Source organism: Amblyomma americanum, chromosome 2 (assembly GCF_052857255.1).
Source record: "Amblyomma americanum isolate KBUSLIRL-KWMA chromosome 2, ASM5285725v1, whole genome shotgun sequence".
Taxonomy (NCBI): Eukaryota; Metazoa; Arthropoda; class Arachnida; order Ixodida; family Ixodidae; genus Amblyomma; species Amblyomma americanum.
In genome coordinates this window covers 79,409,611-79,481,699 of record NC_135498.1, presented here as the reverse complement: position 1 = coordinate 79,481,699, position 72,089 = coordinate 79,409,611, and the positions used below count along the sequence as shown (strand labels likewise).

Sequence of the window (72,089 nt, the reverse complement as noted above, 5' to 3'; positions counted from 1 at the left end):
GATTTCCCCCGGCCTGGTGCTCGGCTCTTCTAGGGTGAGATGCTTGGAAAGGGTCTTTGACCAAACACCGGTGAGATGCTTGGGAAAAGGGGTTTAAACCAAACCATTGCCTTGAAGCATAAGAGATAATTCCGCCATCAAGCCGCCCTAGTGACGGGATTTGAAGGCGCAGGCGCCTTTGCGAAGCCATGAAACCCTAGGAAGCCGAGCACCAGGCTGGGGCAAAGCTTTTACCCATATTGAAGAAACTGGTGGGTAATGAGCTCTGAAGCTCGGTCTGTTCAAGGTTTTTCACAAATAAAATAGATTTATTTATCAAAATGCATAAATAATAAGTGTGCAGTGAAGAAGCACACTTTGTAAGCAGAAGTGCAGCGTGAATTATCACTGAAATTCAGGCAAATGATAACTGCTGATAATTGCATATGAAAAAACTATAAAGCCATGAAAATAATTTGCGCCATGTCAGTAAGTCATTAATAAACCAAGACTTTCAATCTGTCAATTCGGCTGGAACCAAATCAGTTTCACAGGCAACTACAGTTGTGCAGTCTTCTTACCACTCGACACTGGGAGCGGCCGAATTTATCACAAGCCAACGTCTCCAAGTTGCCGCTGAACAAAAGGATGGGGGAGACCATGAAGTGATGGTGACAGCCATGGAAACGGCTCATGGAAAAACAGTTTCTTCGCAGTGCTATATATATTTTTTGGCCATCGTTGTTCTCACTGTTCTCATTGGTGCACTTGTGGTGTTGTTCTATGGCATAGCTGATGTGAACATTTTCAAAGATGTTTGAAAATGGCTGTCTGATATTTTCATGTCGTAAGAGGACGGCACAACTGTGATGTGACCATGTGACCATGACCGACAGCTTCACCTGGAGTGATGATGTTTGGGAAGAGAGCACTCATTTGATGGTGATGGAACCACACAGCTGATGCCTACACTACTACGAACGCCTCACAGCCAATTTGGCCGTGCACACATTGAGTGGAAATATGCTGCCTCTGTTCTTTTTACCGGTCAGGATCTCCGCAAAGCGAGTTTCGGTCTCCCTGTTGCCTACTTCGTTCTTGACGACGGCGACTTTGCTTTTGACGTACGTCACGACCTGGGTTTTACTTCCATTCCGTCCATTGTAGCTTTTGTGCCCCGAAAGCTTCCGTACGCCTCGCGTTTCCTGCAGAGCCATTGCCAAAGGCTGTGTGTTCTGGCTACCTATGTACTGTTGCAACAGCCATCGCTTCATCGATAACGACCGGCAGTTCCATTGCGAAATCTTACACGTTTTGGGATCCTTCATGAGTCTTGTATTGCATGCCCGATGCGTTGCAAAGGGCTTTAAGTATATTTTTTAGCACTCAAAATTTTCCGTCTAGGTTCTTGTTCAGATTCAATTCGAAGCCTATGATTTCATCCTTGACCAATTTTACAAATGTCACGTGCTTTCTGGCTTGTCCAATTAAACTAGTGTCGTGTGATTTCTGCGGCCTGAGCATCGGAGGTGCGGGTGCAGATATATAGCTTTTTCCTCGTTTAACTCTTTAACTGCCTCGACTGGGGATTTGAGGGTATTTTTTAATCACTTTGAGGTCTCCATTATTTATTTTGATTTCTTTCCTATGCTCGCCTTGAGTCCAGCAGTTCGGCAAGTTCCGAGTTTTTTTTCTTTGGAAACCACGCTAGCGAAGCTAACCGACTTACCGCCCGCTTTAGCTTCTTCCTTCGTCTTGGCTTGTCCGGCCGGCGTCTCCCCGGGCTTCTGCCAATGTTTCTAGTCTTCCGTGGGTGGTATTGGTGGTGGCGGCCCCCCTGCTCGTGCTCCTGGATCTGGGCCCATCTCTGGTGCCGGATGCTCAGGAGTCTCTCATAATGCCCGCTGTGCCCGCGGCGTTGCCTCTTCCTCTCAATCTGCCTGGGTTTGCATTGGCCCTTGCTGCTTGTTTTGAGCCAGGATGGCTTCTTTCTCTGCTTGTCGGACCTCTAGAATGTGCGGGGTCCGGTACATACTTCTGCAGCGGTTGAGTTCCAGGGGGTGGAAACCGCCGCACAGTAGGCATTACGGTTCAAAATCTTGATCGTGCTCCTCGCGTGGATTAAGCATTCAGTATCCTCGGCATCGAGTGCGGGTGGGGTCCGGGTAGATGTCCGACCAATGTCCTAGGTTACCGCGTGCGTACCACACATCGAATTTTTTTTTATAGAGGTTGCGCCGGTATAGCAATCTGTTGAACTACACGTCTCTCGGGAGTTCTTTGTCTTCGAATATGATGAGCAGGGTTTTGGAGTTTTTCCCGAGCCTCCTCGCTCCAACGTAGTCAGCCAGGGTTATCTTTGAGTCCCTTCCGAATTTCCTGCTCCGTGACGTCCAGCGGAACGTCGTATGTGACGCCCTTGCCGCCCTCCGGCATGGCCGCGTCAGCAGTTGCGCCTATCTCCACTTGCCCGATGGTATTAGAGTTCGACTGGCAGCTGGGATTTGCCTCGCTCTGCCAGTCCATGCCTTTCACGCTCCGACGGTCTCCCCTTTCGAGGGCGGCTAGGCTCGGACGCTAGGCTTAACTTGGCGGCGTGGTTGCTCCAAAATTCAGTCTCGTAAAAACCAAACTGGTGGTGCCACCTTTTAGGGAGTTGGTTGCACTTAATCCTCGGGACGTCGGAAAATCGGTCTGATATGATGTGTTGCGGAGTACACCCAAGAGCCGCCGAAAAAGACCGTTTACAGCGGCGCTTGACATGGCAGCGTCTGCACTCCTCGGCGCCACTTAACTGGAGGACTGACACACCTACTTCTTCCGCACGCAGTTCTCTAATGCTGGCGGGAAAGTGCCACCGATGTTCCTCGTTTCCCTCACGGTGCGGTTGAGTGCTTAAGGAATGGAAATGACGCCTGTCTCCCATATCGCGGTGCACACCGGAACCGCGCTTTAAGGAAAGGAATATTTCCGCCGCGCTGTGCCAACTACTACTACTGCGATGGCGACGGCTTTTCGACCGATCGAGTTGTATACGCTGCCGCGTAAAATGTATTTTGCATACCTGGTCATCTGCGCATCTATGTATGTTAGTGCGAGGCTCACGCTTGCAGTATCGCCTTTCACGTCCATGTATTAATACGAGGGCGTCTCAAAGCGGTCGGTCGGCCAACTGGCTGACAGCCGAGGAACAGCCATCGATAGTCGCACCCCATGCATATGCCGCGGAACGCCGGTTGCAAAGCCTCGCAGAACGCTGTTCCCGAAGTCTCGCTCGACAGAAGCATGGATGCTTTGTATTTCGCTAGAGGAGCTCGTGGACGACCCTTCATTAGACGATCAACTTACTCTGAAAAACATTTAGCGCGAATTGCGTGACATTCTCTATGCATCTGCTGAGCAGACGATAAAAGTTGGTGTGTTTTGCTCCGTTTGACAGCGAACAAAAATGTCCTCTCCATGCCTTTAACGCAATATCACACGAAAGCGTTTTACATTATGCATTTCTTCATCCCATCTTACAATGTATTTCGACGACTCAAAAGCTCAGAGGTTGTCTGCTCCCCAGGAGGATGGCGTTCGGTATCACGCTATTGGCTGACGCTTGTGCAGACGAGAGCAGCGCCTTAATGCCATAGCTTTTTCCCCGCCCTCCACTCGCCTGCACGTGCTTGCGCGAAGTGTAGCTCAGTGCAGGTTGATCGCGAGAGGTTGGTCACCCAATGAACGCTGCGGATTACTGCTGCAGTGACGCCTGTCTGCACCAACGTTGTCAGCGCTATGCATGCAGCCCACATATCTCTCTACCCGCTGCGGTATCTCAGGGGTAAAGGCGCTCGTCTACTGAGCCGGAGTAGCCGGGTTGAAACCGACTGCGCGGCCGCGTTTCGATGTAGGCGTAACGTAAAAGGCGCCCGTGTGCTGTGCGCCGTCAGTGCACTTGAAAGATCTCCAGGTAGTCGAAAATATTTGGGAGCCCTCCCCTATGCCACCTCCTGGGGCGCGATTACGGATCAGTCTCAAAAAACTGTCTCAATTTTGAGACAGTGACGTCAAAATGACGACACCGAGTAACGCCGACCGCCGAATCGGCCAATGCGGAGCAAGGAGGCGGTGGGCTCCGCCCCGAAACCACTATTCGCACGACAAGGGACCGTAGACTAATGTTTTGCAGTAAAGACGCAGTGAATAAAAACGAGTAATGTTTTATTTTGCTAAGTAACTGTATTTCAAAGCCAACAGCAGCAAGCAAAAGAAGCAGTGTTTTCATTTTTGCAATAAAGTTTGCTGTTCAGTCACTTTTCTTGCCGCCAAGGTGTGCTGTCAGCGGTACAGCGTGAACATGTTAGTCTGAAAGTAAACAAAAACGCAATGAAGAAAACAAGTAATGTTTTATTTTTGTAGAAAACTGTGTCGCAACCTCAACAACACGAGGGAAAATTAGAGGCATTCTTAGTTTTGCAATTAAATTTGCTGCAGGTTAACTTCTTTTGCCATGAGGGCGCGCTGGCAGTGGTATCGCGTGAACATGGCGGCCTACAAGAAAACAGCTGATTCCACGGCTAGTTCCCGATTTTTTGCGTATCGTCTAATTCAAGGCACTTTGCGGATGTCTGAAGTGTGCAGAAAAATCTGATTGAAGGCAGTGAATGCTACGGGCCTGCGCAGATCAACTTACAAGGAGCGCTGGTCTTGAAAATCGACGAAGACAACATATTGTGGTAAGTGTGTATTTGCTTATTATCGATGACACCAATAGCCCAAAGATGCTCTTCGGTTGACGTGTGGGATGTGTAGTTCCGTATTTTGTTTGCTAAATACAAGACGACGGGGAAGTGTGACATATGGGGCGAAATAAAGTTGTATGGCTGCGTGATCGTCAGTTCATCGTGTGTAGGCGTGTAAGTAAGGAACGATCAAGGACGAGAAAAACGATTAAGGCCGTTTCACATGGTGCGATTGTTGCCGCAGCGCAGTGCGATTTTTGCCGCTGTGCGACAGAAATGCGCGTCGTTCTCGTCGCAGGGCCACTGCGACAGACTTTCAACAAGTTGGTCGCATTGTCGCAGCGTCGGTGCGGTCGCAGCGATGGCCACAGTAGTCAGCCAATAGGAGCTCAGCGACATGACAGGAAAATCTCGAAAACGTTTTATTGAGCTTAAGAATACATCACAGCTCAATATTATTACCCATGATTTCGAAATCAACGCCTGCCACGATGTTTGACATTTATTGCAGCCGAAGAATTTTCGGCCACTGAAAGGCCGCACCGACGCTAGGGCGCTGGTGCCGACGGCACCGACTGAATTCATCGTTGTCATGTGAAACGGCGGCTGCGATTACCGTTATCATTTGAAACGGCTATCCACCATCATGACGACAGCACGTGTGTCCAAAGAGCAACTCCTCATGATGGTGGAATTTATGGAACAGCACCCGGCGCTCGCCCACGCTGCCTCACCCCTTTCCGGGGGCTACACGGCGGCTCGCAGGTGCGAGCTGTGGCAGCAGCTTGCGGCCCTGCTGAACGCCGCGGGCCCCGCTGAGAAAACTGTGCTTCAATGGCGCCACACTTGGCAAGTGTGGTGCACCCGCTGCAAGAAGCAGGAGGCGCAGTTTTTGGCGGCGGGAAGGTGAGCGTGTCAACAACGGTCTGTCGAATGGCCCTTGAATATGTCTCTCCACATCCTGTCGCAGGGGCACTGAGGCGGCAGGCTGCCGGGGCTGGCAGGCCAGGTGTGCAAGCTGCGGTCGCCGGGCCTCGTTCTAGGCGTCGCAGCTCCAATGTTCTCTTCGTCCAGCCAGGTATGTTGTAAGCCGCGGTGACGTTAGTAATAATGAGGGGGGAATGATAGGGGAGGCTAATGAAGAATAATGAATGTCAACCTCGGGGCCATGTACTGTGAGCAATCTACACACAGAATGAACTTCGAGACACTCGTGCATGAACGTGGGGCGCTGTGCCTCTTGCAGAACCAGCCCCGTGTGTCCGTGGGGGAGATGCCAGGGACGAGCGGCCTGCAGCAGGCAGAGGCGCGCTCTCCATCCGGTAAGTGAAAATTTCGTCATTTGATATGTACACCTAACAACTTGTGCACATTTTTGACTTCGTTGTGGTTTTTCTTTTAGTTAGAGAGGGATGCGAATGCTGAGCTAAGAAATGCAACCTCGGGTTATGTACCTTGTTCTACATTACCCTCTTGGTACTGCTATGTTTCTTCTTGTGTCTCAGTACCTAGTAACCGTGTGTTTTGCACCAATACACGCTCTGCTGAAACTGTCCACTAAGCAGTGCTGTCTTGTGGAATGAATTCACATAGATGGCACCCCCCCCCCCCCCCCCGGAAGAAGAGCTGGAGGAGCTGGAGGAGGAGGAGGGTGCACCTTGTGACACAGCCTGTGAGTTGGTGTTCCAATATCATGCTGCACATTATCCATTTCGCAAGCTACCCACCATTAATACCATTCGCAGGAGCAGGCTATCAGTATCAGTTTAGAATACGCACACAAGTTTTGTTTGGTTTATGGGGCTTTTACGTCCCAAAGCGACTCCAGCTATGACAGACGCCGTAGTTAAGGGCTCCAGGAATTTGGACCGCCTGGGGTTCTTTAATGTGCACTGACATCGCACAGTACACGGGCCGCTAGAATTTCGCCTCCATCGAAATTCAACCGCCGCGTGTTTCGGGGCAGCAGCCGAGCGCCATAACCACTCAGCCACCGTTGCGGCCACCCACAGAAGTGTCTTTCATATGCACCACTGGTACCTTGTGCAAGCTTTTTTCCTCTTACAACGGAAACTGTGGTGTCTGCGATGGTTACACAAATGTGCACATTGAAGCAATGCTGTTTTTGTCATACTGCTGATTATGAATGCTTTTATGTACGGCTCCCCAGTACGCATGTCAACAGCCCTCTGAGATATTGCACCAGTCAGGTTATTGTACATCGTGCGCCACTATATGACAAGTGTACATTCAGTCACTTTCTCCTTTTGACGGCTACACAGGAGCAGCAAGATGTGGTGGCGGGGCGTCCGCGGCAGCAGCAGCGGAGCACGCGGGCGGAGGAGGTCCACCAGCTGCTGACAGAGACGCGCCGTACCAACGACCTCCACGAAGCCCGTAGTGCTGAGGCCGCCACTTTTCATGTGCGCCTCCTAGCGGTATGTGCACACAATACCCACCACATTTTGTGAATGAGAAGCATCTGCATGCAACATGTTGCATCTACATTCACAGTTCGAAACCAATGCCTGACCTCTAGAGACATTTCAGTAGTTCATATTTATGTGAAACGAGCCCTACATGTCTGTGAAGTGTGCAAATGAAGCTCCTTGTATGTGCAGGAACAGAGGCGAACAACAAGAGCTGTGCGCAGCCTGACGGCGGCAGTGACACAATTGACTGCCGCCGTCACAGAAACAGGGGCGAACATGGTGCGCACTGCAGATGCTGCAAGGGCCGACACGGTGCGCCTCACCAAGCAAGTGGTACTTGCGGTGGCCCTGATTGTACGTGTTTTGAATAATCAGGTACAGCCACCACAGTAACTTGTTCGGTGGGGCTTTTTTTCCCTTTTTTACCTGTTTTTTCTGTTTTTTTTTGCGTTCTGCAAGGTGCAGAGCATTTTTTTATTTCCCTGCCGGGTGCAGGTGTTATGTATGCAATCTTCTTTTTTGCAAGGTGCACAATTTTTGTTTTTATTTCCCTGCCGGGTGCAGGCATTATGTATACAATCATTTTATTTTTGCAAGGTGCACAACATTTTTTATTTCACTGCCGGGTGCAGGTGTTATGTATATATGTATTTTCCTTCTGCAAGGTGCAGAACATTTTTTTATTTCCCTGCCATGCGCATGGGGCTTGTGTATGAATGTTTTTTTTTCCTTTTGTACTTTTTAACTTGTGTGCAGTGTACAGGCTGTGCAGTATTCGTTGCCTACTTTGGTTTCGTGTTTCAATGTGGAAGCATTGCTAGTCCCATTACGAGAAAACCTGACGGCATGTATGAGCACTCGCAGATGGTACAGAAAATCCCAGTCATGTGAGGATAAATTTGCCGTCATCACGTGATCGCATGGCGCAGACGGCAAGCCGAGGGCCGCCTTTCCCGACGGTCATATACATGACATTCGCGTTATGCACCCCCCACTGACTGAGTTCAATATGGCGCAACTTTTCCATGCTACATTTGTGTCAAAATTGCAACTAACCATTTCTCGTGCAGTGTTCCAGGTGGTGTCATATGCACGTGCTTTCACATTCCTGCACATAACCAGTCTGAAGTGTGTGTGCAAATTTTTTGCGATGGTACCTTGCAACATTGTGCAAGACACACATAGGGTGTGTGATATGTACTGTTTACTTTGATTTCGTTTTTAGATGTTACCTTTTTACGTTCTGCAAGACACACAAGGTATGCTATATCTAGTCAGTGTTTGGTTTTTCATAGGTTCATTAATCTTCCTCCTTTGCACATTCACGATTGTGTACTTTAACGACACGTTGTGACACACGTGCTTATAGGAACAATGTTGTAGAGGGCTCCGGGTTAATTTACACCACGGGGTTCTTGAACGTGTGTACACATTGCGTAGCGCACGCACAGTGTTTGTCCGTCGCAATGTGACCGCCACGGCTGACAGTTAACCTGCTCCACATCGGTAGCAGAATACTTCAAACAAACAGTGGGGTGCCACGACGGGGCTTACCGTGACTTGTTCCAAAATATTGGAAGGTATATATAGGAACTGTAGATCTACCATAGTCCTCTATAAAGTCAGCAATAAAATTCCAATAAGGGAGGACGTCAGGCAAGGAGACACGATCTCGCCAATGCTATTCACCACCTGTTTACCGGAGGTATTCCGAGGCATGAAATGTGAGCAGTTGGGAATAAGAGTAAATGGAGAGTACCTAAATAATCTGCGATTCGCTGATGACATTGCCTTGCCGAGTCACTCAGGTGATGAACGAGTTAGGCAGAGCAGAACGGTGGGTCTAAAAATTAACATCCAGCAAGCCAAAGTAATTTTCTACAGTCTAGCAAGGGAACAGCAGTTCACAATTGGCAATGACAGCTGATCGTGAGATGGAAAAAAACTAGACGGATAAGAATGGGGTGGAGCAGATATGGCCGCTCCTCTCAGATCATGAACGACAGTTTACCTATATCCCTAGGGCAGGGCATGTAATTGGAAGGCAAGATAACCGCTGCTCCTTCAGGGTAACGGAGTGTATTCCAAGAGAAGGGAAGCACAGCAAGGGGGCGGAACTAAGTTAGGTGGGCGGTTGGGAGAAGTTTGCGGGCACAGTGGACGCAGCTGCCAAAGGACAGGGTTAATTAGGGAGTCATGGAAGACGCCTTTGCCCTGTAATGGGCGTAGTGAGGCTGATGATGAATGAGAATTTTGTCATGTTACAGTCATTATGACAGCAAAACGTGCCATATTCATGATGCATTCCGTTGTGCGTCAATGTTCTCGGAACTGCTATGGTTTGCCATTGAGCAGAAATTCATGACACGTTGTCATATTTATATTCATGCATTTTGTGGGTGATACACATTTTCTAGTCAGGCGAAATGTATTACACAGGTACAGCGCATTGCTTTAGATGTGTACCATGGTTTAATATGGGCTGAAGTGCGTTTTATGTTTACATAGCTCACGTAGAAGCTGTGGTAACACGTAGGCCGCTAGTCTTGTCATGTTTATCATGTTTGTATGTTGCAATTTGTGCACCACACGTGAAGATGTTACTTGTTCATGGTATTGCAAGCAGTGCATTTTGCACCTATCTGTTCAAATAAAAACACTTGTGATAAATGCTGGTAAAAAAAAATAAAAAGTGCATGCTGAAAGGAACACTGAAATGATTTCGATGGACATATTGTAGTGCAAGAGAGGTCAAGTGCTCTTTGTTGGTATTTCAGTTAAATTTTAAAGGTGTGCTTGCACCCTGTAATTTAGGAATAAATAAAAAAGTCCTCCTCGCAGTAGGCCATAACCAAAGGGGACAACACACCTCACTGCACGTCCCCTAACTTGATGACGCTAGTAGCCAGACTGGGTAAGCTTGAAGGATGGCCCTTCTGCCCACTGATGTCATCATGGTAGGGGATGCGCTATGAGGTGTGTTGTCCTCTTCGGTTGTGTCTTTTTTATTTATTCCTAAATTACAGGGTGCAAGCACACCTTTTAAATTTAACTGAAATACCAACAATGAGCACTTCATGTCTCTTGTACTACAATATGTCCATCGCAATCATTTCAGCCCTTGAATGCATATCGAGCAAAAAAATTGCTTCAATGGGACTTCCTCATTTCAATAAGCATCACAAACATTCGGTGCTTTGTTTCACAGTACACTTTTTATTCACCCACTTAAACGCACACACACACACACACACACGGCGTAGGAGGATGCACGAAGACGGTTTTGGCTTGCCAGACGAGCTGTTTCGTCGCCAATTTCGACTCAGGAAGGAGACTGCACAGTGGCTGTGCGACCAACTCGCCAATGAACGGGGAGGTGCGCAGGCGAGTGCGCTGTCAGTGCAGCAACAGGTGTTGTGCACGCTGCGCTTCTTCGGCACCGGCAGCTTGTAGGCACACACACGAAACAAAGAAATAAAAGTCGGCACTTTGCGGGCTGCGGCTAGGGGCACAATGCAGAGTTGCTCACACACAAGCGTACACTGACACGAGGGGATGACGCTGCCAACAGTAACCGTGGCTGCTGTGTTGCACAAATGAACACCTTGGCCAGCTACCCTGCGAGGTGGTGTCGATGGGCTCAGTGCTGGCGACGCTGGAGTTGCCGCCGCAACTGACGACGCACCGTGCGCAGGTATGCCAGCCTCTGGAGACGGGTTCTCCGAAAAAGCTCGACAATACCGTCGCGCATGGCTCTCCCCCGCAGGTAGGTAAGGCGGCTTGCAGCGCCTTGCGTGTGGACTGCAGCCGGAGGTGGCTCGTCGTCGTCCGGGTCAGCGGCATCTACGTCCCATTCTTCTGGCAAGGGGTCATTCAAACACAGGTTGTGGAGCGCAGCACATGCTCCGATTATGAGGGCCGCTCGCTCCGGCTCGTATTGGAGCGTCCGGTACCTTTGCAGGCACCGGAAGCGGCTCTTCAACACGCCTATGGCGCGCTCCACAACGCATCGCATGGAGCCATGCGCTGAGTTGAACAACCCCTCTGGAGACGCCACACTGGGATGCCCTGGCACAAGTGTCAAAAGCCAGGGCTCCAAAGGGTAGCCACTGTCCCCTGCATAACAGAAATAGTGTGCAGTTAAGCGTAGCCTCTGTCGTCCTCAATCTCATCACTCTTGATACAATGGCAGCAGATTCATAGCAATGTCAAAAAAAAACGCGAAGACGACCGGTCCACAAGAGGCACAAATACGCACACACAAAGCGTACAACTTGCGACTATTTTGTGGAAACAGGGACACTTATAAAGGATGAGGAAACAAGGTACACACGCAAAGACACCGTGTGCAGTGCGAATACATTATCGACAGGGCCATGTGTGATCAGTAGGAATGGAAAGCCCAATGTACCCATGTAAGATTTTCGATGTTTCTTTGCTAGACATAATTCAGACGAACCGACACAGTTGTCACCCCTTTTGGAGGTGAAGTAAGCCTCGATAACCTCTTTCGGTTTTCATTTTGGCTCACCACGGAATTTGTAACCGCGGTGGGGGTTTCTTATTGCTTACCCAGAAGAAACTCGCCACCTTGCAACAGCAGTCCTTGCCCTATCTCCTGCCGCAGCCACGAATAGCGCCACGAAAACGCGTCGTGGTCCGATCCTGGGCAGCGGGGGTCAACAGCTATAATTCGCATGTCGGAGTCGCACACCTGTGAGAGAAAGCACACCACAAGCTTAGTTGTGAACTTCCGCCGTCAAGGCCCGAGCTTAAGGCCGAACATGCAGTCAAAAACGGAGAGCGAAGCCTACTCACTATCATTGTGTTGAGTGCGTAGAAGCCCTTACGACACCAAAAGGCGGCCTTGTATGCAGCATCGCCCCGTGGCGCCTTGATGGCGATAAATTTGCCATCCACACACCCAATGATGCCGGGGATGCTGCCGTGGCGAAGGAAGCCCTCCGCCGCCGCCTTCTCTTCCGGGGTCGCCGGGAACCGCACCCAACCGTCACGCGACCCCACTCTGACAATAGCTGCTGACACCCGCCGCACACACTTGCTGACATTGGGCTGGGCTATGGCAACGTTGCCCTCGTTGCCCACGGCGCCTTGAAATCCGCCGGTGCCGAAGAAGCGCAGCGCGCACAACACCTGTCGCTGCACTGACAGCGCACTCGCCCGCGTACCTCCCAGTTCATCGGCGAGTTCGTCGCACAGCCACTGTGCAGTCTCCTCCCTGAGTCGAAATTGGCGACGAAACAGCTCGTCTGGCAAGTCAAAACCGTCTTCGTGCACTCTCCTACGCTGTTGCTCGCGCGGCAAGCCGCGTATGGAAAAATAAACAGCCGCCATTTTCTGTCTCAAACGTGTTGATACTACTTTTTCCAGTCTCAAAAAATCGTCTCAATCTGCCCGCATAATTAGATGGCCAACGTCACCACTTCTGCGCCATTTACGACGTCAGTCAGTGACGAAAAAAATAAAATGGCCGCCGACCAATAGGAGAGAGGCAATATGAGACACTTTTTGAGACAGTTTCGATTGAGACTGATCCGTAATCGCGCCCCTGCTTCCTTTCTTCTTTCATTGCCTTCTTTATTCCTTACTTTACGGCGCGGTTCGGGTGTGCACCGAGATACTGCGCCATTTCCTTCCCATAAAAAACCAATTTCCACACCTCTTTCTCTCACCACCGTCACGAATCTCAAAGCGCGATTGAGGCGTTTACAGACTCAGGGAGCCAGATATGCGTGCTTCCTTTCCTGGAAATAGAACGTTGTCGGTGCTAACGCCAATTAACACAACATTCCCAACAATTCTGACAAAAGCATTTCTTGTTAGAGTTTATAGTTTATGAAGGTTTAATTTCCCAAAACCGACTCATGCTATGAAGTAAAGGGCTCCGGAAATATCGACCACCTGGGGTTCTTTAACGTACTCTGACATCGCATACTACACGGGCGTCTATCTGGGCATTCCAGCGCTACTTGTGTAACAAGCGCAGCCATAAAATCTCTGGAAAGTGAAATCCTTGTTCCTTTATCAGGGGCTCTGCTGTGCAATGCGTTTCACTATACATAAGTTGTTTTGCCCAGAAGAGAAATCAGAAGCCTTAAAACCTTTGAAAGTTACCACAGATAAGGTGCATCAGGCATTACGTCAGGCAGAACGTTCATGCTTTCTTCGATGTTCCTGCAAGCGGGCAATTTAAATCCCTGTATTTGTTCTATAGCTAGAGCCGGCAGGAGATTTATTGCAATTAGACAACTTTATGGCCACCTAGCGCAGAGTCAGGCGCAATTCGGCAAGGATCACTTGATAATCTAAGCCGCGGTATGTAGCAGTTATTAGAATTTCGCCTGCATCGAAATTAGACCCCGCGGCCTGGACCGAATCCGCTTGTTTCGGGTCAGCAGCCCAGCACCATAACCATTCAGCCACCGCGGAGACCCAGAAACAAGAAAAAAATTATGAGCGCAATTTTTTCAAATATTGCAAGATTTTACTGTAACCATCAACCAATATAACCGCATATCTGCCGTCGGCAGGCTTGCGTTTTTTGCTATTAACGTTTTTGCTATCGTCCAAAGCGTTCCCCTTTGGTGTTCTATGGCAGTCTTATATGCTCGATCCAACTGATGGAAATAATGTAGAAGAAAAATTCTGCTACATATCGGCCAATAGTTTCAGGGTCGCGTTTCTCCCGCAACGTTGTGCATGCATCGCACATCTGTCGCAATCCCTACGCAGCTTAAACAGCGACTGAGGTGTCCACTGTATCAGGGGGCCAGTTATGCGCATTTCCTTTGCTTTCGAAGCTCCCGCTCTTCATCGGCGCAGCTCCGGAAGGGCTGAAGGCCACTGAAGGTCAAAACGATTGCGTCGCTGAAACTCGCGGAACCTGGCGCAGTAAAGCTTTCGCTTTACAAATTGACGTCTGCGATGTAAACGTTTTGCGCGGAGACCCACACTGAGGTACAAAAATTAAAGCGGCTATTACAGACGCATTCTGTACGTCAGCAATCACGAATAGAACACATAGAGTAATGACGTCAAATAGAAAAGATATCGTGCGCAACGACGCACAGTGTCAGTGAATTAAGCAGGATTTTCAACTTCCTGATATCGCAGTCAGTTTAAACTGGATACACTACTTTGGGTAGCAAGAAATGCAGAGTACCTCGCAAAGGACGGTAAGCTTTGTCGGAACAAACTCGTTAAGGCCGACTTTGTGGATTCACTTTCTGCTGAGGAATCGCGAACAGCATGTAGCCATTTTCTCGCCGGCTTGTGCACTGCTGTGCGCCTCAACCGGGCAGAATGCGGCACTAAAGGTAGAGTTCGAATTGCCAGTGCGTAACTCGCCAGTGCGGGTGCGTGGACACGTTATAGAGCACCCGCCTCGGCCTCAGGAAGTGGATTCGACTCCCGCTGCCGGCTGGTTGTCCACCGGTTTCCTCAAAATGGGTACAAGCTTTGCCCTGGCCTGGTGCTCGTTTTTCTAGGGTGCATGGCTTGACAAAGGACCCTGTGCCTTCAAATCTCGTCCCTCTGGGCTTGGACCACCGGTGGTGGGGTCTACTCCCACTGCCGCCGGTTACCCACCGCTCATGCTGTAATGGGTAAAAGCCATTCTATGGCCTGGTGCTCGGCTTTCTAGGGTGCATGACATGGGATAGGAGCCCGCGCCTTGAAATCCCAACACCGTGTGAGCTTTCGGGATGGCCTGGGTTCGATCCCCCGTGCCGCCGGCTACCCACCGGTTTTTTAATGCGTACAAGATTTCCCCCGGCCTGGTGCTCGGCTCTTCTAGGGTGAGATGCTTGGGAAAGGTTCTTAGACCGAACACCGGTGAGATGCTTGGGAAAAGGGCTTGAAACCAAACCGTTGCCTTGAGGCATAAGAGATAATTCCGCCATCAAGCCGTCCTAGTGACGGGATTTGAAGGCGCAGGTGCCTTTGCGAAGCCATGAAACCATAGCAAGGCGAGCACCAGGCCGGGGCAAACCTTTTAGCAATTTTAAAGAAACCGGTGGGTAATGAGCTCTGGAGATCGGTCTGTTCAGAGTTTTTCACAAATAAAATAGATTTATTTATCAAAATGCATAAATAATAAGTGTACAATGAAGAAGCACACTTTGTTAGCAGTAGTGCTGCATGAATTATAACTGAAATTCAGGCAAATGATAACTGCTGACAATTGCACATGATAAAACTTAAAGCCATGAAAATAATATGCGCCATGTCAGTAAGGCATATTAATCAACCAAAACACTCAATCCCTGTCAGTTCGGCTGGAACTAAATCAGTTGCACAGGCTACTACAGTTGTGCAGTCCCCTTACCACAAGAAATTATCAGACAGCCATTTTCAAACGTCTTTTAAAATGTTCATATCAGCTACGCCATGGAACAACACCACAAGTGCACGTAGAAGCACCGTGAGAACAAGGATGGCCAGAATATATATCCATATAGAGGACTGTGAAGAAACTGATTTTCCATGAGCCGTTTACATGGCTGCGGCCATCTCTTCATGGTCTGCTCCATCCTTTTGTTCAGCCGCAACTTGGAGACGTTGGCGTGTGATAATTTCGGCCGCTCCCAGTGTCTGTTGAGCAGATGCCGCCCAAACACTTACAAACTGGCTGTGAGGCGGTCGTAGTGGTGTAAGCATCAGCTCTGTAGTTTCATCACCATCAAATGAGTGCTCTCTCTCTTCCCAAACATCATCACTTCTGGTGAAGCAGTCGGTCATGGTTACATCGTCCATGTGATCTGCTGCCTCTCTATCTCTCTTCCCAAATACCATCACTTCAGATGAGGCTGTCATTCGTACTGGTTACATCCTCCGTATGGTCTGCTGCCTCTCTATCTTCCCAAATATCATCACTTCAGGTGAAGCTGTCAGTCGTACTGGTTACATCGTCTGTTTGATCTGATGCCTCTCTATCTTCCCAAATATAATCACTTCAGGTGAAGCTGCAAGTCGTACTGGTTACATCGTCCATATGATCTGCTGCCTCTGTATCTTTCCAAATATCATCACTTCAGGTGAAGCTGTCAATCGTACTGGTTACATCGTCCGTATGCTCTGCTACCTATGTTCGCAAATATCATCACTTCAGGTGAAAATGTCAGTCGTACTGGTTACATCGTCCGTATGATCTGCTGCCTCTCTCTCTTCCCAAATATCATCACTTCAGGTGAATCTGTCAGTCGTACTGGTTATATCGTCCGTATGATCTGCTACCCTGGTCAAATTATTTTGAAACTCTTGTAAGAGCTCAGGGTAGCCACGCACGTCTTCTTTTGGCTCCCACGTGGCGTCCCTCGGAATTAAATTTTTCCACCTTATGCGAAATTCCACTGTCTCCTTCCGTTCCTTGAGGTGTGTCCGGTGATCCAAAACCTTTTCAGCTTCTAATACGTCCCCCATTCTTTTCAGACGACGTTGAGAACAATAATATGAGTATGGATTTTCCTACACCACGACACGTCACTGTTTTGAGATTTTTGCAACGGTCTTCCCAAGCGTTACTTCTGAAAATTCCCGACTACTTCGGACTACGTTTCCCATTTAACGCTGCCTGTGGTGGCGCTGTAGTGGACCGCGTGTTCTTTTATCATTCTAAACAGTTACAAAGTTCCTAATCACCGTCATGCCACAACCTGTGGCCAGTTTTAGGAATTAGCAGATAGAGGCACCTCTTTTGACCATGCCGTTTTACATTTTTCTTTCCCTCCACAACCACAATTTTCCAGCTTAGGCAGTTTTCCTGGTTCCGCAGATGGCGCGATACTGGCGATCACAGAGTTTCTTACTATTAACTCCGCATCGCAGCCTATTCGTAGCTTAGAACAGAAACGTGGCCTTGTATTAAAGCATCCGCCTCGCATTCGGGAGGTGCTGGGTTCGATCCCCAGTGCCGCCGGGTACCCATCCGTTTTTTAATGGGTGCAAGATTTCCACCGGCTTTTGCTCGGCTCTTCAAGGGTGAGATGCATGAGAAAAGGGTTTTGTACCAAACAGTTGCCTTGACGGATCAGAGATAAGTTCCGCCGTCAAGCAACCCTAAATCCGTGCCGCCGCATTGGGGGCACTACTACGCCACCATTACCGTCAACACTACCGCATACCCGGCGCATTATAGCCGTTCACCAAGGCGCGGCGTAGCCGTGGCCTCGTTGTAGAGCACCCGCCTCGGCTTCGGGAGGTGGTGGGTTCGATTACCGCTGCAGGCCGGTTACTCACCGGTTTCCACAAAATGGATACGAGGTTTGGCGCGTGCTGATGCTCGGCTTGCTAGGGTTGCTTGGCTTGGCGAAGGAGCCTGCGCCTTCAAGTCCCGTCATTGTGGACTTGGCAGAAACGTGGAGTCGACTCACAGGCAAATTGAAAAAAAGGGCCACAATTTGGGCTTCTGCAGCACGAGGTGTATTTAGGGTTGCTTGACGGCGGAACTTATCTCTGATCCGTCAGGGCAACAGTCGGAAGGCAGCCCGTCGATTTCGCGGTGGAGCGCAGCGCAACGATGGAGGCGAGTAGCCGGTCTAAGCGGTCGCCAGTGGCTGATTGATCGAGGCGATAAGATTGGAGCCGAGGAATACTAAAGCGCAGGCAAGACGGCCATGAGCTGGTGAACCATTTGGCCAGTGAGGCGATGACTGCTGACGACAGGCTAATGATCACGCGCACGTGCTCAGGAGGCGTTGCAGGAACATTTCTCGCGGCAGCGATGCATCCACAGACGGGGAATGGTTAGCAGCCAGGTGCAGGATACGACGCAGGAGCGCCGTGGGCTCGTGGGCGCCGAGTTCTTCCACCTGAAGCAGGTGTTGCAGGCGACGTTGCTCCGATTCAGAACTGCGCAAAATGAGCGCCACTCGTAGATGGTCGTGAGGGCGATCAGCGGACGGGAATAGCAGAATGTCTCGGACGACCTTAGCAGCGACAAGAGGCAGAGCCCCATGAGCATGGTCGTACATGTCTTTCTGAGACGCGATGTCGCGTAGGCGAAAATAGGACTGGGTGGTCACTAACCAGAGCTACAAGTCCGAGGCCCTGAATTCGGGCACCTGGAGCGCGGACACGTCATGCTCATGCGGGGGCGGCGGCGGGGACGACAGAAGCGACGAGGTAGTGGAGGAAGCTATTGCCATCGCTTGCAGGATCTGAGGCAGGCGTCGATGGCAGCCGGGGTGTCGAGCTCCGTGCAGTGGGATTCGTAGGCTTATGCAGGCGCCGGCCGGGAAGAGAGGCCGGGCAGCTCGAAGTCCAGAGTCACCAGTTTGCGGAAGGAGCATCCCAAACACAAGCCGATGGTGTCTGGTGTCCACAAATTTATTAAAAGGACTCGTTCAGCCAGAAGAGAGCGGAGCCGTCGGCAAGCCGAGAAGGCGCAGCGCCGTGGTCCGATCGCGTAGCGGTCGAATTCTGATCTGCGCGCGCCCGCCGAGCGTGCTGGTGTATGTCTTCTTCTGGAGCCTGGCACAACGCTGCACGCTACAAGATGAAGGCTCGGGCCAGAGAATATCAATCATACATTGCCGATAACTCATGCATACAATGAAGGAAATAAATTGTGATATAATGAAAGTTGATCATTGAATACAATATTTATGATATAATAGATGTAGGATGCAAAGTGAGGAATTGAATTGAACATTTGTACAGGGGTATTAGCATTTATAAACAAAGCGTCCGATGAAAAAAACGTTAAAAAAGTATAAAATAATCATATAAAGTAAAGAAAAATCGCGACACGCAACCACTGGAAGGGCGGATACAAACGCATTCACCTCTGTTGGTCTCTCTGCGTGAAGAGCGCAAACTGCACAGTACACCTGTCAAGGTCTAACTGCAGAGGCATTGCCTTCATCAAAATTTGTGACGCTTTCGTGCTTGTAGTAGTGTAACCACGCACCAACGCTAAAAGCAGGGCCCGTTACACAGACACTAAACGTGCACGAATGCCTGAATGGGGAGGTGTCCAACGATATATGAGACAGATACTGCGCCATTTCCTTTCCTCCCCAAAAAACAATTATTATTATTATTACCCTTCCACCAAACGGGACGCATACGTTAGGGCGGGCAGGACGACCTACGTGTAAAGTGCTCGCAGCTTTTCGGGAGCCGGCGTGCCACTAAACCGCAAGGAAGTACGTGCAGAGAGAAACTCAGCACGTTCCTTGAGCTGATTCCTGTGAGCTATGAAGGAAAGGGTGCTGTCGAAGTCTATACGCCCAGCACACGGACGGAGGGCCTATCATATCCTTTTACACTTCCTCACAAATGAGCAAGAACAGAACTGCAAACACGAGTCATCATTCCAAGCATGACAAAAAACACGGTCAACACGCCAATACTCTTTACAAAGCAATGAGCTATATTCTGGATACCCTCTTTTGAGATGGAACATGTAGAAGACGGGAAAAGAACTTCAGGGGAACTCACGCTTAGCAGCCCATTAGAAAACACAACGGAAGGCATGAGACATGGAACAGCAACAGACAAGATAGAAGGGAATCGATCAGTAGAAGACCTTACACCACCTATGCCAAACGATATGGACAAAGGAAAAGCAGGAACTACGTCAGAAGCAATTATTCCTAGCAAGTCAGAGGCAAAAAACGTACAACACGACACGCGAACGCATGAAGAAGGAACGAACATGGAATAGGGGCTGAAGGTGCTTTGCAGGCAAAATAAAATAGAAAAATCAGCAGAAATGGGTACGAAGGAATCACACTTACCCACTCATCAGTAGGAAACACACGACAGTCCACGCACGAATGGAGCAGTAACCGACAAAACACTAATATACGCAACAATTGAAAACGACACACCTTTCAGAGAAAATGAAACCAGGACCTGAAAAAATCAACACTGCCTTTGTGCAAACCATTTACAAAGCTCACAGAAATAATTTATAATAATCTTTAATGCACATTCATCGATGGGATATTTTTTTCCAGAAGAATGGCGAACATCAAAAATAATATTAATTTCTAAAGCAGACCAGCATATATAAACTTGAATAGAAAAATACAGCTGCAAATAATATTAGAAAAATTATGTGAGATAATATGATGAAAGACAGAGCATACCATAACTTACATAAAATTTTTCAATTGCATCAATACGGATTCGAGCGCTGAACATGCAGCGTGCCCGGAGCGTTTTGATAGAGTTCGAGCGGTAAAAAGACTAGTTCAGATTCCTCTTAATGTACCTTTAAAGCCTAAATGACTGGATCGCCACAAGGATCTCAAGTAAGCCCACTCTACTGGAACGTAACACTCTCAGACATCACTTCAGTTCAACAAATACCAGACACTCGCCCCCAGGCATTCACAGACGATTTCACCATATTAATTAAATTGAAATCAAGAAAAGAATTAGAAACCAGGGCCAACAACAAACTTAAATATACATCAGTGTAGGGAAACCTAATGTCTGAAATTCAACCAAGAAAAATTGAAATCCATCACAATAGGCAATCACTATGGAGGCAGTTTTGCAATATCAATTAAATTCAAATCAAGAAAAGCATTAAGAAATCAAGGCCAACAGCATTCTTAAAAATGCACCACTGGGGAGATACATAATTTCTGTAATTCAGCCCAGAAAAATTGAAATCCATCACAAAATGAGACTGTCGAGGTCATCCTCCAACCTAAAAGAACAACAACAAGAAGCAACGTTAGAATTGAAGATACTAGGAGTCATCTTTGATTAAAAGTTGTCATTCATGCCACAGCTGCAATACATGAAAGGCGAAATACAAACCCTCACAAAAAACCTAAACAGATTTTCCGAAACAAAGAAAGCAATTAAACCGGAAGCATTAAAGAAAATATACACCCGGAGTATAGAAAGACAAATATTATATGCATCACCGATATGGAACGACGACAAGGTGTTTGCCCTACTCAAGTCCATAGAAAGAATACCTCTCATTCTAATAACAAAGGCTTACAGAACACCAAACAATGCACTAAGCACACTGGCAGTGGTTCCACACATACAACCTAAAATTGAGCAAGAAAACGACTTTTAGAGTATGTTAAAAAGGAATGCCTTCAAATTGGAGCGTAAGACATTCCCCGGAGAACAAAGAGAGGATAAATAATGGCTTTGAGATTATCGCCCGGCGCAAAACCAAATGCACAACTATTCCGCAACCGTCGATTCAAACTTTTACACAAACATTTACACAAACGGGTCGCAAACTAACGACAAGATCAGAGGCAGTAATAGTAATATATATGACAGAAGCGGCACACTCATCCAGTAGAAACAGTACGCACTCACTGAATACGGGAATAACTTCTAAGCTTAAATAATATAATTAGAAAAACAGTTTGAATGCGTCTTAAGAAGAGAAAACAATAACTCATATCAAATACTCACAGACAGTTTAAGTATATTAAAGGCTCTAAACATCCCAGACAGCACAAACTATTTTGTACATGCAATAAAACATAAAATATAAGGAAACTCCTGCCACAAAATATAACTCACCTACATGAAACACGGGAAATGACTAAAGCAACAAATCGGCGAAAACAGCCTGGAAAACAGAAGAGGAAGTACAAACACCTATCACAAAACATTTTATCAAACATGCTTGAAGGAAGGAATTGGTAAGAAATGAAACAGCGTCTGGACAGAAAAAGGAAAATATACCTACATGAACCAGAAGATTAAAAACACTAAAATATTCCGATGCACTTTTCCACGAATTACTACACAACACAAGCCATCACATGGCACAGATTTCTCTTTTACCTGACCAGATTCAACACCAAAAACTTCAAATGCACATGCGGAGCAGAAATAACAGATTTCGACCACTACCTAGAAAATCACAACTAAACAACGAACCAATTTACTAAACATTTTGGACCAGGTCTGCCAGCGAGGAAACCAGAAATAATTAAAACAACAGAAACAGTTGAAATATAAAAGAAATTTAACTACAACTTGAAAATAAATTCCACAACCGGACTTTGCCCCCTGAAGTAAACTCCGAGGCCGGGAGGCTGGAGGCGCAGAGACTTCTAAGGGGGCAAGCCCAACTCACTCCACGCACCTACAATAAAAAAGAAAACTGAGCTAAAAAAAAGCGAAGACAACCGGCACCAATATAAGCAACCGACGGTAAGAGAAAGATGAAGATAAGGCGAAGACAAGAACTTGTACACCATGGACAAGAAATCACTGCTGTAACATTCGATTGCATTATAATATTGCCACGAAAACAGGTTTAAAAAGGAAGATGCCGAGTCGCCAGCTGCTTTTACTGCGTGGCACAGGTAAAGACAGCGCGCGAGAGGCTCCACCTTCATCGTCTTTCAGGCGCCACCTGAAACCACCAGGTGGCATTATGCCACCTCTCTCAAAAAAAGAATAAAAAACATGTCCACAGAAAGTAATGTTCCGGATGTGAAGTAATTTCATCAGCGGGTGAAATAGCGCTTCATGCGAAGTACATGCACTAAGTCACACGGGCGCTGACGACTGGTACTCTGCGCAGTGCCATCTGGAACAACCTCCTAGGTAACGTCTATATGGCGCGCAACGCTCGGTAGGGACCAAATTAGCGGTTCATAAGTTTTTTCGGATCAGCCGGGACAGCCGACCGGTGTCCACACCCAGACTTGGTCACCGGGCTGGAACGCGACGTAGCGGTGTCAGGCCTTGTACCGGCGTGCATCTGTGGCTTGCTGTTGGAGTAATGTGGGTACGGGAGAGCTGGCGAGCTTCCTCAGCGTAGCTGGCAAATACTTCTTCATCAGGTGTGAGCACCTGGTCGTCAGCCGCACAGGGTAGCATGGTCTGCACATAGCATGATGCGGCGAGAAGTGAATGGAGTCGTTTCGTGGACGGCCGTTTCCTGAACGGCCGTTGTACAGTTACGGTACGCATTACAGTAACAAATTTTCCACGCACCAGGCGGCATAAACGAGAAAGGTAAGCCAGCGCAGGACGGGAAAACTGCACGCTTTTTACCTGAAGGTTCCGGCGACGATGAGCCGCAGCGCAAGTATTTACATTACGACGTAACGGTATAGTGACAGCAGCTGAGGAATCCGCAGCGCCGGGCCGGAGGGCGCGTCTGCACACACTGCTGTCTCGTCACACACAGCATTCTTTTTCCACCCCGCAGCTAAAGACGCATCACAGCGGCTATACCTGAGCTGCACCAACCACCACAAGCACAGACTGCCGCTGCTGTGCAGCACGGCCAGAGCGCGCGGAACCGCCGTCCGAACGGCCCGAGCAGCTGCTCGAGGGAGTCCGGTAATGAATAAAAAAACGAGCGCACTGAGGTGGATGTGAAAAGGAACGGGAAGTACACACCAAACTGGCATCCCCAGGACCAAATAGCACGACATGACGAGCAATGCAGGTTGCAGCGTAGCGGGCACATAGAGGCGCGAGAAGGAAGCTAAGCGCGAAGTGCTGATCGTATCCGCCGCGGAGTTGGGTAGCAGCGCAGTGGCAGCGAAACGGGTCGCTGAAGGACCTGATGTATGTCCAAGGACAGTCGCCAGCAACGGCCCCGTCTTCGTGCGGGTGGGCGGCCTGTTGAGAGAAATCCTGGCTGCCATGGTGTGCACCGCACGACTGTTCGAACCAGAGTTTACTTTGAGGCGCAACTCTAGCAAACATGCTTCCGGACGGCGCACAACTCCAATCGAACACACTGACTTTTTTACCTTTTAAACAAATCGCGAGGTTAATGCATTCCGAGCAGCGAAGTTGCGCTCCCCCCCCCCCCCCCTCTTTGCAAGCAGTACGCAGAGCGTGGTTGCTATGGGACCTATCAAAACTGTTCCCTTCACGTCATATATTGCGTTTAAAACAAGTACGTTACTCCACCGGATACATTATAATCTAAGCACACCATATTTAACATCGCCACAGCAAAATGCGAAGTCGAAACCGGTCGAACAACGAGCTACGCCTGCCTGGATTTCAAGTCGGTTAGCTGAACTAAAACTATTCTTGAAAGACACTTGTGTTCCAGTATTGGCCCTGTCAAAAGCTGGCCTGCCAAGCGGGAGGTGTTCGACTGGATATGTCGCCCATAAAAACTGCAGCATAAAGTCATTTCCTGCAGGAAGTGCCGCGCTTTACATCAGAAGGGAAATTCCACATGTTTCTCGAAGCGTTGCCGATCTTTGCACGTATGACATTGAGGTATTGGCTGTGAGAATACAGCTCGGATCTCGAACCCTTTCTTTTGCACCCGTGTACTTGTCCCCGCGGAAGAAGGTAGCATTGGATTTGTTTCTACAGCAGCTCTGCGGCCGCTGCGCAGCTACTCGAACAATCTGCGGAGATCTCAACGCCCATCATGCCGTTTGGGGTGGCAGGAACACGGATTCCCGGGGACGCAAACTCGTAGACGTTATTGACAGTTTGGAACTGTGTGTCGCTAATGATGGAAGCCCCACTTTCTTCCGGCCTCCAGCTTCAGCGACAGCTATAGACCTGACACTGCATTCACCTAACGTCAGCGTAAAGTGGTCAACAGCGCCTGACCGCATGGGAAGTGATCACTATTCTATTTTTGTGTTTGCTGCCGACTTTCGTATGCATGGTCCGAAAATTCGCAGTGTGGTCAACTGGGACAAATACAGAGAGCACCCAGAACGTGTTGCTGGTGATGTTGTTGACAAAAGGATTTCTAGTAAGCTGGCAGCAACTACGGCGGTCAAGTTACCTGATAATTTTCCGTCCCCGGATTTAAAACTCAGGAACCTTTGCGCAGCGAGAAGGGTGGAGCGCGAACTCGTGCGGAAGAAGGACGATAGGGACTTGAAGGTGACCTTCAATAGGCGGAATTATGCCATTCGATGGCACACGAACAAGCTCTACAGGTTGCAGTGGCCTCATTCTGCTCTAGTTTGGCTGTGTTCTCACCGATGACGAGAATATGGCGAGTTATTGGCAGCCTTGCTGAAGAATCCCGCCCTTCGAAGCCTTTTGAAGTTCTTGCAATACGCAAGAAAAACCTATTGCGTGCTTGGCAGAGGAATTTGCAGACGCGCTCGCACGTGCTAATTCAGGAATAGATATATATACACACCACTTGCTTTCTCCAGGTCTATCATGGACATCCCGTTCACACTTCGTGAGCTTCAGACTGCGCTCAGTGGCCTGCGGCGCTGGTGTGTGTGCACCAGGTACCGACGGCATCACCGATCAAATGCTCTATAGGCTGTCCTTGGAACTCAGGAAGGAGCTCCTCAGCTTCATCAATGGATTTTGGGAGACTAGCGATGTTCCTCCGTCATGGAAGGTGGCCTATGGAGTTCCAGTGCTGAAGCCCGGCAAAGACATGGCGGACGTTGCATCGTATCGCTTTGTTTCATTGACCTCCTGTGTAACTAAGTTGATGGAGAAGCTGGTAAATGAACGCTTATCGTGGTGGCTTGAGGACAGCAAGGCACTGCCAACATGTATGACAGGATTCCGCGAGGTCTTAAAGCCCAAGATAGCGTCTTAGACTTGGTGAGTCACATTGAACACCAGAGAGCTTTCGGTCTTCCCGCCATAGCTATTTTTCTTCACTTGGCGAAAACTTACGACAATGTGCTTCAGAGCTCAATTATAAACAGTTTACAAGGCATGGGCAAACAGGGTCATATGTAAAGATTCATTTACAAGTTTATAAGTGATCGCGCGGTTCGTATGCGGTTAGGGAGTACCTTAAGCACCGAAAGGGTTCCATCACGAGGTCTGCCTCAAGGAAGTGTTCTTTCCCCCACGCTCTTTAACGTCGTAATGGCTGGCCTTCCCGATTCATTGCAAAAAATTGAAGACAGGAGCGTATGTCAATATATGCTGACGACATCTGTATTTGGATTACTGGCTACCAACAAACGATTATCCCTAATAGCTCGACAGGCTCTACTTTCGGCAGAAGCTTACCTTCAAGGTGTGCGATTGTCTCTGTCAGTGGAAACATCCGGCTTTTTTCTGTTTCCTGGTGTAGGAAGACGCCAAGCGCGGTTGAAGATAGACTTCGGTCATTCTTGCATCCGTCAATTCAACCACACGCCTTTCCTGGGCGTCATTATTGACTCCCGTCTACAGTGGCGAAAAGCTGTAGACGCGATTGTTTCATCTATATCTTCGCGTCTCAATGTGATCCGTAGAATTGCACGTGAGCACTGGGGAAACCATCCTTCTTCAATTGTCAAACTTCATGAAGCGCAGGTAGTGAGTCCCTTAAGGTATCAATTGCCTTTAATTTCCCCCTCAGCATCACAGCTTGAACGTCTCGAAGTTGTCCACAGAAAGGGCCTAAGAAGAGCCATTGGGGTTCCTCAGGCGGCTGCGAATAAGGCAGTACTTCATGAGTCTCTATCGAAAACTCTTAGCCTTGTCGTTTCTCAGAGACTATACTAATGCATCTTAGCCGCCTAGGAGAGACGGTAGCTGGGCGATCCCATCTCAAGCGGCTCCGCAAGAGATATGTGTCGAAGGCTTACTTGGAACTTAATACCTTTAGTTCTTTAGGCCTTAATGTCCGAAGGCAAAGGAAACGGTTGGAATCCCTCTGGTCTTTTCCGACCTTCGACTGTAAGGTCAAAATTCCCCTGTGAGCGCAAAGCGCAGATCTCCTTTTGCAGATGCGTTCGCTCGTACTTGAACATTTGGAAACAGAGTATGCCCGCCATATTCAAATTTTCACGGGTGGTTCTGTGGACAAGGTCAAACAAGCTAGCGCAGCGGCTTTTTACATTCCTTCATTGGACTGTAAGTGGTCCGTACGCTTTACTGCTGTCGTGTCCTCCACAACGGCTGAAAGTGTTGCTATTGAGGCGGCTTTACGGAAGTTAGGCTGTTGTCCGGCTCAACCTGTTGTCATCCTAGCTGATTCAAAATCTGCCCTTCAGAGGTTAGAACGCGGATTCCCTACTGATTCCATGTCTATAAGCTCTCTGCGCTTGGTGCAAAATCTGAACAGCAGAGGCTTTATTCTATATTTCCAATGGGTGCCCTCGCACATAGAAGTCAACGGTAAAGAGGTGGCAGACAATCTCGCCCATAAAGTTCTCTCAAGGAATCCATAAAAAAGTACCCCAAGATGGAAAAAGTCTCTACAGGAAAACGGTGCTCGATCATATCAGTAACCCGTGGAGTGCGCCCCACAAGCCACGTGTGACCAAGGGACTGAGAAGATCTCAGGCGACTCTACTACATCGAATTCGCACGGCCTCTGCTCGCACTCCTTTCTGGATGCATAAGACGGGCATAGCATCGTCTCCGCTCTGTTCTTTATGTGGTGTGTGCGGGGATATCGAACATTATATTATGTACTGTCCAGAGTACAACGCGGAAATGTATGTGATGTTCGCTTCCTTCAAGAAGACAGGAGCCTGTCACAGTACAGTTCAGTACATTGTTTACCCTAGTGGAAACCAGACATGCAGAAGGGAGGATGCACGCCTTCGTTTAACATTTCTGCAGGATACGGATCTTGTTTCTAAATGGTGACAGCAGGAACGGACTATGGCCTACTATTATTGAATGTGTGCGTAGATGGTATCTTCCGGAGTGGATTACTTTATACTGTGAGTGAATGTGTGTATGGATTCTACTATTATTGAATGTGGGCGTAGATGGTATCTTCCGGAGTGGACTACTTTATACTGTGAGTGAATGTGTGTATGGATTGTGGCACTACAATGGCCTATTTTGTACTGTGACTGAATAGGTGCATAGATGGTGGCTTCTGGAGTGGACTGTGATGTGGACTGTGTGGAGTGATTGTGTGCATAGATGGTGACTGCGGGAGAGGAATGTGTGCTATTGTAAGAGACTGCGCATAGCGGGGTAGTTGCGACAGGCTTTAGGACATAATAAACATAGAAGGGACGCTGCGGTGGAGAAATTGCTGACAGAATAAGCAAGGCTAACCCCATATGTAGCATTCAACACCTCAACTCAACTCTATGCCTGCCCGGCGCGAGCAGCCAATCCGCTATACTGGCTTCCCCGAGCCCGTACGGAGCGAGCCGTAGCCGCAGAGCCGCGCGCCGTAATGCACGCGGTTTTTCCCAAGTTGTGGCCGCTATTCCACAAATTCACTCGCACAACATTTTTGGGGTTGGTATCTTTTTAAGAGCTTCGTGTAAACTTCAAGTCTCATATTAGAAGGATGATTTTATTGTTGGAGAGACAATTCGTGCAAGTCAGGCGAACACAAGTCTGATGTCAAGCTGTCACTCGAGACACGTAAACGCCTAAACTATAGTAGTGTGTCGAGGGAAGGCGGGACGCTGAGGCAGTTCACGCCGACGAGGACAGATGGCGCTGTCGCTCCCTTCACTTGGCGCACGCTGGCAGCAGCGAAGTGGGTAGTTTGGTTGCCGAGATGGTGATTTGGACTCCCTCAGGTATAATCGTGTCTCAGATAGCTCTTCCCGTCTCAGATAGCTGTGGGTGAAAGTCAACCACACACAATTTATTCTTTTTTAAAGACATAAAAAATCGATTGATGTGGTATGCGGGGGGGGGGGGGGGCAAGATTGCTAGTTTAGTGCAGATGACATGGGCACTCAAGACGGGAGCATATGAAAACCTTGTTGCATTGGAGAAAAAATAAGGCAATGACTTTGTTGACAGTGAGGAAGACATATTTATGTGTTAGAGCACAGGTACTATCGGGGGGGGGGGGGGGGGTCATGTGCGCATCTATGTATGTTAGTGCGAAGCTCACGCTTGCAGTATCGCCTTTCACGTTTATGTATTAATACGGCGGCGTCTCAAAGCGGTCGGTCGGCCAACTGGCTGACAGCCGGGGAACAGCCATCGAAAGTCGCACCCCATGCATATGCCGCCGAACGCCGGTTGCAACGCGGCGCAGAACGCTTTTCCCAAAGTCTCGCTCGACAGAAGCATGTATACTTTGTATTTCGCTAGAGGAGCTCGTCGTCGACCCTTCATTAGACGATCAACTTACTCTGCAAAACATTTAGCGCGAATTGCGTGATATTCTCCATGCATCTGCTGAGCAGACGATAAAAGTTGGTGTGTTGCGCTCCGTTTGAGAGCGAACAAAAATGTCCTTTGCATATCACTAACGCAAAAATTATCACACGAAAACGTTTTACATTATGCATTTCTTCATTCCATCTTACAATGTATTACGACTCAAAAGTTCAGAAGTTGTCGTCTGCTCCCCAGGACGACGACGTTCGGTATCACGCTATTGGCTGGCGCTTGTGCAGGGGAGTGCAGCGCTTTCACGTCATAGCTTTTGCCCCGCCCTCCACTCACCTACACGAGCTTGCACGCAGAGTAGTCCAGTGCAGGTTGATCGCGAGAGGTTGGTCACCCAAATAATGCTGCGGCTTACTGCTGCAGTGCCGCGTGTCTGCCCCAACGTTGTCAGCGCTATGCATGCGTGCAGCCTACATCTCTCTCTACCCGCCGCGGTGGCTCAGTGGTTAAGGCGCTCGTCGACTGAGCCGGAGTACCCGGGTTCGAACCGACCGCGGCGGCCCCCTGCGTTTCGATGTTGGCGAAACGCAAAAGGCACCCGTGTGCTGTGCGATGTCAATGCACGTGAAAGATCTCCAGGCAGTCGAAATTATTCCGGTGCCCTCCCCTACGGCACCTCCTGCTTTCTTTCTTCTTTCACTGCCTTATTTATTCCTTATCTTACGGCGCGGTTCGGGTGTCCACCGAGAAATTGCGCCATTTCCTTTCCTCAAGAAACCAATTTCCCCATCTCTTTCTCTCACCCCGCCACGTACCTCGAAGCGTGATTGGGGCGTTTACAGACCCCGGGAGCCAGATATGCGCCCATGCTTTCCTCCAAATAGAACGTTGTCGGCGTCAAAGCCAATTAACGCAACATTCCCAACAATTCTGGACAAAAGCATTTTTGCTTTTGTCCAGAAGGGGGGTTTAATGTCCCAAAGCGCCGTAGTGAAAGGCTCTGGAAATTTCTTCCACCTGGGGTTCTTTAACATGCACTGACATCGCACAGTAAAATGGCGCCTATCTGGGCATTGCAACGCTACTTGTGTAACAACCCCAGCCATAGAATCTATTTAAAGCTAAATCCTTCTTAGTTAATCAAGACCTCTGCTGTGTAATGCGTTTCACTATACATTATTTTTTTGGCCCAAAAGAAAATCCAGAAGCTTGAAAAACTTTGAAAGTTACCACAAATATGTTGCATGGAGGCATTACTTCCGGCAGAACGTTCACGCTTTCATCGATGTTCCTGCAAGCGGGCAATTCAAATCCCTGTATTTATTCAATAGCTAGAGCCGGCAGGGGATTTGGTGCAATTAGACAACCCTGTGGCTACCTAGGGCAGAGTTAGGCTCAACTGAGAACAGATCACTTGATCATGTACACCGCGGCATGTAGCAGTTATTAGAATTTCGCCTGCATCAAAATTAGACCCCGCGGCCTGGACGAAACCCGCGTCTTTCGGGTCAGCAGCCCAGTACCATAGCCATTCAGCCACCGCGGAGGCCTAGAAACAAGAAAATAAATATGAGCGCAATTTTTCCAAATATTTCAAGATTTTACTGCAACCATCAATCAATATAACCGCAGATCTGCTGTCGACAGGCTTATATATTTTGCTATTAACGTTTTTGCTATCGTGCAAAGCGTTCCCCTTTGGTGTTCTGTGGCAGTCTTATATGCTCGATCCAACTGATGGAAATAATGTAGAAGAAAGATTTTGCGACTTATCGGAGGAATTGGCCATTTCCTTCAATATTTTATGCAAGTACCTTAAATTTAACAATATTCAAAGTTTTTGTCCAAGAACGTTGGACATGGAACGCCCACAGCCTATAGATCATTGCCGCGTTTATCCCGCAATGTTGTCAATGCCAAAGCATGCATCGCACATGTGTCGCAATCCCTACGCAGGTTAAACAGCAAATGAGGTGTCCACTGTCTCAGGGGGCCAGTTATGCTCTTTTCCTTTGCTTTCGAAGCTCCCGCTCTTCATCGGCGCAGCTCCGGAAAGGGCTGAAGGCCGCTGAAGGTCAAAGAGATTGCGTCGCTGAAACTCGCGGAACATGGCGTAGTAAAGCTTTCGATTTACATATTAATGTCTGCGATGCAAACGTTTTGCGCGGAGACCCACACTGAGGTACAAAAATTAAAGCGGCTATTATAGACACATTCTGTACGTCAGCAATCGCGAATAGAACACACAGAGTAATGACATAAAATAGAAAGGATATCGTGCGTAACGACAAACAGTGTCAGGAAATTAAGCAAGATTATCAGCTTCCTGATGTCGCATGCAGTTTCAAGTGGATGGATGGATGAATGGAAACAACTTTTATTAGAAAAAAAGGAAAGAAAACTATCTTCCAGGATAGTCTCCTACTGGATGAGGGGTCCACGGGCTTGTGCCTCACATAAGACCCGATCCACCAGCCATTTCTGGCCGGCGGGCTGAGCGGTCCGTAAGGCAGCCTCCCAGGAAGAATGAGTGGGATTGGGAATGGGGGTACTGCCTGTAGGGGAAGGACATTCCCAAAGGTACTAGAAAAGTGTGAATCTGGGCACGCCAGAGGTATTAAAATGAGGAAGAAAGTAAGGGTGAAAGAATGAGAGACGGTAGAGTGAAATAAAGCAGTCCGCCTGTAATTTTCGCCATGTGGCGCTGGATAAGGGCAACAAAGTACTGTGGGGTGGTGGTAACGTCATGCGGATGAGTTTGTAGAATGCGGTGAATTGATGATATGTTTAAAGGACCGAATGGGCCTCTTGCGCAAGGTTGGGTGCCTGATCGTCCGCGGTACGGGAGGAGAGTTCTCGGGCCAGCGCATGAACGCGCTCATTACCTGGGATCGAGGCATGCCCAGGGATCCACGACAGAGTAACTGTTCGGTCGAGAGGGGTGGCTGTGGCAAGAATACGGTGTGTGGCTGGAGTCGCCACGCCCTTTAGGTAGTGGCGGTATGCGGCCCGGCAATCTGTGGAAATTTCAGTTATGTTTTTGTCAATGGTGCAGTGGGCCAGCGCAAGTGCGATGGCGGCTTCTTCCGCCTCTGCAGGTGAATTAGTTCGGATAGTGGCGGCGGCCCCTACAGTGCCGTCTTCATAAGCTGTGACTGCCGTGAAGAAACCTAATTTAAAATTTTCTGCCACGTCGACATAAATGATATCGGAGCGGTTGCTGTGTGTTTTTGTGTAATAGCTCGCTCGAGCCTGCCGCCTACCCTGATGGAAGCTAGCGCTCATATTGCGCGGTAGAAGCTTCTGATATATGTGATCCTGCGCGCGCAGAGAAATCATGTAAGGTGTACTAATTGCTGGGGTGGGAATGGGTGGATTGAGACGGAGCTGTCGCAGTAGGCATTGTCCTGTTTACGTGCGACTCAGGCGGAATAATTGGTTGGTGTGTTGATCCTCTATTAATTCGATCACGGTATTGTGGGTACCAGTGGCCAGGAGGCGTTTCGTGCTAACCGTCCGTGGAAGACGTAGGACAGAGGTGACAGGCGTGCGTATTAGGATGTCTGCATATTTTCTTTACACTACTTTGTGGATACCCTCCTTTGGGTAGCTAGAACTGCAGAGTACCTCGCAGAGGACGGTGGGCTTTGTCGGAACGTAATCGTTGAGGTCGACTTTTTGGATTCACTTTCTCCTGCAGTTGTTGTTTTTTCCTGGAGGAATGGCGTACAGCATGAAGCCATTTTCATGCCGACTTGTGCACTGAAGTGCGCCTCAACCGGCACAAAGCGGCACAAAAGGTACAGAGTTCGAATTGCCAGTGCGTAACTTGCCAAGTTCGGGTGCGTGGCCTCGTGGTAGAGCACCCGTCTCGGCCTCGGGAAGTGGATTCGACTCCCCCTGCCGGCCGGTTACCCACCGGTTTCCTCAAAATGGGTAGAAGGTTTACCCCGGCCTGGTGCTCGGCTTGCTAGGGTTGCATGGCTTGACAAATGAGTCTGTGCGTTCAGATCTCGTCCCTGTAGGCTTGGACCACTGGTGGTGGGGTCTACTCCCACTGCCGCCGGTTAACCACCGGTCATGCTGTAATGGGTACAAGCCATTCTCTGGCCTGGTTCTCGGATTTCTAGGGAGCATGGCATCGGAAAGGAGCCCGTGCCTTCAAATCCCAACAACGTGTGAGCCTTCGGGAGCCGGAGGGTTCGATCTCCAGTGCCGCCGGGTACCCACCGGTTTTTTAATGGCTACAAGATTTCCTTCGGCCTGGTGCTCGGCTATTCTAGGGTGAGATGCTTGGGAAAGGGTCTTACACCGAACACCAGTGAGATGCTTGTAAGAGGATTTTAGACCAAACCGTTACCTTGAAGCATAAGAGATAATTCCGCCACAAAGCCGCCCTAGTGACGGGAATTGAAGACGCAGGCGCCTTTACGAAGCAATGCAACTATAGCAAGCCGAACACCAGGCCGGGGCAAAGCTTGTACCCATTTTGAAGGAACCGGTGGGTAATAAGCTCTGAAGGTCGGTCTGCTGAGTTTTTCACAAAGAAAATAGGTTTATTTATCAAAATGCATAAATAAGTGCACAATGAAGAAGCACATTTTCTAAGCGGTAGTGCCGCGTGAATAACTGAAATTTAGGCAAATGATAACAGGTGATAACGGCACATGAAAAAACTAAAGAGCCATGAAAATAAAATGTGCCGTGTCAGTAAGGCAATAATCAACGAAGACTCTCAATGCCTGTCAGTTCGGCTGGAACCAAATCAGTTGCACAGGCTACTACAGTTGGGCCGTCCTCTTACGACATGAAAATATCAGACAGCCATTTTCAAACATCTTTGAAAATGTTCACGTCAGCTACGCCATAGAACAACACCACAAGTGCACCAAGGAGCACAGTGAGAACAAGGATGGCCAAAATATATATGTAGGACTGCGAAGAAACTGTTTTTCCATGAGCCATTTCCATGGCTGACTCCATCACTTCATGGTCTCCGCCATCCTTTTGTTCAGCGGCAACTTGGAGACGTTGGCTTGTGATAATTTCGGCCATCTCCCAGTGTCTGTTGAGCAGATGCCGCCCAAACAGTTCCAAACTGGTTCTGAGGCGTTCGAAGTGGTGTAGGCATCTACTCTGTAGTTTCATCACCATGAAATGAGTGCTCTCTCCCCAAACATCATCACTACTGGTGAAGCTTTCGGTCATGGTCACATGGTCAGATCACAGTTGTGCCGTCCCCTTACGACATGAAAATATCAGACAGCCATTTTCAAACATCTTTAAAATGTCCACATCAGCTATGCCATAGAACAACACCACAAGTGCACCAAGGAGCACTGTGAGAACAAGGATGGCCAATATATATATATATAAATATATATATATATATATATATATATATATATATATATATATATATATATATATATATATATATATATATATATATATATATATATATATATATATGACCCCCGATGTGCACGAAGGCGAGGTTTGGCCCGATATTTATGAGAGCGATTATCCACACAAGGTAAGAACCCCTGCTATTTGTGCACGAAGGCGAGGTTTGGCCCGATATTTATGAGAGCGATTATCCACACAAGGTAAGAACCCCTGATAATAGCAGGCGATTTTAATGCCAGACATCGAGAATGGGGTCACACGACCGGCAGCCCGAAGGGTCAAACGTTGTTATAAAACATCAGTGAGTCAAATCTCCACATCGCGAACGACATTAGGTGCCCGACGAGGGCGGGCAACAGTGTGTCAGCGGACAAAAACCCGGACTTGAATCTTGGTAGACAAATCCTCGACTGGGTAAACCTACTAGCGCCGCTGGAAGACGAAAGTGTCAGAGAAAGCATAGATCGGGGAATCAAATAATCTATTTGTCTGGCCCAAACCGTAGAACATGTATCCCGTACACGATGAGGGGAGAAGGAAAATCAGAGCTAAGCACCTCGCTAAAAAAGTATACAAACTACCCCGCCGCGATCGGTCGCATACTCCGATGCGGCGATAGGGAAAGAAGGCGGATCCTGCCCCGCGGGGCATGGAGCACCTTACCACTTGGGAGGGTTGGAGAAGCTACTGAGCTCCGAGGACCCGACCAAGCAAGTCATCGCCACAGGCAGGGCCGCCAGCGTCATGAGCCTCCAGGACATGAACGTTTGAGTGCAGTGGAGCCGTGCGGGGGCCCAAGGAGCTGCGTGTTCTAAACTCCTCTGTGTCTATTAAAGTTTTCACCACCACCTGTCATTGCACCACCAGCCGTGAAACACGTCGTCAGCGATAGCAAAGCGGCGGTTAGGAATGTTAGCAAGGGTAGAGTCAGCAATCGTGCTGCCAAAATTCTGAACGAGTCGAGTCTCGCCAAAAGCGTGACTATAATCTGGACCCCAGCACACGCCGGTCTGGCCGGCAGCGAGGCCGCCCACATGCTCGCCAGCTCCCCGCTACTTCGGGGTGCTGCGGACGCCTCCACAACAACATTTAAATGCCAAGAAGGTATTGTTGCAAATGGGTTTCAAGCCCCAAGGGTAGCGTTGGCCTGGCGGCCTGGGGCACAGCTGGAAACATCCGAAGGTCCTGGCAAAGGATGAGTCGACTGCCAACAGAACAACTTGTTTATTCTAGCATCGCAAAAGAGCAGCCGGTCAGGGCGACCACGTTACTCGACGGAAGAAATCGAAGTCTCCCTTGGAGTCCGGGGCAGCTGCCTTTATACCCTCGGAGTCGAGGGCAAGAAGGAACGGCTCGGGATGAGGCGCACGAGACGGCGACGCACGGACATGTTGAGACGTGACATGACACGTCCGCCGGGCCGGCGCCGGTCAGACCTCCTCGTCTCCCAGTTGGGGAGCTCCTCTCCCACGGCTGCCGCGCTTTGACAAGCGTGGGCACCAACATGCACACACACGCACACACGAAGACACGTGGCATTGAAACCTGCCTGGACGCGCTTGGCGGGAGGCGTTGCGGCAGCACTGAACGGGCCAAAATGACCGCCACTTTGAACGAAGCCCCGGCGTCCGTTGCATCCGCGCCGGTTATACCGCGCGTCGTAGGCGAAACGTAACAGACCGCCCCGCCGGGAGAAGGAGATCCCGATAGTCAGGGGACTGCATCCGCTGTCCGGAGGGATGTCGCTCGATGATGCTCGTAATCGAAATCGGTCGTCCCTCGGCGTTGCTTGAGCGCAGCGCACAGAGAAGGCCTCGTTCTCAGGTTCAGGTTCACACAGAATACTGCAAAGTGACTTCGGGAGAGTTGCCATTTTTGTTCTCGTTCCCAGCAAGCGTTAGAACTACGCCGAAACGCAACCGCTCAGTCAGCAAGCACGAGACAACCCTCACTAAGCTCTGCCAGGCTCTTTCCCATTTATACTACTGCCTAGTTCCTTACAGTAGTCAAGCAGCACTCAGAACGCGTCCACAAATGGGAAAATTGCACTAGAAAGCACGTCATCACTTTGAAACACTAAACAAAAGCAATATGTTAAAAATCCTTCCTCAGGAAGAAAACATCAGTAACAAACAACTTTGAGGCGGATTCCTACGTTAGGGGCCTCGACTTAAGCCATCGGCGTTACCGTTGAGACTCCCGTTTTTGTAACGCACCTCAAAGGAATATTGTTGCAAAGCGAGGCTCCAGCGCAGGAGGCGGCCATTTTTGGGAGAGATGGTCTGCAGCCATTGGAGAGGGCAGTGATCCGTCTCAATGATAAACCTCGAGCCGGCTAGGTAGCATGACAATTTCTGAACGGCCAACACGAGACACGCACACTCTTTCTCGGTGGTGCTGTACGCCTGCTCACGGCAGGTCAGCTTACGACTAGCATACAGGACGGGGTGTTCCACTTCTCCATTTTCCCTTTGGCACAGTACAACGCCCATGCCTCGCTCACTAGCATCGCACTGAACAACGAACCCTTTTGTGTAGTCTGGCGATCGTAGCACAGGCTGGCTTGTTAGGGCGCTCTTTAGGGCGCTAAAAGCTCTTTACTTTGTCTAGCCCCAGACGACTGTTTGGGGCTCTGTTTTTCTTAGAGCATCCGTCAGGGGAGCCGCGATATCGGAGTACCTGGGGATGTACCTCTGATAGCAGCCGGCGACACCTAAGAACGACCGAATATCGGTCTTCATGAGCGGTTGCGGGAAATCTCGCACAGCGGCCACCTTTATTTCAGAGGGGCGGCGACGACCCTGTCCAATCACGTGACCGAGGTAGACAACCTCGGCCTGTGCTAATTGGCACTTGGGAGCCTTGACTGTCAAGCCCGCTTCGCGCAGGCGGGTTAGCACTGCCCGCAAGTGTGCCATATGCTCAGACCAGGATGCGGAGAATATCGCTACGTCGTCTAAATACGGTAAAGCGAATTCTTCCTGTCCCCGCAACACTTTGTCCATGAGGCTTGAAAAGCAGTATGGCGCATTCTTCAAACCAAAACTCAAAACTTTAGGACGGAATGTTCCCATTGGTGAAATGAACGCCGCATACCTACTAGCCTCTTCTGTAAGTGGAACCTGCCAATAACCCCTGACAAGATCTAGGGTGGAAATAAACTGAGCGCTACTAACTTTCTCAAGGCGGTCCTCGATGTTAGGGATCGGATAAATTGGATCCTTAGTGATGGAATTAAGCCTGCGGTAGGACGAGGTTCCTTGCCCGGTACCTCAACTAAAATCAAAGGGGAGGTATAATCACTCTCATCCGCCTCAATAACACCGAGCTGTAGCATTTTCTTTACCTCAGCCTCCATAATATCGCGCTGGCGGGATGACACCCGGTACGCCTTGGATCGTACTGCCTTTGGGGAGGTAAGTTCTATTTCATGAGTAAGGACAGAAGTCCTACCAGGCCTCTCAGAGAACTGACCTTGAAACTGTTGTAAGAGTTGGTGTAGTTTGGTTTTCTGCTCAGGCGACAGCGGTGCTTTACTGAGTAAGTTACTAATGACCTCATCGGTGTCTTCCCTGTTCGTCACTGAGCCTAGTCCCGGAAGCTCGACCGGAAGCTCTTCGGGAACGTTTACCATCATACACACCACTGCTTCCCGTTGTCTATAGGATTTGAGCAGATTACAGTGGTAAAAGTCGGCGCGGTATACGATCGCTGCTGAGTATTCGGGAATTTTCGAAAATTCACGAATATCACTTCTCGAATACGAATATGAACCGAATATGAAACATATTCGATTCGTATTCGAAATTTAGAATATTCGCACACCGCTAGTTACAGCTAAACCTCAATATATACAACCTCTATATAAGGAAGATCACTGCGCAACAAAGTTTAATTTTTGTTTTTAGTTACCACTGAAATCCATGTATTTTTTCCCTCGATTTAACGAAGCAGTTTCATGCCAAAGTTTTGATACAAAAGTTTCAAGAAAATTTGGGCAGATTTCATGACTTTGTAAAGTTAAAAAATGTAATTTTTGTAAAAACGTGAAGGTTGTTACTGCTACTATAAGCGTTGGCAGCAGCAGCAACCTACGAGTGCCACATAATGCGATCACTCTTCAGCTGTCGAGCGTCCTAAACAACGAACACTGCCGCGGTGGCTTAGTGGTTAGGACGCTCGACTGCTGATACCAAGGACATTGCGGATGCATTTCGGTGGAGCCAGTGCATGCTAGTTCATCAGACTTATACTGATGATAATGAAAACAAAAGCAAATTAGAGTGTATTTTCACACACCAGAAAACAGATATTGCACAGATATTTACCGCCGCAGGTCACAGCACTTCTGTGCTAAATACCGCACGACCTTCTTGTGCCGCTTTGAAAGCTCCTCGGCAGAGCACCCTTTCAGCATCAAATAGTACCGGAAGGAATCTGCAAAGTTTGGACAATGAGTAATGTCAGTGTGTTTATGAAAAAAATCATAAAATAATTTGAGAACAAGGTTTTTCATTTTTTTGTTGCTGGTTCAGCCAGCGAATGGGTAAGATACATAAAACACGGGCTCAGGTCATGTGAGGCATACAGAAACTGCAGAAAGGTTGCTGCTTTCTTCACTTTATTTCATGCCAACTCTTATGCAAGCCTACCCAAAGCTGAATTGACAAAAAAATTAACAAGCAAAAAGATCCGTAGTTTCAGTACACCTTGCATGACATCTCACCTTCATCATTAGCTACCTCTGAGCTGCTGAAGACAAAATGAGACAATTTTCGGACATGCTTGTTTATTCGGACTTTTCCACAGCACCGCGATATGGGCCATAGAGCCAATGTTCAAGAGTGCCTGAAATTTCAGACGCACCACAACTGATTGCTTGATTTTTCGGACCTCATTCGCACTCTCCGCCAATACTGAAGCTGCCATATAATGTGAACAGTGGAACCTCATTAATTCATAACTGCAAGCGAGATCGAAAACTTGATCAAACAAAACGAAATTCAAGCTTAAAGGGAGCCTCTTAACTTGCGATGCTGAAGTTCTACGCAAGTCGGCACATTGCACCCGCGTGGTTTTGAATTTATACTGTTCTTGAATGTCTTCCGCCACACGGACTTGAACAGTAGTCAGAGTTCACAGAAATCATCTGTACTGAGTCTTTCGTCTCGAATACGAGAGCAGGTAGCAGCAAAGCTGCGTGGGAGGTGTACGGCTTCACGGAGACGGCGAGCGCAGGAGGAAATGGTGGTGCATTTCAAAGCGAGGTCAGCGTACCCGCGGCAAAACACACCGCAAACCTGACTTTTCTATCATAAAACCGTAAACAACTAGCGTTTCGATGACAGGCAAGACACCTCTCATAATATGCAAGCCACCGCTAAGAGCATATCGCTGGATACAATGCCGATTTTGGCTCCAGTCGCTTGGCCTAATTACGAGGCCAATGCCGACGGAGCACCTGCTTCGGCTGTTTCTCGATTGTTATTGTCTCGTTGTCTCGCCATCTTCGCATTCTCGTTCCAGGCCCATCGTAATGCGGGTGCAGCGCAGTTCCCACAGCAGCGTGCTTGCTTTCTCGTTTAAGCTTTGTCCCAACCGTGCATTTATCGGCGACATGCTGAGGGCACCACACCCAGGCCGAGCATGTGGAAGCGGTCACCGCCGTCGTCTGTGCACGTCACGCGGAGAAATTTAGTCATGAGGAGCTTTATAATGTGTGCAATAAAACTGACCCCTTTCTCCGGCATATTGGTAATAAGTTCGTAATTTTTTCAGTAAGATTTGATTGTCCGAACTCTCTGATTTTTCAGAGATTTAGTGGTCCCTAGACAGTCCGAAAAATCGGTCGTCAACTGTAACTGGCACCAGCAAATTCTATCCCACGACTCTGGAAAGGTGGCAGCAAGTGGCACAGACACAGTTCACTAAAGATCAATGGGAGAGGGGGCTTCTGTCCTCTAGTAAGTGTAACACCCGATTCACAGGAGTGAATCATTATTCCAGAAGCTGGTTGCGTATCATGCGATTCGATGTCATTGCTCTGTATGAATCATGCCTGAACCGTGGACAGCGCATGTTGAAAAACATACATTTCACTAAGTTTTAGCAGCAGTCTACTCCGCGTTTAAATATAGCAACTTTAGCACTTTTTCCTGGCACCGGGGTGCTTGTGTGTCAACTTCTCGCTGCATATTTGTTGTTTTGTACTGGTGCTGCCATGTTCATTCCGGACACGTTCATCTAAAATGGGGCAGCTGATGATACTGATATTTCCTTGTACCTGTTGAACAACACACCCCCTTCAGTAACTGCTGTGACAGCAATGCAAACAGAATGCGTTCAGTCCCCGAGTCTATTTTTACAGCAGACAGAATCAGTCTGACACAAAAGTCTTGCTACCATCAGGAGCCAACGCGAAAGAAACTGCAGGGAACCATACGTCATGTCCTTACGACCTCTATTTTGACCTCTCAAACCACCTTCCTCGCAAGAAGGTTGGAAAGCAGCGGCTGGAACAGTTGCCGCCTGATCCCACAGCCCACTGTGCACTTTTCAGCTGCCACTAGACGAGCAGAGCATCACTCAAGTGACTTTCATATATAAAGTCCTCTTTATAGTGTGAATTGGTTCTCATCAGTCTGACAACAATGGCAGTAATGCAATTAATTATTTACAAACTCACAGAATCTCATATGGGCCACATTCTAAAAACATTCACCAGATTCACCAATAAGAGTGACTAAATGCATGCAGCTATGCAACAAGAACGAGTGGTTTACCTGACACTGAAGCCACCTTTAGAGGGGAAAGCGGCGGATGTATCTTCGTCATCCCCTTAGAGATGGCGTTATTTGACAGCGTGCCTGTGAGGCTCCTTTGGGCGAGGATTTCGTTGCCCCACAGGCACACTGCCAACTGTTTGCAGAATGTGGAATCACTGCCCAATGCCAGCAGGCGATTCCATGCAGCCACGGGCACCTAACTTCCATGCCCAACATGAACCTTAAGATGAACACAGAGCACAGATGGTTTTAGGCGCCTTTACGAAGCAATGCAACTATAGCAAGCCGAACACCAGGCCCGGGCAAAGCTTGTACCCATTTTGAAGGAACCGGTGGGTAATGAGCTCTGAAGCTCGGTCTGCTCAGTTTTTCACAAATAAAATAGATTTATTTATCAAAATGCATAAATAATAAGTGCACAATGAAGAAGCACATTTTCTAAGTGGTAGTGCCGCGTGAATGATAACTGAAATTTAGGCAAATGATAACTGGTGATAACGGCAGATGAAAAAACTAAAAAGCCATGAAAATAAAATGTGCCGTGTCAGTAAGGCATTAATCAACGAAGACTCTCAATGCCTGTCTGTTCGGCTGGAACCAAATCAGTTGCACAGGCTACTACAGTTGTGCCGTCCTCTTACGACATGAAATTATCAAACAGCCATTTTCAAACATCTTTGAAAATATTCACGTCAGCTGCGCCATAGAACACCACAAGTGCACCTAGGAGCACAGTGAGAACAAGGATGGCCAAAATATATATATATATATAGGACTGCGAAGAAACTGTTTTTCCATGAGCCGTTTCAATGGCTGCCTCCACCACTTCATGGTCTCCGCCATCCTTTTGTTCAGCGGCAACTTGGAGACGTTGGCTTGTGATAATTTTGGCCGCTCCCAGTGCCTGTTGGGCAGATGCCGCCCAAACATTTCCAAACTGGTTGTGAGGCGTTCGAAGAGGTGTAGGCATCTACTCTGTAGTTTCATCACCATGAAATCAGTGGTCTCTCCCCAAACATCACTACTGGTGAAGCTTTCGGTCATGGTCACATGGTCACATCATAGTTGTGCCGTCCTCTTGCGACATGAAAATATCCGACAGCCATTTTCAAACATCTTTGAAAAAGTTCACATCAGCTATGCCTTAGAACAACACCACATGTGCACCAAGGAGCACTGTGAGAACAAGGATGGCCAAAATACATATATAGGAGTGCGAAGAAACTGTTTTTCCATGAGCCGTTTCCATGGCTTCCTTCATCACTTCATGGTCTCCGCCATCCTTTTGTTCAGCGGCAACTTGGAGACGTTGGCTTGTGATAATTTTGGCCGCTCCCAGTGTCTCTTGAGCAGATGCCGCCCAAACATTTCCAAACTGGTTGTGAGGCGTTCGAAGAGGTGTAGGCATCTACTCTGTAGTTTCATCACCATGAAGTCAGTGGTCTCTCCCCAAACATCACTACTGGTGAAGCTTTCGGTCATGGTCACATGGTCACATCATAGTTGTGCCGTCCTCTTGCGACATGAAAATATCCGACAGCCATTTTCAAACATCTTTGAAAATGTTCACATCAGCTGCGCCATAGAACACCACAAGTGCACCTAGGAGCACAGTGAGAACAAGGATGGCCAAAATATATATATATAGGACTGCGAAGAAACTGTTTTTCCATGAGCCGTTTCAATGGCTGCCTCCACCACTTCATGGTCTCCGCCATCCTTTTGTTCAGCGGCAACTTGGAGACGTTGGCTTGTGATAATTTTGGCCGCTCCCAGTGTCTGTTGAGCAGATGCCGCCCAAACATTTCCAAACTGGTTGTGAGGCGTTCGAAGAGGTGTAGGCATCTACTCTGTAGTTTCATCACCATGAAATCAGTGGTCTCTCCCCAAACATCACTACTGGTGAAGCTTTCGGTCATGGTCACATGGTCACATCATAGTTGTGCCGTCCTCTTGCGACATGAAAATATCCGACAGCCATTTTCAAACATCTTTGAAAAAGTTCACATCAGCTATGCCTTAGAACAACACCACATGTGCACCAAGGAGCACTGTGAGAACAAGGATGGCCAAAATACATATATAGGAGTGCGAAGAAACTGTTTTTCCATGAGCCGTTTCCATGGCTTCCTTCATCACTTCATGGTCTCCGCCATCCTTTTGTTCAGCGGCAACTTGGAGACGTTGGCTTGTGATAATTTTGGCCGCTCCCAGTGTCTCTTGAGCAGATGCCGCCCAAACATTTCCAAACTGGTTGTGAGGCGTTCGAAGAGGTGTAGGCATCTACTCTGTAGTTTCATCACCATGAAGTCAGTGGTCTCTCCCCAAACATCACTACTGGTGAAGCTTTCGGTCATGGTCACATGGTCACATCATAGTTGTGCCGTCCTCTTGCGACATGAAAATATCCGACAGCCATTTTCAAACATCTTTGAAAATGTTCACATCAGCTGCGCCATAGAACACCACAAGTGCACCTAGGAGCACAGTGAGAACAAGGATGGCCAAAATATATATATATAGGACTGCGAAGAAACTGTTTTTCCATGAGCCGTTTCAATGGCTGCCTCCACCACTTCATGGTCTCCGCCATCCTTTTGTTCAGCGGCAACTTGGAGACGTTGGCTTGTGATAATTTTGGCCGCTCCCAGTGTCTGTTGAGCAGATGCCGCCCAAACATTTCCAAACTGGTTGTGAGGCGTTCGAAGAGGTGTAGGCATCTACTCTGTAGTTTCATCACCATGAAATCAGTGGTCTCTCCCCAAACATCACTACTGGTGAAGCTTTCGGTCATGGTCACATGGTCACATCATAGTTGTGCCGTCCTCTTGCGACATGAAAATATCCGACAGCCATTTTCAAACATCTTTGAAAAAGTTCACATCAGCTATGCCATAGAACAACACCACATGTGCACCAAGGAGCACTGTGAGAACAAGGATGGCCAAAATACATATATAGGAGTGCGAAGAAACTGTTTTTCCATGAGCCGTTTCCATGGCTTCCTTCATCACTTCATGGTCTCCGCCATCCTTTTGTTCAGCGGCAACTTGGAGACGTTGGCTTGTGATAATTTTGGCCGCTCCCAGTGTCTGTTGAGCAGATGCCGCCCAAACATTTCCAAACTGGTTGTGAGGCGTTCGAAGAGGTGTAGGCATCTACTCTGTAGTTTCATCACCATGAAATCAGTGGTCTCTCCCCAAACATCACTATTGGTGAAGCTTTCGGTCATGGTCACATCACAGTTGTGCCGTCCCCTTACGACATGAAAATATCATACAGCCATTTTCAAACATCTTTAAAATGTCCACATCAGCTATGCCATAGAACAACACCACAAGTGCACCAAGGCGCACTGTGAGAACAAGTATGGCCAATATATATATATATATATATATATATATATATATATATATATATATATATATATATATATATATATATATATATATATATATATAGGACCCCCGATGTGCAGGAAGGCGAGGTTTGGCCCGATATTTATGAGAGCGACTATCCACACCAGGTGAGAACCCCCTAATATTAGCAGGCGATTTTAATGCCATGCATCCAGAATGGGGTTACACGACCAGCAGCCCGAAGGGTCAAACGTTGTTGGAAAACATCAATGAGTCAAATCTCTACATCGTGAACGATATTAGGTGCCCGACGAGGGCGGGCAACAGTGTGTCAGCGGACAAAAACTCGGACTTAAATCTTGGTAGACAAATCCTCGACTGGGTAAACCTACTAACGCCGCTGGAAGACGAAAGTGTCAGAGAAAGCATAGATCGGGGAATCAAATAATCTATTTGTCTGGCCCAAACCGTAGAACATGTATCCCGTACACGATGAGGGGAGGAGGAAAATCAGAGCTAAGCACCTCGCTAAAAAATTATACAAACTACCCCGCCGCGATCGGTCGCATACTCCGATGCGGCGATAGGGAAAGAAGGCGGATCCTGCCCCGCGGGGCATGGAGCACCTTACCACTTGGGAGGGTTGGAGAAGCTACTGAGCTCCGAGGACCCGACCAAGCAAGTCATCGCCACAGGCCGGGCCGCCAGCGTCATGAGCCTCCAGGACATGAACGTTTGAGTGCAGTGGAGCCGTGCGGGGGCCCAAGGAGCTGCGTGTTCTAAACTCCTCTGTGTCTATTAAAGTTTTCACCACCACCTGTCATTGCACCACCAGCCGTGAAACACGTCGTCAGCGATAGCAAAGCGGCGGTTAGGAATGTTAGCAAGGGTAGAGTCAGCAATCGTGCTGCCAAAATTCTGAACGAGTCGAGTCTCGCCAAAAGCGTGACTATAATCTGGACCCCAGCACACGCCGGTCTGGCCGGCAGCGAGGCCGCCCACATGCTCGCCAGCTCCTCGCTACTTCGGGGTGCTGCAGACGCCTCCGCAACAACATTTAAAAGCCAAGAAGGTATTGTTGCAAATGGGTCTCAAGCCCCAAGGGTAGCGTTGGCCTGGCGGCCTGGGGCACAGCTGGAAACATCCGAAGGTCCTGGCAAAGGATGAGTCGACTGCCAACAGAACAACTTGTTTATTCTAGCATCGCAAAAGAGCAGCCGGTCAGGGCGACCACGTTACTCGACGGAACAAATCGAAGTCTCCCTTGGAGACCGGGGCAGCTGCCTTTATACCCTCGGAGTCGAGGGCAAGAAGGAACGGCTCGGGATGAGGCGCACGAGACGGCGACGCACGGACATGTTGAGACGTGACATGACGCGTCCGCCGGGCCGGCGCCGGTCAGACCTCCTCGTCTCCCAGTTGGGGAGCTCCTCTCCCCGGCTGCCGCGCTTTGACAAGCGTGGGCACCAACATGCACACACACGCACACACGAAGACACGTGGCATTGAAACCTGCCTGGACGCGCTTGTCGGGAGGCGTTGCGGCAGCACTGAACGGGCCAAAATGACCGCCACTTTGAACGAAGCCCCGGCGTCCTTTGCATCCGCGCCGGCTATACCGCGCGTCGTAGGCGAAACGTAACAGACCGCCCCGCCGGGAGAAGGAGATCCCGATAGTCAGGGGACTGCATCCGCTGTCCGGAGGGATGTCGCTCGATGATGCTCGTAATCGAAATCGGTCGTCCCTCGGCGTTGCTTGAGCGCAGCGCACAGAGAAGGCCTCGTTCTCAGGTTCAGGTTCACACAGGATACTGCAAAGTGACTTCGGGAGAGTTGCCATTTTTGTTCTCGTTCCCAGCAAGCGTTAGAACTACGCCGAAACGCAACCGCTCAGTCAGCAAGCACGAGACAACCCTCACTAAGCTCTGCCAGGCTCTTTCCCCTTTTATACTACTGCCTAGTTCCTTACAGTAGTCAAGCAGCACTCAGATCGCGTCCACAAATGGGAAAATTGCACTAGAAAGCACGTCATCACTTTGAAACACTAAACAAAAGCAATATGTTAAAAATCCTTCCTGAGGAAGAAAACATCAGTAACAAACAACTTTGAGGCGGATTCCTACGTTAGGGGCCTCGACTTAAGCCATCGGCGTTACCGTTGAGACTCCCGTTTTTGTAACGCACCTCAAAGGAATATTGTTGCAAAGCGAGGCTCCAGCGCAGGAGGCGGCCATTTTTGGGAGAGATGGTCTGCAGCCATTGGAGAGGGCAGTGATCCGTCTCAATGATAAACCTCGAGCCGGCTAGGTAGCATGACAATTTCTGAACGGCCAACACGAGACACGCACACTCTTTCTCGGTGGCGCTGTACGCCTGCTCACGGCAGGTCAGCTTACGACTAGCATACAGGACGGGGTGTTCCACTTCTCCATTTTCCCTTTGGCACAGTACAACGCCCATGCCTCGATCACTAGCATCGCACTGAACAACGAACCCTTTTGTGTAGTCTGGAGATCGTAGCACAGGCTGGCTTGTTAGGGCGCTCTTTAGGGCGCTAAAAGCTCTTTACTTTGTCTCGCCCCAGACGACTGTTTGGGGCTCTGTTTTTCTTAGAGCATCCGTCAGGGGAGCCGCGATATCGGAGTACCTGGGGATGTACCTCTGATAGCAGCCGGCGACACCTAAGAACGACCGAATATCGGTCTTCATGAGCGGTTGCGGGAAGTCTCGCACAGCGGCCACCTTTATTTCAGAGGGGCGGCGACGACCCTGTCCAATCACGTGACTGAGGTAGACAACCTCGGCCTGTGCTAATTGGCACTCGGGAGCCTTGACTGTCAAGCCCGCTTCGCGCAGGCGGGTTAGCACTGCCCGCAAGTGTGCCATATGCTCAGACCAGGATGCGGAGAATATCGCTACGTCGTCTAAATACGGTAAAGCGAATTCTTCCTGTCCCCGCAACACTTTGTCCATGAGGCTTGAAAAGCAGTATGGCGCATTCTTCAAACCAAAACTCAAAACTTTAGGACGGAATGTTCCCATTGGTGAAATGAACGCCGCATACCTACTAGCTTCTTCTGTAAGTGGAACCTGCCAATAACCCCTGACAAGATCTAGGGTGGAAATAAACTGAGCGCTACTAACTTTCTCAAGGCGGTCCTCGATGTTAGGGATCGGATAAATTTGATCCTTAGTGATGGAATTAAGCCTGCGGTAGGACGAGGTTCCTTGCCCGGTACCTCAACTAAAATCAAAGGGGAGGTATAATCACTCTCATCCGCCTCAATAACACCGAGCTGTAGCATTTTCTTTACCTCAGCCTACATAATATCGCGCTGGCGGGATGACACCCGGTACGCCTTGGATCGTACTGCCTTTGGGGAGGTAAGTTCTATTTCATGAGTAAGGACAGAAGTCCTACCAGGCCTCTCAGAGAACTGACCTTGAAACTGTTGTAAGAGTTGGTGTAGTTCGGTTTTCTGCTCAGGCGACAGCGGTGCTTTACTGAGTAAGTTACTAATGACCTCATCGGTGTCTTCCCTGTTCGTCACTGAGCCTAGTCCCGGAAGCTCGACCGGAAGCTCTTCGGGAACGTTTACCATCATACACACCACTGCTTCCCGTTGTCTATAGGATTTGAGCAGATTACAGTGGTAAAAGTCGGCGCGGTATACGATCGCTGCTGAGTATTCGGGAATTTTCGAAAATTCACGAATATCACTTCTCGAATACGAATATGAACCGAATATGAAACATATTCGATTCGTATTCGAAATTTAGAATATTCGCACACCGCTAGTTACAGCTAAACCTCAATATATACAACCTCTATATAAGGAATATCACTGCGCAACAAAGTTTAATTTTTGTTTTTAGTTTCCACTGAAATCCATGTATTTTTTCCCTCGATTTAACGAAGCAGTTTCATGCCAAAGTTTTGATACAAAAGTTTCAAGAAAATTTGGGCAGATTTCATGACTTTGTAAAGTTAAAAAATGTAATTTTTGTAAAAACGTGAAGGTTGCTACTGCTACTATAAGCGTTGGCAGCAGCAGCAACCTACGAGTGCCACATAATGCGATCACTCTTGAGCTGTCGAGCGTCCTAAACAACGAACACTGCCGCGGTGGCTTAGTGGCTAGGACGCTCGACTGCTGATACCAAGGACATTGCGGATGCATTTCGGTGGAGCCAGTGCATGCCAGTTCATCAGACTTATACTGATGATAATGAAAACAAAAGCAAATTAGAGTGTATTTTCACACACCAGAAAACAGATATTGCACAGATATTTACCGCCGCAGGTCACAGCACTTCTGTGCTAAATACCGCACGACCTTCTTGTGCCGCTTTGAAAGCTCCTCGGCAGAGCACCCTTTCAGCATCAAATAGTACCGGAAGGAATCTGCAAAGTTTGGAATATGAGTAATGTCAGTGTGTTTATGAAAAAAATCATAAAATAATTTGAAAACAAGCTTTTTCATTTTTTTGTTGCTGGTTCAGCCAGCGAATGGGTAAGATGACATAAAACACGGGCTCAGGTCATGTGAGGCATACAGAAACTGCAGAAAGGTTGCTGCTTTCTTCACTTTATTTCATGCCAACTCTTATGCAAGCCTACCCAAAGCTGAATTGATAAAAAAATTAACAAGCAAAAAGATCCGTAGTTTCAGTACACCTTGCATGACATCTCACCTTCATCATTAGCTACCTCTGAGCTGCTGAAGACAAAATGAGACAATTTTCGGACATGCTTGATTATTCGGACTTTTCCACGGCACCGCGATATGGGCCATAGAGCCAATGTTCAAGAGTGCCTGAAATTTCAGACGCACCACAACTGATTGCTTGATTTTTCGGACCTCATTCGCACTCTCCGCCAATACTGAAGCTGCCATATAATGTGAACAGTGGAACCTCATTAATTCATAACTGCAAGCGAGATCGAAAACTTGATCAAACAAAACGAAATTCAAGCTTAAAGGGAGCCTCTTAACTTGCGATGCTGAAGTTCTACGCAAGTCGGCACATTGCACCCGCGTGGTTTTGAATTTATACTGTTCTTGAATGTCTTCCGCCACACGGACTTGAACAGTAGTCAGAGTTCACGGAAATCATCTGTACCGAGTCTTTCGTCTCGAATACGAGAGCAGGTAGCAGCAAAGCTGCGTGGGAGGCGTACGGCTTCACGGAGACGGCGAGCGCAGGAGGAAATGGTGGTGCATTTCAAAGCGAGGTCAGCGTACCCGCGGCAAAACACACCGCAAACCTGACTTTTCTATCATAAAACCGTAAACAACTAGCGTTTCGATGACAGGCAAGACACCTCTCATTATATGCAAGCCACCGCTAAGAGCATATCGCTGGATACAATGCCGATTTTGGCTCCAGTCACTAGGCCTAATTACGAGGCCAATGCCGACGGAGCACCTGCTTCGGCTGTTTCTCGATTGTTATTGTCTCGTTGTCTCGCCATCTTCGCATTCTCGTTCCAGGCCCATCGTAATGCGGGTGCAGCGCAGTTCCCACAGCAGCGTGCTTGCTTTCTCGTTTAAGCTTTGTCCCAACCGTGCATTTATCGGCGACATGCTGAGGGCACCACACCCAGGCCGAGCATGTGGAAGCGGTCACCGCCGTCGTCTGTGCACGTCACGCGGAGAAATTTAGTCATGAGGAGCTTTATAATGTGTGCAATAAAACTGACCCCTTTCTCCGGCATATTGGTAATAAGTTCGTAATTTTTTCAGTAAAATTTGATTGTCCGTACTCTCTGATTTTTCAGACATTTAGTGGTCCCTAGACAGTCCGAAAAATCGGTCGTCAACTGTAACTGGCACCAGCAAATTCTATCCCACGACTCTGGAAAGGTGGCAGCAAGTGGCACAGACACAGTTCACTAAAGATCAATGGGAGAGGGGGCTTCTGTCCTCTAGTAAGTGTAACACCCGATTCACAGGAGTGAATCATTATTCCAGAAGCTGGTTGCGTATCATGCGATTCGATGTCATTGCTCTGTATGAATCATGCCTGAACCATGGACAGCGCATGTTGAAAAACATACATTTCACTAAGTTTTAGCAGCAGTCTACTCCGCGTTTAAATATAGCAACTTTAGCACTTTTTCCTGGCACCGGGGTGCTTGTGTGTCAACTTCTCGCTGCATATTTGTTGTTTTGTACTGGTGCTGCCATGTTCATTCCGGACACGTTCATCTAAAATGGGGCAGCTGATGATACTGATATTTCCTTGTACCTGTTGAACAACACACCCCCTTCAGTAACTGCTGTGACAGCAATGCAAACAGAATGCGTTCAGTCCCCGAGTCTATTTTTACAGCAGACAGAATCAGTCTGACACAAAAGTCTTGCTACCATCAGGAGCCAACGCGAAAGAAACTGCAGGGAACCATACGTCATGTCCTTACGACCTCTATTTTGACCTCTCAAACCACCTTCCTCGCAAGAAGGTTGGAAAGCAGCGGCTGGAACAGTTGCCGCCTGATCCCACAGCCCACTGTGCACTTTTCAGCTGCCACTAGACGAGCAGAGCATCACTCAAGTGACTTTCATATATAAAGTCCTCTTTATAGTGTGAATTGGTTCTCATCAGTCTGACAACAATGGCAGTAATGCAATTAATTATTTACAAACTCACAGAATCTCATATGGGCCACATTCTAAAAACATTCACCAGATTCACCAATAAGAGTGACTAAATGCATGCAGCTATGCAACAAGAACGAGTGGTTTACCTGACACTGAAGCCACCTTTAGAGGGGAAAGCGGCGGATGTATCTTCGTCATCCCCTTAGAGATGGCGTTATTTGACAGCGTGCCTGTGAGGCTCCTTTGGGCGAGGATTTCGTTGCCCCACAGGCACACTGCCAACTGTTTGCAGAATGTGGAATCACTGCCCAATGCCAGCAGGCGATTCCATGCAGCCACGGGCACCTAACTTCCATGCCCAACATGAACCTTAAGATGAACACAGAGCACAGATGGTTTTAATACTGTTTTAAATGCAGAACTCACCCGACATGAAATGCCAACATAAACATACTTGCTAGTGATCTGACTTCTGATTGAACATTCAAAGCCACTAAAAAATGTACATATTAAGGAACCAGTCTTAGATGCGTTTCCTGAGAAGCACTTTCACATTTCAATTTCCGCTCAAAGTAACCAAGACACATTGCAGAGTGGAGACAACAAATTTTTGGCTTGCATGTATTTTCTATCAAATGCTGCACACTAGTTGCTTCCAAAAGCATGATACATGCTGCAGTACTCATATGTGTATGGTAAAAAATGGTTTGGTTTGGTGTTATGGGGTTTGATGTCTGAAAGCAACTCAGGCTATAAAGAACATCGTAGTGGAGAGCTTCGGAAATTTCTACCACCTGGGGTTCTTGTATATTCCATAATTACATCGGGACTGCAGAACAACCCGGACTAGCTTCATGGGCCCCAACAGTCAAGACCCACCGACTGTTACACTGCCTGCACTCATTACATGCGCTGTACCGGCACCTTTAAAATATTAACACACATAGCCAGGACTGCAATATTTGATATCAAGCTAGTAAGGGCGAAAACAGTTCTCAGGTCCAAGCGGGCACCGCACCTCGTGACTTGCAACCCTTTGGCAAAGAAGCCAGTCACAGCAAGAGGCGTAGAATTATGGCAAGTTAGTCAAGTTGGTATTTATTTGTGGTAAGCGAAGGTCTAAAAAATTAATATATAGCACAGCACCTGCTGTTTTACTTCTCTGCAGCTGTGTTCCATGCTGTTTACAATACAATGAAAGACTGGAAAAGTTTGCTCCGGCATGCTTGGAAACTTATCTGCTTTACAGGCCTTGTGACTTGCCCAAAGCATGCTGTGAAGAACACTGGCAACTTAGTGGATGCACTAATATTTTGATTCAATTCAATTAAGATTGAGACACTACGAAATTACAGGACTCAATCATGTCTGAAGTTGCCACTGTTGTACAAAACACTTACATGTGGCACAGTGTAACTTATGTGTTTCACCGTGGAAGATTACAGAAGTAGACACCAAATGACATTGAGTATCAAAAAACACATAGAAGCAAAACATTACGTCTGTGCGTGGAATGCCATGAATTAATAAAAACAATAAACTCAAGAATAACGTGGTAAAATCACACATAATGACAAAGGAAAAACGACTGCAAAGGGGTGACGCAACTATCACTTGTTGATAATAAACCGGGTCTATTTTTCTAGGAGAGCCAGAGAAGCCTGACTTAGATGGGTGTCAAGGCCAAGTGTGTGCATGTGTGCTGCTTCTAAAATCTCCCGCTCAATTCTAGACTTTCCCCTTCCTACGATATTGTTTGATTAAGCTTGGGGTAACAACCATTGCATTCCATGCAATGTCTGGGGAGATTAGCACCAATTTCACTCTTCAGAGAGCAGAAATGCTGCCACAGTCTATCATTGATACATTGGCCAGCTTGGCCAATGTAAACTTTGCCACACTGCAGTGGAAACTGGTACACCACTTAGTGGTGCAGGCGGCGCTGCACGGACCGTCCGCCACATGCTTGCAAAGTTGAGACAACTTGCAGGGGGCGGAGAGCACAAGACGGATTCCCTGCTAAGACGCCACCTTCTTCAGGTTATGTGCAATTTTATGCACATAGGGCATAACCTCTAGCTGGCCTTTGTCAAGGGGGCCGCTTGCTTCCGCCGGTGCGTCTTGTCCCGCAGCTTCTACATCAGCGATTCAGCCACTGCCTGGAGGTGGAGTGGTGGAAAGCTGTGGGACAAGATGCGCGGGCGGAAGCGAGCAGCCAGTGCAACTGCTCGTCACATGCTTTTGAGGATTTCTCGAAGCCTAAGTTCAGATTTCAAGATAGCACACACCATACACTCGTGTCGTCGTAGCCATATGTGTGCGAAACGCGATCAGCTGTTTGCTCTACAGCCTGCAGCCGCCCAATAACTTCACGTCGTTTCTTCTGCTCCCAAGGAGCCAATATCTACCGTACATGTGCAAGCAATGATACGCAGTAGCCCGCAAAGCAGCGTGCTTCCGTGATCCGTGGCCACCATCCCTTATGACTATGATGAACCTTCCTGTCTAGACTTTTCTAGCGGCCAGCAAGCTGCCCGAGCATGGCAAACAGAAGAGTTCCAGAGTCCACGGCCATTATGAAGTCTCAAGAAATGCTTTTTTTCTCACCTCTGACTAACACAGTACGTAAACAAAAAACTAGCGAAATACCACACACCTCTCCAGCTTCATTTGTGATCCCCAATTTGTTGTCCACTTGTGCTGTAGGCCCTACAGCTGCAAAATAAGAGGGAAAACAAGAAAGACAGGTGGATAAAGTAAAAAAGCAGCTTACAGTAGTAGTGCGAGAACTATCTGCCATCTATGAATCTTAGGTAAAGAATGACCAATTCTGCACGTATGAACATTAATCCACACAGCTTTCGCATTCATAGCATGTAAGGAATTAAGTGCCCTGGGTAGCTTTTTTCATTGGTTTTTTTTTCATTTTCATTGATTTTGAGTTTTTTCCCATTGATTTGAGGTAATAGATACTTAGCACCGTTTTTTTTACTCTTTCACCTCACACAATTTCAGACCTTTGCTTATGTTTGAAATTTCATCTGTGCTTAGGAACACAGCTGGCAGTTTTACCTTTGAAGACTAGAGCTACACAAAAATCGGAACAAAGATAACGCCTTTCAGTGGAGTGGTGGAAGTTTCAGCATCGCATGCATTCCATGAGTATATGCCAACGAGTCACAAGTGCTTTAAACAACAGATGCATGCTGCTTTCCATACCTTGGATTGTGAAAAGGCTGACTCCTTCAGAATACACCACAAAAATCCCAAGACACCATAGTTCTCCAGTGCAGCAAGGCACTATTACTGAAGGCTATGGAGTAAATCATGTTTCTTGATGTAAATGTGCTCTAAGAAAAACCAGAAGCATGGCTTCACTAATACTAGGGCACAGTATTGAGATAGCCGCATGTAATGCAGCAGACAGGTACTGCAATTGCAGAGGAGGCCAACCTACAAGGCGGAAAGTGAGGTTGTAGAGACCGCCCCAAGACAATTTTTTTCAGGAGTGAGCTTGACAACTGGCAGCCGACTGCCCAAGCTGGGTCAGATTACATTCGGCATAATAAAATAAACCTGGGTTTTCACTTGCAAGGCATTGATAATGATGAAGTCATTATACAGCGCAGTAAAACAAAAGTTAAATGCCGGGAACACCATTAAAGAATTGCTATTCGCACAATGAAGAGCCCTCTTGCCAAGTTTCCTTCAGCTTGTGCAAGCAGAAACATACCTTTTGGCAGCCTTGCTTCGTCTGCGGGGCTCACGTCGGGAAATGGTGCAGGGTCCACTATTAACGAAATAAAAACGACCCTTTTGTGTCTTGCATCCAAAATTCCTGCCCAGAAAAATTTTTGAAACGAACGTAACACACCATTCTCCACAACAGTGTTTTCCTTTTTATTGCCGCAAAATACCCTGAAATTAATTTATTTTTCCTTACTGCAGGCAAGGATCAGCCACAAAAAGCGACCATACGGCTGCTTGACAAGCTGGCTACTCCTTGACAGAAAATATTCAGTGCCTTACATGCGAATAATGGCACCACAAAAATGGTGTCACTATGAACACTAGCAAAGAATGTCTATCAATGTAGGCAGTACTTCTCATTATAAAGTACTATAACAATGGAAAGAAATGTGAACAACACGGCACATATGCGTTCCGGTGTTTGAAGTTCTTTTGATCGCGCTTTTACCAAGGTCTCTCGTGTCCACTGAAGTGAAAGTAAGATGAAAACAATGCGAACAGTGGAGCACCCAGGCTCCGATGTTCGCATTTCTATTCATTGTGCTTTTACCCAGGCTCCGCTCTGTTCGCATTTCTGTCCATAGCTCCTGCACATGCTATAATTGTAATCGCAATACCAGCTCCAGTTATAATTGACGCTTACTAATTATGAATGAGGGCAGTCCTGCCGTCAAAATGTGCATTAGCCCATTGTCACAGCGCCTCGGATAGAACAAACTGCAGCCATGCCTCAGTCAGACGAAACAAGAAGGCACTGCAATTCATCCTTTAGTTGAAGCACTTGCGCGTCTTAGCAGAAGCACCCGGACACCGAAAGACATCCCAGTCCCCTTCTTTTGAGGGGAGGTGCCCTCAAAACAAGGTGCTGCCTCAAGAAAAGCTACAAAAAAGACTGCACTGAAAGTGTAACAGCATGCCAAACATTTACAAAGTTACATAGTGTGTACCATTACGGGGAAAAAGTAACAGACCCCATGTCTAAGTTCTGGCCCTTGCCACTGTGCACGGGAACGCCACCTGACGAAAACTTCTGGTGTCGAGACCGGCGCAGAGGGCCTGTTTCGACACCAGAAGTGCTTTTTCAGGTGACGCCCCTACGCACAGTGGCATGAGTCTAAACTTGGGGGGGGGGGGGGGGGGGGGGGGGGTCTGGTACTTTTGCTTCCAATGATCCATATGTCCTACACGGGCAAACCGCCGATAATAGAATCCTGGGTGTAGTGGGTGCGATAAGTGGGCATCAGAGCAAGTGAAATTACTGCACACAGTCAGTGACCTACAGCTGCCAGCAAACTGAAAATTTCAATATGGTATGCCTCACCGGCTGAAGCTGTCATGTGCCTTGCGCTGGATTCCCAACCAGCTCACCAGCTTTTGCGCTGTTACCATGTCAATTGCATGCTGACAGCAGAGAATTCATGAAATGCTTCATGTCATAGGTGCTATGGCAGCTTTGTCATTGCATCATTACAACTTCTTTGACAACTGGAGACTAAGGCTGGTCTACTGTAGAGTCACTAAATAAAACTTAGAGTACCGACACTGTAGCACGGCGTTAAGCAGGGGCGGCCATTTTGGTGTTTATCATTGTTGTCAGATTGCCACTTCTGTGACCTCGCCGCTAACTTAAGCCCAACCATTTCATAAACAATGCTGCTAGCCACCCTGACGCTGCGGCGGGAATCGTGCGGCTTGGAACCGCTCAAATGCAAAGGGTACAGCCGTTACCATCAGTTTATGCTTTAATCGTGGGGAGACACTCCTTGCAGTATGAACTTAAATATTCCAGGTTATTGTTGATTATTCTGGGCAAATTTTTCTAGACTCGGCACAATCGGCGTTGCGCTGTTCGTATGCTTTATTATATATTGCGATCGCCTCCTCAGTAGAAGCTGTTGCTATAACACTTCATGCGTTGCCTTTTAAACTTGCTTTTATTTTGTAGGAGCTAATGTGTCAACACCCCGGGAGTATTGCTAAAGGCTCATTGTAGGCAGCGGTCGACTGCAATGCTACTACGGGTGTCTTCGCGGTTACTCCAAACTTTTACAGGAGAAATATACGAGCGCTCTGGCTGAGCAATTCACGGTGATTAAGGCAAGGGTAACCCCGCTGGAGGTAAAATAATGCTGTGCGCACTGGCGAATGCTTCAAACAGCGGCTTAATCTTGAAGATAACGGCAGCGAGCCATCTGCACGTGTATTCGCAACTTGTAGCCGGTGTAACTGGGTGGTCAGCAGGCTTCCGCACTACAGTAATCACTATAATTCCGTGTAACTTTGGGGGCTGGTTACAGAGAATGGCATAATGGTTACAGGGAATGGCATAATCGAAACCATTGCGGCTCACGAGTTGCAGCCATGCGCGTAGTCGAGCACCGTCCTTTTTCCCCCAACGGAAAGCGCATGAAGCGTTTTCTGTCATTTTGCGAGTTGAAACAGCCAACAACGCAGCAAAACGGCATCCTCGTATGCTCTTGTGCAGCTGAAATGCTGCGAAGCGCGGGATCTCGTGGTCAGTGCGTCGGCCACTGACAGCACTTGCAGCGTCGCAGCACTAGGACTACCACAGTTGGCCGACTGAAAACGCATAAGCCACAAAATGGCCACCCCCATGAACCATCGCAGTGTAAACAAATATCACGTGATGCAAACTGACCAATGATCGTGGCAGCGGCACATAACAATAAGAGAAAAGAGTGCCGGTACTCTTACTTTTTATTTAGTGACTCTAGTCTACTGCATGCTGCATGCATCTAAGAACTCCTTCCTCATTCAATGGTCGACTGCATGCAAAATTCAACTGCGCAAAAACCCTTGACACTTCATTGACTACCGTTCTTGTCGAAATCAATGAAAAAGATAAGCATTTCTGCCACTGCATGCTACCAGTAAGCTCTATCCACTAGACATGGCATATTGTTCATAACAAGAAGCCTAATCGGCAGTGCTGTGGCAATTAGCTCCCCATATGTAGTCATATTCATAAAGTGAGCTGGACTGTATAGCAGCATTATGTCACGAGAACTTAACTCTTTTGGGGATAGGTGTTGGGCTTTGATTGATCCGATCATTACAGTGTCTCGAATGAAATAATGTGCAAGCCACTCTACATAGAACAGCCCTGCTAACAGTCCAGGCTCCGAATTTTTGCGCTAGTAGAAAGGCAGCAGTTTATGCTAATTTTGCATCAAGATGATAACATGGGAACATTTCAAGAATGTTAAAAGTTGGTACCAGCCAGCTGCGGCAAGGGCGACGAGGGCTTAGCCTGTGAAGCACTGCTGCCATGGGCACACTGACTTGGAACCCAAGAAGCATGGCCGGGGACTGGAAATCAAATAAGCACATAAAATTTGACAAAACTTCCTATTCATACAGATACCGGTATAATACATTATCAACAAATTAAGCACACAGAGCAGCATTTACCATGTTCACTCAAAAGAAGAATACATTAAAAAAAATAGCTCAAAATTGGGAAGAGCATTCATTATGCACAAAAAAATTTCAAAAAAATTTGCAACAGCAAAAACAAAAAATTCGGGGATTCTTCAGCTTCGTCGCCTTCAAGGGCATGATGTGGCAGTGTTTAATGGCTCCGATCAGACTCTTCTTGCAGATCCTCATTCGATGCATGATGTGGGAGTGTTTAATGGCTCACATCAGACTCTTCTTGCAGATCCTGATTCGTGTACATGCACTTTGCTGCTCTCGTAACCACTAATTCTTTAACTTGCTCCTCTACCTCACACACTCATATGAATACAATCGTAGCCTGTCACATTATTTGCAGATTACCCGTCGATACAGAGCCCCGCTTTAACCAAGCCGTATGAATGTGCATGCATGGCCAAGGGGCAGAGTGTCTGACTCTGGATCCAAGAGTCCTGGATTCAATTTCCATCTCGCACCCTCATGTCAAAGGAGTTGCTCGAGTTGGCAGCTGTCAACTCAGTTATATCGTGTGGTCTCGCGACGACACACAACCTGCTGACCAATCAGTGCCCTGCCATGCCACTTGTCAACTACCATGCTCATGATTTTTTCATCAGCATCATTTATAGAACAGCCAGAGCCCATAGGACAAAGAAACTACAAACAAGACAAACATAGCCAAAGCAAAATGTCATGAATCTGAGGCAGTCTTCATGGGCCCATCAGGAACCTAGATCCAGCATAACAAAAAAATAGTGAAACAAAACAGTGAAGGACGAGCAAGATTAAAAGCAGCAGCAGCAGCAAGAGGTCCACGAGAAGGTGTAGCGGCGCTGGTATCGACAGCGGCGCTGATGAAGACGAAGCTCAGAGCGCGACCTGACTCTTCCTTCCTTCACGCACTACAGAACGCTTTCAGCAACAGGCCTGGCCAGCAACGTCAACAGTCCGCTCCGCCGGCTCACCATCCGCAGCTACCGGGACCCCAAATAAATGTGGATCACCTACCACAAAGGCATGTGTAGCAGATGGCAGCAGAAAGCCAGGTGAATGAGATTAGGAAGTTAGCAGGATAATCTGGCCACAGCTGGCATTGGACAGGGTTAATAGAAATAACACTGGTGGCCTTTATCCTGAAGCAACTCAGTTAGGCAGATGGTGCACCTTTGTGTAAAATGTTTCCATTACAGTTCACATTGTTGTCTTTTACTAACAAACTGCTTTTGCCTTGGTGCTCGATTTTGCTCTTGCCATTAACTTCAGTCTTTCTCCCTGCACTCTTCACCCTCTCTCGCACTCATTCTTTTCGACTGCTGTGGAGTCAGACAATGGTTGGCTCACAGCGACCATGTTTTAGGTGTACTCCAAGGATGACATTTTGCTTCGGCTATTTTTGTTGTTTTTTTGTTTACACAGTTGGTCACATGTGCACTGGCCAGTGTAAATGGCACTGTAATCTAGATTCAATAGCAAATACTCAAACACCTGCTGACTCACTATGCCATTCTGCGTTGCAAAAGAGGTTTACGAACCTGCTGCTCTAGGTGGTCCTGGCTGCGCACGGTGAGAACTTGGCTGCCAAAGGCCACATTCCATCACACAGGAATCTAAAGAGAAGTTACAAAGGGAAGCATCAAATTACTGAACAGACATGCCAGGTTCAGAACACTGAAGAGGTGATAACTTTTGAGTGCAGAAATTGTACAAAATGCTCCGTTTTCTCGTACCTACTAATTACAAAGGTAGAATCTGGTGATAGTGCATAGCTGTCTTGATGCAACCAAAACACTGTGCATGTGGTTTTAACATGCAGTTCTTGTACTGCGTAAATCCTGCTAACAGTGAGCACCTGCTGCAGGAAGGCAGCCCACTTTCACTGTTACCCAAGTATATAGCTTCGCAAAAGCTGTCACTTCATGACCAACGGTGAAAGCCTATGTGAACTAGCAGAAAGAGGGCACCCTTTACAGCGTGGTGTAAAAAGCAATCTTGCTATAACAGGCAATCATTTAGAGTCCAAATTATTCACATACCCATATTCAAAACTTTGGCACAGAGGGCCTTCTGCAGCTCCTTGTTAAGGCTCTCGAGCTCCTTCACACGTACCTCCAAGTCTGCAACCTTGGATTGAAGGCTTACAGCTTTGCTTGTGCCCTCAGTCCCCTCCATCTCACTTGTTTGTTCCATCAGCTCGTCCTCAGCACTTCTTTTTGCCAGGGCCCTAGCCTGAAAGTTCAGCTTGGACTGAAAAATAAAGTGCTTAGTCAAATCCTCGATCCTTTTCCAAATAAAGTGGATGTAACTCTTTGCCAGCAGGATGAAGTAGTGATCCATCAAAAGAATGATTTAGGCTTTATGGGGTTTAACATCCCAAAGCAACTCCTCTATCATTTCGTCTCCATCAAAATGCGATCGCAGCAGCGGCCGGGATCAATCCCGTGTCGTTCAGGTCAGGAGCCGAGCACTATAACCACTGGTCCTAAACCTTGTCCCAAGCATTCCAGCCCACGGAAAGCCAACTACCAGGTCAAGGGACAGCTTGTAACCCGAGAAAACTGGTACAAAAATGAGACTTCAACAAAAACTTGCCTGATAAGATGTCACATTAAAAAGTGAATTGAAACCATAAAAATTAAAAGGATAAATAATTTCCCCTACTGTACAGGAGCCTAGTTCACAACAAAGTGATTAAAGCTGCATTGGATTTTAAAAAGAGGGTCAGGAAGCATATGTACACGGGGGGTTGACCTTAGTGGCTACAATTTAGGGTGTCATTAGTCATTTGCATAATTACAGTTCTAGGAAATAACTTTTTTTAGCTGGCAGTATGCGCATCCCCTCCCCCCATCAAAAGTCGTAGGCAGATGACACAGTGTTTGGCAAATCTGCTGAAACACACCGTTTTGTTTTCAACGCCATTATGGTCTTTTTGGCGCATCACATTTTCACCTCGCTAATGCAAACACAGCCGGTTGAGCAGAAAACGATAGGGCAGACGGGCTCGTAGTGACATACATATGAAGGCTATGTCATCAGCGTCATTTTAGTTGCATACACGCATCAAGCCAAGACCAACAGGAGGCGAGAGGGCACAGTGAAGGTAGCTAGATATAGAGATTGGGCGGCCCATAGAGCAGGGGCCGAACAGCACAGGGTAACAACTCGGATTTCACTGTTCACTTTGCTCGAGCGTTCCTTCCTGTTGGTCTTGCCGTACTTTTCCTTTACTGATCTCGAAGCTAACAGAGCTTTACCTCATGGCTCCTATGTCGACCTCCCGAATCTCTGCTGACTCCCGCTATTCTCATTAGTCAACACTTTATGTTACGAAGCTGCTTTTGCAGGCAATTTAAAGGCTTACCAATGGGTGCCCCTATTTCTGACTGTCGCAAACCTTGGTAGACACAGTAAATCCTTCCCCTCAGCTTCCAGCATGCGAGAGAAAAAAATCCCTCGTGCACTGTCAACAAGAAGGAATGCCTCCAAGGAAGAAATCTACTGAGCAAAGTGGAGTTTTGGCCAGTTGGCAAGTCGTGATTTGCAGGTGGGCTTAGCGTGAGACAAACGAGGACAAGAGAGGGACACAGGATGACCGCTAACTTGCAACTAAAAGAAAGAGAAGCAGAATTACGAGCTCAAGGAACTGAATGTGCATGCCCAGCTATCCATTCATTAAGACGGGGGGCTGGATAAAGGCAAACTGAACCAAGATAATCTGGGACTGAATGGCGACAAAAATGGCACAGAAAGAAACTGGAAGCACCTCTTCCACCTTCAAGCAGCAATACCCAAGAAATTACTCAACATTTAGAAACCGATTCATTTCGCAACATGACAATAGACGCGTCACTCAGGTACTTATCACTTCCTAGCTCATGAATAAATGACGCCTCAAGAAGCTCCCCTGCTAGTTGTCCTTTAAAACGGCCAAGAACTTTTCTTTTTCCAAACAGTGGATGACATTTGCAGCTCAAATAATGCTTAGGTAGGTTGTTAGATTGAGACGATTTAAAAGAAGTAGCATGTTCCCTTAGGCGTTCACTGAGGCAGCGACCAGTCTGCCCTATTTAGACACGGCCACAGCTCAGAGGGACCTCGTAAACAACACCAACTTTGCACGCAACTAACTTGCAAGCCAGTTTGTGTTGAGTTTGGCTCGCCAGTGCACAAAGACTTGACAGTTTTCGAGGTGCCTTGAAAACAACGTCCACACAAAACTTGCTTGCTATCCTCAGTGGATAGCTGGACGTGCATTAAGATCCTCGAGCTAGTAATTCTGCTTCCGTTTCTTTCAGTAGCAAGTTAGCGCTCGTCCTTTGTCCCTGCATTGTCTCGCGCTAAGCCCACCTGCAAATCAATAAATCTACTGGAACGACGTTTTTATTGCTGCCGTGTGACCGACAACACGTGAAAGCCGTGCAGCGGGCAAAACGTGGAACCCGTGCGTGAGTCTCCTAGGCTGATCACTAATCCAAAAAAGCAATATCAAGAACATGGACACAGTACCTGGTTCCTGGTTCAAAGATAATTGCGGTTAATGTGAACTAAGCGCATAATGTTCAGCAAGCATAGGAAAGCCAGTTGGACGCACCTTCTTCCGCGGCGAGCCATCCTTCGAGGAACACTTGCGCGAGGCCATACGCGTGTTTTGGCGCCACGTTCTCATGTCTTCTTCAGTCTCTGCAATTTTTACCGCATTATTATAAGTGAACGCCAAAATCGTGTTCGGCAATGCCGGAGAGGATCCTAACTCTTACCTGTCATATGGACAATGGTGGCCTTGTAAAATCCGCCCCCGGTGGTGGTGTTGCCCGCCCAAAACACATCATAAGGCTTCCCCCTCTCAAAGTCGTCGATATCATGCGGTGCAAAATTTCGAACATCGGCGTCCGATACGACGTAGCGTTTGTCTTTGCCTTCGTACTGGACAAGCACGAACATTTTCTTGCCCCAACAGAGTCAGCAACGCGAGCACATAAGAGCACACCAGAGCTTACCTTCACACTACGCTAGGGCTAAACATCTGCCGCGAATTCTCTGAAACAGTATGGCTACGCCTAGTCGTGGCCGGAAACCAAATAACTTCGTATATGTCGGAAAAGAAACCGCACCACTTTTCCTTGTAAACAAGCATTTATCTGTCAGGTTGATTTCCGTTTAATTTGTTTTTTTAATTACAAATGTCCGCGACAAGCGGCATGTGAAAATAAAATATAGCCTAGTACTCATGTGCATATACACGTGAATATGTAGTGAAAAAAAAAATAAGGGGTGGAGAACAGATACTTCATACCGAGTACTGGTAGGACCAAAAAGCCCGAGAGTGGCTCTTAAGGAAAGAGAAGTATTAAACGTGAACTTGCAATTGAAGTACAAAGTGCGCAGAAGATATATTGAGGTGCCCTGTATATTCGACTCTATATTAGGCCGATAGTTTTTTTTTTAATCACAAGATATAGAACTCTTAGGTCGGCTTAGATTCCACGGGACCAGTGAAACGCACGAGCAAACTCCGACAGGCCGCTTTAAACACGCATCCCGGAAATCCTGGTTGAGCACTCGTTTCAAAAGAGCAGCACTACAAACCTCTTGATTGACTGCACAGAAGATTGGAACTGTACAAAGAGGAGAGTGATAAGGAGGCCAGTGATGGCAAGGACGAGTGAGCGGGAGTAGGTTCACATGAAAGAAATGCCGTTTGCGTGCTGTCCCCGCTGAACGTTCCGATCTATTCGACCTTTAACTTTCAAGCGTCGATCGTCTTAAAGTCTTGGCCGCGGCCTAGATTCGAGTAAATATACTATATAACTATCTCGATCAGGCAAATGGTACTGCACATATGCGCAAGATTTTTTGCATGCTGTAAAGGGCAGAAAAAAGTTGATGCCCCGCATAATGTGCAGGCATATTAATGGTGTCAATCGTAAAAAAAAGAAGAAAACAGAATTAGGACACCAGCTGATCGACGGGATGCAGTCTAGTAAATAAGTGTACAATGAAGAAGTACACTTTGTTAACAGTAGTGCTGCATGAATTATAACTGAAATTCAGGCAAATGATAACTGCTGACAATTGCACATGATAAAACTAAAAGCTATGAAAATAATATGCGCCATGTCAGTAAGGCATATTAATCAACCAAAACACTCAATCCCTGTCAGTTCGGCTGGAACCAAATCAGTTGCACAGGCTACTACAGTTGTGCAGTTCTCTTACCACAGGAAAATATCAGACAGCCATTTTCAAACGTCTTTTAAAATGTTCATATCAGCTACGCCATAGAACAACACCACAAGTGCACCTAGAAGCACCGTGAGAACAAGGATGGCCAGAATATATATCCATATAGAGGACTGTGAAGAAACTGATTTTCCATGAGCCGTTTACATGGCTGCGGCCATCTCTTCATGGTCTGCTCCATCCTTTTGTTCAGCCGCAACTTGGAGACGTTGGCGTGTGATAATTTCGGCCGCTCCCAGTGTCTGATGAGCAGATGCCGCCCAAACACTTACAAAATGGCTGTGAGGCGTTCGTAGTGGCGTAAGCATCAGCTCTGTAGTTTCATCACCATCAAATGAGTGCTCTCGCTCTTCCCAAACATCATCACTTCTGGTGAAGCAGCCGGTCATGGTTACATCGTCCATGTGATCTGCTGCCGCTCTATCTTCCCAAATATCATAACGTCAGGTGAAGCTGTCAGTTGTACTTGGTATATCATCCGTATGATATGCTGCCTCTCTATCTTCCCAAATATCATCACTTCAGGTGAAGCTGTCAGTCGTACTGGTTCATCGTCCGTATGATTTGCTGCCTCTCTATCTTCCCAAATATCATCACTTCAGGTGAGGCTGTCATTCGTACTGGTTACATCCTCCGTATGATATACTGCCTCTCTATCTTCCCAAATATAATCACTTCTGGTGAAGCTGTCAGTCGTACTGGTTACATCGTTCGTATGATCTGCTGCCTCTCTATCTTCCCAAATATGATCACTCCAGGTTAAGCTGTCAGTTGTACTGGTTACATCGTCCGTATGATAAGCTGCCTCTATATGTTCCCAAATATCATCACTTCAGATGAAGCTGTCAGTCGTACTGGTTACATCGTACTGATGATTTGCTGCCTCTCTATCTTCCCAAATACCATCACTTCAGATGAAGCTGTCAGTCGTACTGGTTACATCCTCCGTATGACCTACTGCCTCTCTATCTTCCCAAATATAATCACTTCTGGTGAAGCTGTCAGTCGTACTGGTTACATCGTTCGTATGATCTGCTGCCTCTCTATCTTCCCAAATATCATCACTGCAGGTGAAGCTGTCAGTCGTACTGGTTACATCGTCCGTATGATATGCTGCCTCTAATATTCCCAAATGTCATCACTTCAGGTGAAGCTGTCAGTCGTGCTGGTTAGATCGTCCGTTTGATCTGCTGCCTTGGTCAAACTATCTTCGAACTCTTGTAAGAGCTCACGGCAACCACGCATATCTTCTCTTGGCTCGCACGTGTCGTCACTCGGACTAAAATTTTGCACCTAATGCGGAATTAGACTATCTCCTTTCGTCCCTTGAGATGTGTTCGGCGATCCAAAACCTTTTCAACTTCGTATACGTCCCCCATTGTTTTCAGACGACGTTGAGAACACTATTATGAGTAAGGATTTTTCTACACCACGAGGGGTCAGTTTGAAAATTATACAACGATCTTCCCAAGCGTTACTTCTGAAACGTCCCGACTACGTCGGACTGCGTTTCCCGCTCAATGCTTTCTGTGGCGGCGCTCAAGTGGACCGCGTGTTTTTTTATTATTCCAAACAGTTACAAATTTGCTAATCACCATCAGGCTAATCACCTGTGGCCCGGTTTGGGAATTAGCAGATAGAGGCACTGCTTTTGACCACGCCGTTTTACATTTTTCGTTCCCTCCACAAACACAATGTTCCAGCTTAGGCAGCTTTCCTGGAGCCGCAGATGGCGCGATACTGGCGATCAACGACTTTCCTACTATTAACTCCGCATCGCACTCTATTCGGGGTTTAGAACACAAACGTGGCCTTGTAGTAGAGCATCGGCCTCGCATTCGGGAGGTGCTGGTTTCGATCCCCAGTGCCGCCGGGTACCCATCGGTTTTTTAATGGGTGCAAGATTTTCCCCAGCTTTTGCTCGGCTCTTCAATGATGAGAGGCATGAGAAAAGGGTCGCGGACCAAACAGTTGCCTTGACGGATCAGAGATAAGTTCCGCCGTCAAGCAACCCTAAACCCGCGCCGCCGTAGTGGGGGCACTAGTACGCCACCACTACCGCATACCCGGCGCATCATAGCCGTTTATCATGGTGCGCCGCAGCCGTGGCCTCGTGGTAGAGCACCCGCCTGGGCTTCGGGAGGTGGTGGGCTCGATTCCCGCTGGCGGTCAATTAATCACCGGTTTCCTCAAAATGGGTACAAGATTTGGCTCGGGATGGTGCTAGGGTTGCTTGGCTTGGCGAAGGAGCCTGCGCCTTCAAATCCCGTCATTGTGGGCTTGGCACAAACGTGGAGTCGACTCACAGGCAAATTGAAAAAAAGGGCCACAATTTGGGCTTCTGCAGCACGAGGTGTATTTAGGGTTGCTTGACGGCGGAATTTATCTCTGATCCGTCAGGGCAACAGCCGGAAGGCAGCCCGTCGATTTCGCGGTGGAGCGCAGCGCAACGATGGAGGCGAGTAGCCGGTCTAAGCGGTCGCCAGTGGCTGACTGATCGAGGCGATAAGATTGGAGCCGAGGAACTCTGAACCGCAGGCAAGACGGCCATGTGCTGGTGAACCATTTGGCCAGTGAGGCGATGTCTGCTGTCGACACGCTAATGATCACGCGCACATGCTCAGGAAGGCGTTGCGGGAACATTTCTCGGGGCAGCGATGCATCCACAGACGGGGAATGGTTAGCAGCCAGGAGCAGGGTACGGCGCAGGAGCTCCGTGGGCTTGTGGGCGCCGATTTCTTCCGCCTGAAGCAGGTGTTGCAGGCGACGTTGCTCCGATTGAGAACTGCGCAAAATGAGCGCCACTCGTAGATGGTCGTGAAGGCGATCAGCGGGTGGGGATAGCAGAATGTCTCGGACGACCGTAGCAGCGACAAGATGTAGAGCCCCAAGAGCATGTATCGTACATGTCCTTCTGAGACGGGATGCCGCGTAGGCTAAAATTAGACGTTATGGCCACTAACCAGAGTTCCAAGTCCGAGGCCCATAATTAGGGCAGCTGGAGCGCGGCCACGTCGTGCTCATGCCGTGGCGGCGCGGATGACAGAAGTGACGAGGTAGTGGAGGAAGGTGTTGCCATCGCTTGCAGGATCTGTGGCTCTCGTCGATGGCAGCCGGAGTCTCGAACTCCGTGCTGTGGTAGGCGTAGGTTGACGCAGGCGCCGGCCGGGTACAGAGGCGGGGCAGCTCCAAGTCCGGAGTCACCAGTTTGTGGAAGGAGCATCCCAAACACAAGCCGATGGTGTGTGGTGTCCACAAATTTATTAAAAGGACTCGTTCAGCCAGAAGGGAGCGGAGCCGCCGGCAAGCCGAAAAGTCGCAGCGCTGAGGTCCGATCGCGTAGCCGTCGAATTCTAATCTGCGCACGCCCGCCGATCGTGCTGGGGTATTGCTTCTTCTGGTGGCGGGCACAAAACTCCAAGCTACACCCCCTTCCCCTCCCTCTAGCGCGGAAGTCGTGAGGGAGAGGAGCGGTATGGCAGGTGGTATGCAGGGTGGAATAGGGACGTCAGGAAAAGTCGGATGGCAAAGCGAGACGAGACTGGGTGGAGCTGCGGCGAAGGCCTCGGGCTTCGGGCCAAGGCTGAATGGTGATGGCCGAGGTAGAGGCGGTGAGAGCGAAGGCGGACGCACTTGATGCCGGCTGTCCGAGTGCGAGAAGCAAAGGGACAGAAGAGCCACAGCGGCGACAAAGGGCACCTGAAAGGGTGCTGTATACCGGTGACGTGCCGGGGTGACAACAGCGCGGCAAAAGCAGCCTGTAGTGGGCCGGCCACGGAATATGACGGGTGTCCTGAAGACAAGACAGCGAGCAGCAATGTGGGGCCCAGACGGGGAGACTGCAGTGCATGCTTCCGATACTGCCGGACAGGCGAGGCGTGCTCCAGTAATGGCAACTGCGAGTGGCGTGGTCGTTGTGGAAATCACAGAAGAAGCAAAGAGGAAGCTGCTGAAGCCGCACCCACCGTCTTGGCTGGCCAGGACATTCGGTACGGGTGGAAGGGAGCCATGGCAGAAAGCGGACGAAAAGACAGGGGTGTCGCCACCACAGAGTCTGGATGCGTGGATGGCTCAAGGGCAGTATGAGAAGGTTCACCGGGAAGTGAGCGAGACGGAATAGGTACGTGTTCTTCGGCACAGGGGCTGGAATCAGTACTAGGCGGGTAGTGCGGCTCCTCAGCAGTGGAAGCCACGGAATAAGAAACCGTCGCAGCGGGTGAGAAGGTGTGGGATGGTGAGAAGACAGGAGGCAAGAGCGATGGAACAGGTGCCGGTGTAGTGGTCACCGTTGGTGGAGTCGTTACCTGCGGCTTACAGCGGGATCGGAAACGCAGGGAAGCCGGAGCAGCGGTAGATTCCTGGCATGCTGCTGTTCTGACCATGAAGAGGTCGTGCGGGGCCGCGGACAGCGGCACATCCCAAGAACGGTGGTTGCTTGAGGTGGTGCAGGGTTGCGAGCAGTGTCGAGGTCGGGAATTATAGTGCGCTCGAGATGAGCAGTGGCGACGAGACCAGACGTCTTCCCTGTGGAGTGCCTCATAGGCCCGAGACTGGAGGGAGGCGCCAGCGCGATGTGCACGCAGGACAGCACTGTCGGAAGGCAGCCCGTCGATCTGGCGGCGCAGCGCAGCGATGGAGGCGAGTGTTGCCTATTGCTTGTTGATTGTGAGGGACTTGTCCGCTGCAAAGTGTGCGCGCGCTCCTTCGCGAATACCGTATGGGAGGCCGCCGGAGCCCAGTTTAAGGTATTTCGGGCTAAGAGGCTGGCAGCCTCTTTTCCAGGATTCCCGGAGCGCGCGGGTCCTCAAATCAGCTGCACATGATGCGGCGGGGGCGCACCAGGCGCGTCTAGTTTAAAAGCGTCTACAAGTTCCCTGATTTTGTTGCGAAGGCCTAGTTGCATGAGTAGGTCGGTACACACTAAACACGAGCCTAACGTATCTATATATATCCAGATGGGCATAAACTCGCTTGTCGTCTGGACTTTATTACTTGAAAAGGGCATAAATTACGCGCTCAGGGAGGTTTTTTCCGGGCGCAAACGGATAGTTCATTAGTTCATACGAGAAATTGGGACGGGGTGCGGAGGGAATGCTTTTCGTTCTAGAGGGAGGTTTTAAAGGTACCCTGCGGGAATTAATTTTAAAACCATTTATGTATTTTTGATGAAATTATCGAAAATTGATTTACTTCCTCAGGAACATACACATTTAGGTCGCCTGCTCTCGGAGCTTTTCTTGAACCTGCTGCAGTCTGGGGACCTTTGGGCATGAAACGAAGTGATGCTATGCAACATTTCACTGCAGTTCGCATGATGGATTGTACAGTTACAGGCTGAAGTGTCGCAGACTGCGTGAAAACTTGCCGAGATTGTCAGCGACGGAAGACTCCTCCCACACGACCAGCAGGATTTCTGAGCCCCATTGAACCTCCCTCAAGGCCCTTTCAGCAGATTGGCATGGACTTGCTTGGCCCTTTTCCGGCGTCAACATCTGGAAATAAGTGGATCATCATAGCGACCGACTACCTGACCCGCTACGCCGAGGCGAAAGCCCTACCGAACGGAACAGCAGCAGAAGTCGCCAAATTTTTCGTGGAGTGCATTCTTCTTCGACACGGCGCCCCCGATGTGCTCATCACGGACAGAGGAACAGCATTCACGGCGGAACAAACGCAAGCCATCCTGCGCTACAGCCAAACCAGCCACCGGAGGACAACTGCATACCATCCGCAGACCAACGGACTGACCGAGCGCCTGAACAAAACCATCGCCGATATGCTCGCTATGTATGACGATGCCGAACACAAAACCTGGGATGTCATCCTGCCTTACGTCGTCTTCGCCTACAACACCGCAGTGCAGGAGACCACCCAGATGACGCTCGTCCATGGCAGGGAGGCCACGACCACGCTAGACGCCATGCTGCCCAACGTTACAGAAGAAGAGAACGTCGACGTTGCCGCCTACCTCCAACGCGCAGAAGCAGCTCGAAGGCTTGCCCGATTACGGATCAAATATCAGCAGCGGTCCGACGCCAGACGCTACAACCTACGAAGACGCAACGCGAAATACAAGCCAGGAGACCAAGTGTGGGTGTGGACGCCCATTCGCCGCCGTGGTTTGAGTGAAAAGCTTTTACGCCGCTATTTCGGCCCGTTCAACGTTCTTCGTCGGCTAGGTGAACTGGATTATGGAGTCATCCCTGACGCAATGACTGCATCCAAGCGACGCCGCGTACGACCAGAAGCTGTCCATGTAGTCCGTTTGAAGCCTTTTTATGCGCGCTAAAGGCCGCTGCATTTCCATGCTCTATTTTCGCAAGATCCGTTTTTTTTTTCTCTTACAAGTCGTATTATTTGTTTTACTGCATCGGGTCGATGCTTCTTTGAGAGGGGAGTAATGCCGCGAATATTTGCAGTTTGTTCGTTTTTCAAATCTGCCGCCACACCACTTTATCGCTTTGTTTGCGACGCAAGACGCGACTAGATTTATCTCGATTGATCGCAGCCAGGCAGAGCTGATTCTACGTTGTTCCAGAATGTTCTAGTAACTTTGCGCTCTTTATCTCGAAAGTTCGCTATCAGCTTTAAATTGAGCACGGCCGACAGCGGCGGGCATTCTGTTCGACGACCGCCGAGCACGCTTGTCGCTTCGCCGCCGCCGAGTGATTCAGTCCATTTTGGGTGCAAGTCAGCCCAATAAACAGTTCTTTTAGAAGACCCTTTCGTCCGTCTTCATCGCTGCTTCGACTGCCGTCACCACTACGTGACAATAATCAGCCAGCAGTGTCGTTTATACTGTGACTGGCTTGAGCATACTGCTTTAGAGTCCAGAAGATACATGCCAATTCGCAGGGGCGCCGGCATGGAGGGATTCGGATTAATTTGGGCCATCTGTGGCAGGGTGAATGAAGTGATCTGGGACTCGCAACGTCCATGCACATATGTAGGTGTTTTTTCATCCCGCAACCTGGGACTCGGCAGCAGAGTCCATGGCGTGCGCTTATTATTCCAGTGACTAGGGCCTTTCTCTTGCGCACCCAGCTACGTGAGCAATCGCGCGGCGCCGCGGCTGCCGTTGTCTTCATCAGCCGCACGTCACTTCCTTTTATCCGTTAAGGTCCTTTTAAAAAAGCACCCGTTCTATGCTTTTTTTTCTGAAGCATTCACCGTAACCTCAAGAACAGTTTTGTTTCATTCGCATAGAAAATGGGTGCAACACGAACAATAACGAGAAAAACAGCTGTGAGACATTCCAGCCTTCTGAAGTGTAAAGATGTGGCTGCTATAGCTTACCGCATCCGCCTCGAAGATCGTTCCGAGGCCCACACGAAGCTGGTCCGTCTAGACTGCGTGACCTCAAAACGAGGATCCTCATTATGGTGGAGGG

General features: G+C 48.4%; 2 protein-coding genes across 2 annotated transcripts; both read right to left on the bottom strand.

Annotated features, from left to right (window-relative positions):
* Positions 1–17,829: 17,829 nt before the first annotated feature.
* Positions 17,830–60,793, bottom strand: LOC144119816 (uncharacterized). The gene is made up of 6 exons (XM_077652348.1): positions 60,493–60,793; positions 59,992–60,066; positions 58,259–58,351; positions 55,005–55,061; positions 48,996–49,071; positions 17,830–18,007 (listed from the first exon to the last, which is right to left on the bottom strand). Exons 1-6 carry the CDS (start codon positions 60,791–60,793, stop codon positions 17,830–17,832), a joined length of 780 nt encoding a protein of 259 aa, XP_077508474.1.
* A 3,932-nt stretch (positions 60,794–64,725) lies between these two features.
* LOC144119814 (uncharacterized) lies at positions 64,726–66,078 on the bottom strand. Its single transcript, XM_077652347.1, is given in 3 exon segments — positions 64,726–65,123; positions 65,866–65,991; positions 65,994–66,078. Coding segments are annotated over 3 exon segments (492 nt in total). The 3' UTR covers positions 64,726–64,842.
* Positions 66,079–72,089: the final 6,011 nt, after the last annotated feature.

What these genes read in the sequence shown, in the direction of transcription:
- LOC144119816 (XM_077652348.1), bottom strand. Translation starts at nt 60,793, where the DNA reads ATGGATCACTACTTCATCCTGCTGGCAAAGAGTTACATCCACTTTATT. An exon ending in GCCCTTGCCGCAGCTGGCTG is followed by an intron (nt 55,062 to 58,258) that starts GTACCAACTTTT and finishes TTTCGTTAATAG; the next exon opens with TGGACCCTGCACCATTTCCC. An exon ending in CGGCACAAGAAGGTCGTGCG is followed by an intron (nt 18,008 to 48,995) that starts GTATTTAGCACA and finishes CATTTTGCGCAG; the next exon opens with TTCTGAATCGGAGCAACGTC.